The sequence below is a fragment of the Pinus tabuliformis genome, chromosome 5_1 (assembly GCF_031772625.1).
Source record: "Pinus tabuliformis cultivar Carrire ecotype Pingquan chromosome 5_1, CPIR1, whole genome shotgun sequence".
NCBI classification, from domain to species: Eukaryota; Viridiplantae; Streptophyta; class Pinopsida; order Pinales; family Pinaceae; genus Pinus; species Pinus tabuliformis.
In genome coordinates, this window is record NC_142305.1 from 739,103,731 (window position 1) to 739,175,819 (window position 72,089).

A 72,089-nucleotide genomic window follows, 5' to 3' on the forward strand; every position below is an offset into this window, starting at 1 on the left:
ATGTGGAATATTGAAAATTCAAAATATCAACCTTCTTTTTTAAATATGCGAAACAATAAAAACCTCACTACAAAAAAAATAAAATTAAAATAAAAACAAGAAAATATGAAGAAAAAGACCACTTCAAAAATTATTAAGTTTACAAAATAATTATTTACATTTAATACATTAGAAAATCAAAAAGTTAAAAAAAAAAAAAAAACTTTTAAAAAAAGAGTCTGGTGCAGAATTACCACATTTTTAAATCAGCATAAAAAACACTACCATTATAAAACGCAATGTACATAAAAAAATTTATAGTGCCAAAAACTAAGCTTTAAAAAACATGTGTGTTCTGCATAACCCCTTTTCGAAATCAGGTCACTTTTTTGCTATCTCTACAAAATGGGTAACAGTATGGGTTCCTGTTTCAAAGTTTACATTGTTTTTCCTGGTCACCTAAAGAAGTGGTCAGGCTTAGAGAGAGAATATAATGGGTCTGGAACCTGCTCTTCCTAACTGTGATTTCCAGATGCATGGACCCTTATCTCATATGGATAGACCTATGATGAGTGAGAAGGAGATACGACCTCCTAGAAGGGTAGCCTTCTTTTCTCCCTGCTATCTTTTTTGATCTAATTAGTTCGATGACAAATTATTCCCCATTTCCTTTTTTAATTCATGCTTTTTTAGTGATTTCCTTAGCATGTGAAGATGAAGGCTCCATTTGGTTGCATCTATTAGTAGTCCTCAAGCACTATGAGAGACATCTCTACCATCACACCACTCAATAGGTTTTAATACAATGGAAGGAAAGACCTCTTGAGGTGGCACCTTCCAACCTACTAACATTCTACACCAATTTCCACGTCTCAACTCTCCAGGATAAGGTTGTTCTCTAAGGGGGAGGACATGTTAGGGTCCTTGCCTCCCTAACCCTTAACAAATAGATTAATATATGGTTATATAAGAAAGGCCATCATTATTAGACAATGATGGCAGTAGTGTGACTGCAACAATTATGAGAGGACTTGCTAAAAGGTTTTCCTCCTCTAGAATGTTCTAGAAGGTTAGAAAGTAGTATATATAGAGGTAAAAAAGTTGCCAAAAATTCCTTGGATTACTATTGTAACTAAGCTTTACTCTTCTAGAGGTTCCCTCCTAGAAGAGCCATGTGAACATTATGCTCCTAATAATCAAGGTATCTTATTTTTGTTACCATTACAATTGCATTGATTATTTTTATTACTTTATACTAAATATATGGATGTTATTTGCATTTATCTTTTTTTCTATAGGGTATATTACACTTATCTCATAATACAAGCTACGGAATCCTCAAACTCTACTTATAGATCATGTGAATTCCATTTACCATTACCATGTTATACCATAGAGCTTGTTATATTTATTTCTTATCATAGAGTAGAGGACAACCCCTAGGAGCATTATCAAGGTTTGGAGAGTAGAATACAAACTTTAGAAGAAAGATCATGTTAGTGCCTAAATCTACCTCAGGCTGAGAAAGGTAGGATCTAGGGCCAACATCAAACCACGCTTAGCCTGGTAGCTAGCCCTACCAGGTTGGGAGAGGGCTCTCTCCTGGTCAATCTCAGCAAAATATAATCTCTAAAGACTTGAGATGACTGATATAACTACTGATCTTAGGCTAGGTATAAGTGCAAAAAAAATTATTGAATAAAATGATGTTTTGTTGGCTCTAATGAAAAGGCAGATCTTGGGTGTAGGGAATGAGGCTCAGTATTGCAGAGATCTCAATGGGGCAAGGTAGGCAACTGATTTTAGCACTTCAAATCGAAGGATGTTGGGTCCCTATAATACTAGTGGTTACCCCATTACTATTGTAGTTGTATCCCTTATTAATATTGTTGTGCCCCTATTGTCCCCATATTGTTATTACTGTGCCCCATAGAATCCCTCTATTGTTATTTTTGTGGCTTTATATTCTTATTGTTAGGTCGGCTGGGTTATATTGTGACTACTTAGACTCTTATATATAGAAAGGAGGTTTTGTCATTTGAAGCATCCAAGAATTGCTCATTTATGTAATGTAAAGGAGGTTGCCCCCTCGAAGAGGCTAAATTCTAAGGCGTGGATCTCTCTTTTCTATCTTTTTGTGAGCTCGTTTCATAACATTTGATATCAGAGCTTTGGATTCTAGGGTTTCGTTGCTCCAAACAGGTCATCATGGCATTTTCGCTATAAAGTTTTTTCTGTGATGTTTCAGAAGCTAAAAAAAATACCCATTTGAGAAGGAATCGCGCTGAATCTTGGGTCCAAATTTCAGAGCTTTTTGCGCTATATTTGCGGAGATATGATCCGAGGGAGTTGGTCTTTTTGCAAACTCCTGAATTACATTCCAAACAGGTGACCTCAGGAAAATCGTCATAACTTTCTCTCTGAGCATCAAATTGAAATTTCGTCAGAAGGTGCAGAAAGAGGACAAACTGTAGTTTCTTGTATATCGTTTTTAGATCCAAAAGTCGAAACAGTGACTCGTGTCACGTCGTACAAGTTCGCTCTACTGAACTAGTCTATAATCAGGTCATCTTGGGAGATTGTGCATAACTCTTCCTTCGAGAATCCAACTTGGATCAGACTGGTGGCATTAGAAAGAGGACACAAAGGGCTACTATAGATCGCAATTTCAGAACTGGATGATCTGAAATTGCAGAGATACATTAGATTCAATATCAAGCTTCTACAAAGTGAAAAAAGGTGTGTAGTTTTTTTAAATTTTTGCATAAGCTTGGTTTGAAAAATTAGTTTGAATCGGTAATTGATGCCCCGAGGAAAGAAAATGAAAACACCTAGTAAGAAACCTGAAAGCTCTAATATGACTTATGAAGAAGAGGAAGAAATGCAACATGATATATCAAAATTACGAGACCAAGTGCAACAAGTGTCACTTGCACAAAAAGCAACAGAATCTAAGATGGATGGTTTAAGGAAAGATGTAGAAGCTAAGATGGATGGTTTAAAGAAAGGTGTAGAAGCTAAGATGGATTGTTTAAAGAAAGGTGTAGAAGCTAAGATGGATGGCATGGAAGCTAAGATGAATGGCATGGACGCTAAAATTGATGGCATGGATGATAAGATGGAAGAATTGAAGATAAATATGAATAAGTTGCTACAAGAAATGGTCACTGATGGTGAAAGGGTAGTAAAGGAAACTCATGATGAGAACAAAAGAAATGTTAATCATGATTCCATAGACTCTAATGTTGGATCAAAGACCCACCATATTCCAAAAATCGATATGAGGAAGTTTGATGACAAGGATCCCGCAACATGGATATTACAGATGAAGCAATTTTTCGATCTTAATAATGTGCAAAACACACAAAAGGTACGTATTGCAACTTTATATTTGGAATCAAATCAGTTTGTATGGTATCAATGGCTTTGCTCTCGTAAACAAATTATCACTTGGGCAATTTTTACGGAAGAATTGACAGCACATTATGAGGATACAAAAAGAAACACTTTTTTTAGCCAATTGATAAGTCTCAAACAAAAGGGTTTAATAATGGAGCACATTGAGGAGTTCCAAAAATTGAACATAAGGGTAAAAAAAAATCCATAGGAGCATAAGATTGATGTGTTCATAGAGACTTTAAAGGATAATATCCAACATGATGTTCGCCTTTGGGAACCTGATTCATTAGAGAAGGGATTCAGGTTAGCAAGAAAAATGGAAAGCAAAATTATGGCAACCAGGAAGCATACTACTCACAACTATAAAGATGGAAGTGTTGTTGCCCCTAGTCTTCCAAAACCTATAAGGTTGACACCACAACAATTGGAAGAAAAAAGAGCAAAAGGGCTTTGTTATAGTTGTGATAGCAAATACACTAATGGTCATAAGTGTGCTGAGAAGAAATTATTCTACATAGATTGTGAAGAGGAAGAAGAAAAGGAGCAAGAAAGGTCAAAAGAAGAGGATATACTCCAGGAACAAAGCCTAGATAAAGAAGAAATGAATCCGACCATATCTTGTAATGCATTGGCAGGAATTACCACTCCTCAAACCATCAAAATAGAAGGACAAATCAAGAAGAAAAAGGTAATAGTGTTGATTGATTCAGGAAGTACCCACAATTTTATTCATTGTAAGGTAGCAAAAGAATTGAATTGCTTCTTATATCCAGCACCAGAGTGTCCAGTGATGGTTGCAAATGGAGGAATAATAAATTGCCCTGGAAAGTGCCATAATATCAAACTATCCACGGAAGAATATGTATTGACTAGCCCAATGCTTTCCATTCCAATGGGAGGTGCTGATGTTGTACTAGCAGTCCAATGGCTACAATCCTTGGGTACAATAGCTTTTAATTTTCAAGAAATTTTCATGAAATTTTCTGTGGAAGGAAAGGAAGTTGAATTAAGGGGTATTGTAGAGAAACCAGAATAAATAATCAGCTCTAACGTTATGACAAAGCTTCTAAAAAAGGAACAAAGAGGTGTAATTGCACAATTATGTTTGCTAGATGTTTCCACATTGGAATCATCTATTTTTCCAGATCTCCAAAAAGTCTTGGACAACCATTCCAAGGTATTTGAGACTCTCAAAGGTCTCCCACCTATTCGTGATCATGATCATGCTATTCATCTGATTCCAGGAAGTGTTCCTCCAAACATCAGGCCGTATAGATATCCCTATGCCCAAAAGAGTGAAATTGAACGTATGGTTGCAGAAATGCTAGAGGCTGGTATAATTCAACCGAGTCAAAGTTCTTTCTCTGCTCTAGTAGTATTGGTGCACAAGAAGGATGGATCATGGCGCATGTGTCTGGATTATAGGGAGCTCAACAAGCTCACTATTAAAGATAAGTTTCCCATTCCATTCATTGATGAATTACTAGATGAATTGCATGGATCAATTTACTTCACCAAGTTGGATCTTCGTTCAGGATATCATCAAGTCAAAATGAAGACTGAAGACATTCCAAAAACAACATTTAGAACTCATGAGGGTCATTATGAATTTTTGGTCATGCCTTTTGGCCTTACCAATGCACCTTCAACATTTCAAGGTTTGATGAATTCCATTTTCAAACCATGCCTTAGAAAATTTGTGTTAGTATTTTTTGATGATATACTAATCTATAGCAAGTCTTGGAAGGATCATGTTGAACATGTTGACAGGTTGCTACAATTATTGGAGGAGAAACAATTATATGAAAAAAGATCCAAATGTTTTTTTGGAGTACAAGAGGTGGAATATCTGGGTCATATTGTATCTCATGAAGGAGTTAATGTAGACCCTAGAAAAATTAAAGCCATTAAGGAATGGAAAATCCCCACATCCATAAAGCATCTGCGAGGATTTCCCGGGTTGACAGGGTATTATCACAAGTTTGTTAAGAATTATGGGAGAATAGCAGCACCTCTAACAACATTATTGAAGAAAGATGCATTTTCATGGACTCCAGAAGCAACAAAGGCCTTCGAGCATCTTAAAGAGGCAATGTGCCAAGCACCGGTCTTAGCTACACTAGACTTCACAAAAACCTTTATTGTGGAATGTGATGCTTCAGGAAATGGAATTGGTGTTGCTTTAATGCAAGATGAAAGACCCAATGCTTTCGAAAGTCATCCAATCAAGGGAAAGTTTTTACACAAAGCTATTTATGAGAAGGAAATGTTGGCAATACTCCATGCAATTAAGAAATGGTGACCCTACCTAATGGGAATACACTTCAAGGTAAAAACGGATCATGATAGCCTTAAATACTTTTTAGAAGAAAGATTATCCTCTGAAGAGCAACAAAAGTGGGTCACAAAGATGTTGGGTTATGACTTTGAAATCATCTACAAAAAAGGGAAGCAAAATGTGGTGGTAGATGCACTCTCAAGAAAAGATGAGGATGTGGAAGCATTGTTGTGCGCCATTTCTATTATCCAACCAGATTGGATAAACGAAGCAAGGGAGGAATGGAAGAATGACGAAGAAGTGTGGGCACTTATTCGAAAGTTACAACAAGACTCCAGTACGTCTGATACATTTAGCTGGAAAAATGATTCGTTATGGTACAAAGATCGCTTATACCTCTGTAAGAATTCCCAGCTAAAACAAAAGATTCTTATGGAATTGCACATTTCTCCCTTAGGAGGGCACTCAGGATTTTTAAAAACTTACCACAGGGTTAAGAAGGAATTTTTTTAGGAGGGCCTTAAATCAAATATTCAAAAGTTTGTGGCAGAATGTTTGGTTTGCCAACAAAATAAAGTTGAAACAATTAAGACATCGGGTCTATTACAACCTTTATCCATTCCAAGCCAACGTTGGGAGGAGGTTTCAATGGATTTTATCACAGGTTTACCCAAGTCTGAGGGAAAGAGTGTCATCATGGTGGTAGTTGACAGACTTACCAAGTATGCACACTTTTGTGCATTATCACATCCATTTAAAGCCGGTACAGTTTCTACCGCATTTATGGAAACAATTCAAAAGCAACATGGAAACCCAAAGATTATTGTAAGTGACAGAGATCCCATTTTCACTAGAAATTTTTGCATAGAATTATTTTCTTGTCTTGGTACTCAGTTAGCTCATAGCTCATCTTATCATCCTCAATCTGATGGGCAAAATGAGATAGTAAACAAATGTTTGGAAGGATATCTTCATTGCTTTGTATCTGATAAATAGACATAATGGGTCAAATGGTTGCCTCTGGCTGAATGGTGGTATAACACTTCCTTCCATACAACAACAAAAGTGACCCCATTTATGGCACTTTATGGATATTAGCCACCATCCATCACATCATATTTAAGAGAAAATTCTAAGGTTCAAGCAATGGAACATCACATCGAACATCAACAATATGTCCTCCAACTCTTAAAGGATAATCTCGTGTTAGCACATAATAGAATGAAACAACAGGAAGATCAACATCGCGGCGAAAGAAGTTTTGATGTAGGTTATTGGGTATTCCTACGACTACAACCATATAAGAAAATGTCCCTCAAGCAAGCTAAGAAGGATAATAAATTATCACCAAAGTATTATGGTCCGTACAAGGTGTTGCAAAAGATTGGTACTATGGCATACAAATTGGAGCTTCCTGCAGCTTCTCGATTGCACCCAATTTTCCATGTTTCATGTTTAAAGAAGGTTATAGGCGACAAGCTCCTAGTTCAAACAATATTGCCAAAACTTGATGAGGAAGGAAAAATTATATTGGAACCAGAAGCAGTCACAGAAACAAGAACTCGATAGTTACGAAATCGATCAATTTCGGAGTATCTTATCAAGTGGAAAAACTTATCTGCTAAAGATTCCACATGGGAGGATGAGAATTTTATACAGAAGCATCCAGAACTACTGAAGCGTTGAGGACAACACTTTTTTGAAGGAGATGGGCATGTTGGGTCCCTATAATACTAGTGATTACCCCATTACTATTGTAGTTGTATCCCTTATTAATATTGTTGTGCCCCTATTGTCCCCATATTGTTATTACTGTGCCCCATAGAATCCCTCTATTGTTATTTTTGTGGTTTTATACTATTATTGTTAGGTCGACTGGGTTATATTGTTACTCCTTAGACTCCTATATATAGAAAGGAGGTTTTGTCATTTGAAGCATCCAAGAATTGCTCAATTATGTAATGTAAAGGAGGTTGCCCCCTTGAAGAGTCTGAATTCTAAGGCGTGGATCTCTCTTTTCTATCTTTTTGTGAGCTGGTTTCATAACAAAGGAGGTGGAGGGATTAGACAGGTGAGGAGTTGAAGAGGGCAAGAGAAGCCATGAATCCTCTCCAAACAGCTGAAAACATCAAGAAACTAAAACAAACCTCAAGTAGAGCACTACAATTTCAATGGATTCTACTTTCACTCTTGTTTGATTTAGTTAGGAAGAAACAAGATAGATAATGTCACACATAACACATAATTAAATTCAAAAATACAGAAGAAAGCACTATACCAAAACAAAATTCCACAGGGATCCCAAAGAGTGCTGCAAACCCTCGTCTCAATTCCTTAGCCAAAATGTTGATATGGGTGTACAATGAAGCTCCTTGCTTTCTCAAGAGTCCAACCATGCTAATGACTTAAAAAACATAAGATATAGGAAAACAACAACTCATCCTAGCCTCTAGGGGTCAAGCTCATGAGTTTAGGAGCTATTCCAACTAATTCTAAACTGAGAACTACAAATTAGGCAGTGGAATAGCATGCCTCTAAAAACTAGGGAATTGATTCATTCAATTGCAAACTAACTTTTCATAGATGAATCTACCTTCATGAGTGAAAAATTGACATAATTACATCAAGATCAATCAATTTACATTAAATTACATCATAATTTTGACATTAATAAAGAGAAAAGTCAAATTGTCAAGGAACTAGGCGAAAAACACAATATACTTGGACAAACTGAGCAAAATTTCCCCTATGTACCGCGCTGATTTCTCTATGTGTAGTGCCTATTTGCAGCCACTTTTAGAGGCCTTCCCAGTGTCCAAATTTTCTCTAAGTGTGTTTGTTGGAAAGGTCTGCCTGTCTACTTTGAATTTGGCCTCCATTTGCCCCTCCAAAATTGAGTTCTCCCAAAACTGCTTCCTGTGTGTCAAAATAGGGGCAGTAAGGTCATTTTTTGGGTGTTTTTGACCTTTTTGAGGGCTCAACACCTGTCCAAATTTCTTGGCAATTGGTAAGCAAGCATATTTTTTCATGCAAAATCCAAAAATGCTGATTTCTTGTCATTTGGAGGCTCCTATCAAAAGCGAGCGCCAGGTGGCGCGGCGCATTGAGCAGAAAAGCTTGTTGTTGCTAAAAAATTTCTAGTTCCGCACTTTCTCTTAGTATTACCTACGGTCCCACACCCATTGGTCATGTCTCTAGCACACCTGACAATACATTTTCTTTTCTAAAGGTGCATACCACTGAGTGCGCCGCTCCACTTCCCAGGTGCGCCGCACCTTTTTACAGGAGATTTTTGGAGGCCTTCCCGATGTCCAGCTCGTTGGAAAGCTTATTGAGACTACTTTCCAACCCAACTTGAATTTTTTAATTTGGAGTTCATTTTCCCTGTCAAAAGTCAAATCTCCCAAGACTGGTCAAAATGTGCAAAATGAGGTTGCCTCAAGGCAGAGTGATGTTGCAGTCAACTTTTGAAGGAGTTCCTCAACTCCAAATTGAGCTCATGATGACTCATTGGAAATATCCTTGTGTCTAGTTATCATTTGACTCATCAATAAAGTCATTTGGCCAACCAAGCTAGGAGAAATCTTGATTTTCCCAAGGTCACTTCAGAGGTGCATCAATTCTCCTAAGGCAACTGTATTTTTGATATTTCTCTATAACCATGACACCTGTGTAAAAAGTGGAGGTTTTTCTTCCTTGGACTATTTTGGACAAAAGCCTCTCTAAGTTTTTCCAAATTCATCTTTTCTTGCTCAGAAACATCATTGGAGTAAAACCTATCCCGATGTGTGGAACTGGGGATTTGTCGAAATGAAGCAAAATGAAGGGGATAAGGGGCTTCTAACTTCTTGAGAAAATTTTTGGAAGTAGGGAGGGATGTTAGGAAGAATGGGAAAGTGGAATTTTAGAGATTGAGTGAGGGGAAGAGGTCCAAAAGGGCAAAACACAAGCCTAGCCTAGAACATTGTCAAGTTGTAGCAAGAAACTAGGGTTTGTGCGAAAATAAGGAATTTGAGGGATATCAGTGATGGGAAGTGTTTAATAAGGTATATTAAGGATAGGGGAAGGTGTATGAACATCAGGATACAAGTTTTGCTGATGATTTTACCATCCAAGAGAAATTACCCTCAAAACCCTAAGAAAAGGAAATGAACCTTACCTAGGCACAACTGAAGCATGAACAAGGTGTAAAATGGCCCATTGGAACCTGACATGATGATGAAAACCCTTTGAATAAAGGTACACTCAGCTGAATGGTGACATGGACCGACATTTGGACAACTTTGAAAGGAGTGAAAACAAACCCTAGACCTGATAGCTAGTGACCAAATTTTGCTTGAAGATTCACTGAAATGACAAAATTTGACCTTGACACCTTAAAATCATTCCATAAGAGCATGTTTGATCATTGGTAGAAGGCTTCAAAGACTCACACTAACAGATCAAACTCAAGTTATTAGGGTTGGTTGGTTTTAGGTGAAATTACATACAAAGGACATTCTCAGTTCACAACAGTGAAGCCAATGAAGTCAAGAAAAGAGGCTGAGATGATGGCACTAACTAAGTGCATCCCTTAGAGGGAAGCTATGATAGATACATCGATAAAATAATGCACCCATAAAATCCAAGAGGCTGGACTAGAAACTTGTGTTTAATGAGTTCAACAAATTCAATGATGCTATTATAAGAGAAGTCCCTGAGTTGGAGCCCCTTTTTAATTGGTAGGATGACGGAACCAACTTAGGGATGAGTTGGAAGGCATGGTCAGTGAGTTTTTGTGGCCTTGTTTTAACTAAGTACTAGCATAGATATGAGTGCAGAAGAAGACAAATCTGTAGAGTACCAGAAGCCACATAAGCCTAAGTATAAACTAAGGAGTCCTCTTATACATCCTCTATGCCCAGTCTCTTTGACCTTCTATGCAGGTTTATAAAGGTGGAGATCCTATTGTATGATTGGGTTATAGCTGGTAGATTCCCTAGTATATTCTAGAATCTTTTGTAACCACCTAAGTTGCCTATATATATGAGGATTTTCATGTATCCAGAGAGGTTGTAGAGGTTGTTATCCATTATGACAGAGATTTATTCAGTTGTTGAAAGGATTCTATGAGTTATGGGTTCTACACATGACTTATTCTATCATGTTTCATCTACTAATACACCTCAAACAAACCTTAGAAGATTCACATACCAAATTATTCTTAATGAGTAAGTGCCTTGCTCTCTTGGTTAGGGTTTGTAACCTCAAGGAGGACTTCTTCTGCCCTATCTTCCATTGACCAAACAAACTGGAGCTTGGATACACTGCCCAACAATTAATAACAACCAAAATATTGTAACACACCCCCTTACATCCTGACCCAAAGTAGGTGGTTATTAGGTTGACCTGACTCCCTAGGTGCAGTTAAAAGAATGGGGTCTATTTTTTTCTTTCTAAATATATAAATCTCCAAAATATTAGAATGCTTAGGGATTTCTCCCGCGCTCCAACCATGACTACCAATGAGGAAATGCATTTCTATTGATAAAGAGATGTTCAACTAATATTTTAAGGGAATTCCACTAATCTAACCAATGGAGAAGTAAAACAAAGTTCTCTACCATTAACCAATCCAAAACACATAAATTATGGGTTGTTCAAGCCACATGTACAATAATCAAGTGAAACAAGCCCCAAATAGAAAGTGATTGGATCCAATTTCATTGTTAGAACTAGTCTATCAGAATTGGATGTAGAAGGCTCCATTTGGTTGTAGCTAGAAGTAGTCCTCAAGTACTATGAGAGACATCTCTACCATCACACCATTCAATAAGTTTTAACACAATTGAAGGAAAGACCACTTGAGGTGGCACCTTCCAGCCTGCTAACATTCTACACCATTTTCCACATCTCAACTCTTGAGGATAAGGTTTTTCTCTAAGGGGGAGGACATGTTAGGGTCCTAGCCTCCCTAAACCTTAAAATATAGATTAATATATGGTTATATAAGAAAGGTCATCATTATTAGACAATGATGGCAGTAGTGTGACTGCAACTATTATGAGAGGACTTGCTAGAAGGTTTTCCTCCTCTAGAATGTTCTGGAAGGTTAGAAAGTAGTATATATAGAGGTAAAAACATTGTAAAAGATGCCTTGGATTACTATTGTAACTAAGCTTTACTCTACTAAAGGTTCCCTCCTAGAAGAGGCAAGTGAACATTGTGCTCCTAATAATCAAGGTATCTTATTTTGGTTACCATTACAATTGCATTGATTATTTTTATTACTTTATACTAAATATATGGATGTTATTTGCATTTATCTGTGTTTCTATAGGGTATATTACACTTATCTCATAATACAAGCTATGGAATCCTCAAACTCTACTTATAGATCATGTGAATTCCATTTACCCTTACCACGTTATACCATAGAGCTTGTTATATTAATTTCTTATCATAGAGTAGAGGACAACCCCTAGGAGCATTATCAAGGTTTGGAGAGTAGAATACAAACCTTAGAAGAAATATCAAACTCAAGTTATTAGGGTTGGTTGGTTTTAGGTGAAATTACATACAAAGGACATTCTCAGTTCACAATAGTGAAGCCAATGAAGTCAAGAGAAGATGCTAAGATGATGGCACTAAGTGAATCCCTTAGAAGGAAGCTATGATAGATACATCCATAAAATAATGCACCCAGAAAATCCAAGAGGCCGGACTAGAAACTTGTGTTTAATAAGTTCAACAGATTCAATGATGCTATTATAAGAGAAGTCCCTGAGTTGGAGCCCCTTTTTTATTGGTAGGATGATGGAACCAACTCAGGGATGAGATGGAAGGTGTGATCAGTGAGTTTTTGTGGCCTTGTTTTTATGTAAGTACTGGCATAGATATGAGTGCAACAGAAGATGAATATGTAGAGTACCAAAAGCCACAAAAGCCTAAGTATGTGGAATCCCAGGAGTCCTCTTATACATCCTCTATGCCCAGTCTCTTTGACCCTCTATGCAGGTTTATAAAGGTGGAGATCCTGTTGTATGATTGGGTTATAGCTGGTAGATTCCCTAGTATATTCCAGAATCTTTTGTAGCCACATAAGTTTCCTATATATATGAGGATTTTCATGTATCCAGAGAGGTTGTTATCCATTATGACAGAGATTTATTCAGTTGTTGAAAGGGTACTATGAGTTATGGGTTCTACACATGACTTATTCTATCATGTTTCATCTACTAATACAATTGAGAACTGTTCTACTCATGTGTATGTGTTTGTGATGTATCTTAATGATCTATATGTTCTGTATTCACTATGCATTTTGTTAGCCTGAATTATTGTTATTAGCGGAATCATAGAATTCAAGTTTGTTTGATGATTTGTCCCACCCAGGGCCAGCCTTAGCAAGACGGTTTCTCTGTAAAAAAGCATCCATCTTGGGCCTTAGCATGATGGCCCAGACATGTAGTGGCGTGATGCCTATTATAACTAGGATTATCCATGTAAACCACCATTACTTGTATATTTATGCCTCGATCTGCCATTGGAACTGAGTGAATTGCTTATGCCACTTGATCAACTGATGAAATATCTCTCTTGTCCTTGACCTTTGAACACCTTTGATAATCTGAGCTTGGTTTTAGTAGAGTGCCAATGGACATCATATTCTCTCACTAGATAGTCTCATTTATAAGAGATTTATTTACCATGGTCATCTGAAGTCTATCCTTGCAATATAGAACCACGTTTCCCCTGCTTTGATCAAATCCAAAAAACCATTGAACTTTCTTATAAATCAAGGCATCCCTCTAGTATGACATCATCTTCCCTAAACAAACTACATGCATGAACACTAAGCATTGTGAAAAAATATTGATTTTCAATCTTCTTCCATTGATTTTCCAGCTAGTAGTCCTAGATTGGATCCTTTCTTGTCCATCAATCAAGGGAGAAGATAGATCATATTACAATTCAGTCTGATTTAAACTTGCCATCAAATATAGAAAATGTATTGTCATCAAACCAATATACTAGGAAGATGGGCCAACTCAAGGTTATATCTCCACTACAACTACTGTAATTTGCATGTCAAAGATGAGCCTTGGTGTGCATTATTGAATCAGAGGTCGAATTAGATTTATAGGCATGTTGTAATTCTAAACATGTTGTTCTTAGCTCACTTCCTAGAATGTTATGTTATAGATTTAATATGCACACTCTGTTCTTTGATAACCCTACTCATATTCTGTTTGTTCATTATATGTCTTCAATCATGCAGCTAAGTTTTCCAACATCATCTGCACTCTTCAAAATTTAATCATTGTTTCCAATAAACTACAATAGAGCCTAGGTTGTAACATTTAGCACTAAAAACCTAGAATTTTACCTTACCTGGAAGGAAATGCCTCAAGGGCTTTAGTTCAACATTCTTGGATTCTCAATTGGCACATTGTTTCTGCCCTTTACTAGTTTCTAGTTGACATGTATAGAAACCTGCAAGATCTTGGGATTCTACAGAAGTATTGCTGTTGTAACTGCCTTGATATTTAGAATTTATTTAAATAAAGAGAGTTGTCATGATCCCTATAGTACTCAACATCCTTCTGCAAGTAATATTTCTACATTGACATTGCTATGAAGTATGATGTCATGCAGATTAAAGGGTCCCTTGATGCTTTGTTGATGCCTAGCTTGTTCCATCCTATTTTAATTTGATATTTGATGACAGAGTTGTTTTCCTGCTTCAAGTTTGGTAAGATTAAAGCTAATGTAGCTTTCTAATGTGTTTTGTTGCTGGCCTAGACAACATAGACTTATTAATACTACCAAAACACTTTTCATTACGCATGACATTGTGGGCACTGGGTACCATAAAAAAATCGAATTTGAGAATGAACAACCATGGCATATTTTTCCACTTGGACATTTTTCTGGTATCGTTCTGAGAGTTTTTTCAAATTGGACCATTGAAAACAAGCCTTTAATATCTTTGTCCCTGGGAATGAGATATTTTTGATAACATAATATGGAGCATGTATTAAGTCCCTTCTCTCATAGCTTGTGAAATTCTATCTCTAATAGGTCTTTTCCAATTTCCAGATTCATTGCAAATTCTAACCAACCATGTGCCAAGATTTGTATTATGTAATGTGTATGAATCATGCCAGGCCCTCCCTTTTTGTAGCCATCTCTTGAATCAAGCAACTAATAACATAAGTTTTTGCTTTTGCCTTGCACCAATAAAAAAGTTCTGAGAAGACTGGCCATTCATAAGTAATGTATTTGGGAAAGAATCTAACATGACTAGTAGCTAGCACTCTTGAAGTGTAGCCCATCATAGGCCTCTTTGTATTGTGTGTTTATTAAGGGGTGAATTCATCCCCATTTGGGAGGGAATCCTCATCCATTGCACGTTTATTATTTGGTTTCCTAAATGAATCTGAATATCCAAATTGTAGAAATATAGCATCTTGTCAAAATTGTGGTTGTAAGTTTCTTTGAGTATTACTTCAAAGTCTCTCTACCACAATCACTGTTGACTTGTTTTAAATTTGCTTCCTAATCCCTTGATATCTGGATCCACTGAAGATGGAAATTATATAGATATATGCATCATTGTATTTGAAGATAGTCCAATAAGAAACATGGTGAACAACAATCTTGACCTTCATATAGTCTAGGAACCTATTGCTGGTAGATGTTGTCATAGTTATCATGCTAGATGATTGATGGATGAACCTGCATCGTTGAACTTCTCCCATCTTCACAAAAAATCCTAGTTTTTTGTAGTTCAATGCAATATAACACCACAAGCAGAGCATTCTTCATCCTGCTTCATTAGATCTAGCATTTTCACGGGCTTATATTATAGCCTGAAATATAAAGTAGTCGAGAAAGTGTTCAACATGTAGCAATGGTAATGCTACAATCTTCTAGTTGGAAATATAACTTCATACTGATAGAAATGGCCTCTGCATTAATTCATTCCAAATGTTTAAGTTGAATGAAATAATTATGTTGATCTCCTTATGGATGTATGATGTCCCATATACGATATAAAAGCAAAATCCTTATTGGGTTGTGTTGTTCTTTTATTCACTTCATTCCAACTCAAATCCCCATTTTCTTGGTATGAATTGACTTAGTCTTGTATTTATAAATACAGAGAGTTGACTGAAATTTATTTAATTGAAATAATAGCCACTGCTCCCAAGACTCTTCCAGTTCCAATCCAAACTGAGACATTTTAAAAAGATCTGTTCTATAAGATGACTTTCAGCATCTAGAATGGTAGTTGCCTCAGAATAATTTCCAATGATGACTTGATAAGTGCATTAATTGCACCATTTTGTTCTTTCCCAAATACTGAACCTATAATTTCCATCAATGGTTTAATGGCTTTCCTTCAAGTATTACTTCTTGACACGACATCCATAGTAATCTCTTCCATGTTGGGAAATCCTTTTCAAAATGGGATCAAAATTATCCACAACACTAATATTCCACAAACAGTCTCTACACACTAGATTTACAGCCACCAATCTCTTAAGGATATAATTGACAATGCAAGGTATATCTAATTTTGTACACTAGCTCATGATGTACTTGGAGAAAATGATGGTACATTACACCACTCGAAATGAGTGAACTAAAGAAACAAGAACAAAGTTGAAAAGTTCATGCCCCTTTACAGAACTAATGCCAAGAACATATGGTTGATAGGGTGTTTATCAAGAACACCAGGGATTCCACAAGATATACATGTGCAGACCCGTTGCTTTTTACCTTTAAGTGTAGAAAAAAATAAAGGCTAGGTCTTTCTATCTCAACTTTAAAAGTCAACTCCCTTTTATATTAATAAATGAGAGGGTCATTAATTAGGCATCATCAGTAATGGTGTCTTTATAATTCAATCAACATGGCTAGTTCATAATTTCCTCTAAACATAATCAATGAGCCACCTGCAACCTATCCTTTTTGTACTATAAACCCTTAGGCCCATATGCCAAGGTCATCAATGTAGCTAAAGGCATCATCAGAGTCATCATAATCAGTGGACACGACTTGTCTTTATCATCAAGTTATTTTTCTAGAGACTCTATAGTTCCCTCTGAAGTCCTACTTCAGTTCAACCTTCATCAATTTGCCCTCATTTTGCTGCAACTCCATCAGCAAACATGCCCGGACAGTCTTTTTCACATGCTCTGACCATTAAATAATGAATTCAACTTGGTAGAATCATACTTTGATATCACATAGATTTCTAACTAAATGAATATATTAAGAGACTTTCTTTGGATTTTGCCTTGGAGAGGATTGCTCTGTTCCTTTTGAACTGACAGCTACAAATATAACTGAGCCATAGGTGTCTTAATACTGATTCATAGTCCTTATTGGCACTATTATGAATCTCTTCTGCTATACTTTAGATAAACTTGTTGGATGGATGATGTTTACTTGCCCCTAGGAGCCATGATATTGGTGGGACTATGGACACCTATCTTGTGATTTCTATGCATTTCATGCTTTTGGTGATGGTTAAGCTTAGCCTTGGGCATTTTGAAGTTGGTAATGGAACCCATTCAAGTTACTTCAATGGTTTTGTTCACAGGATCCTAGTGGGTGTGCACTGTGCATTCACTTAAACTTTAAAACCTAAGTTCAATATCTCATTAAAGTAAATGGATTACCAACAGCCATATTAAACCAAAATGTAAAATCACTAGTTCCTATAATCATTTGAGACGTCAAATCTCTAACTGGTAAATTCTTAGCTCACTACATTCAAGGCTCACTACAATCGAAAATAACGTTTTTCTCCCCATGGTAATTAAAATGGTGTGATGATCTACAAACATTAAATCTATTGTAGATACCATTGTCTCCATGACCAACCCAAATTCTTCCTTGATGCAAGGTCAGAAACTTATTGGTTGCATGGCTGGAAGTCCTCTAGCTCACATTTTAGGTTCTTTGAATCAAGTGCATGGACCCACTTGTATCATGAAAGACATGATATATCTCTTGTCCATTAGACTCCTCATAGGACTTTGGTTGGCTACTATGAAACTTTTCAGGGGTATCATCTCTATGACCCTACCTCTCACTAAGTGACTAAGCATCATGATGACTGCTAAGATCTCTTCTATAACTCTTTTCTGGTGATGATTCTCAGCATGTATCCATGGACTGTGCCTCTTCTTCTCTCATTGCGTTGCTTGTTGATGACTCCCTGCTGGTTGTAGTGAACCTTTCCACATCTCCATCTTCTGTTGGTCCACCTATACAAACTCCTTTGAGTTCATTCTTTGTAGTTATTGAATAGTCTATGGGGAGTCGAGACTAAAGGGATTACTTCATCATCTAGTCCATCCTCTCCTTTGGATGTTTCTTCCAGCCTTCCCTTGCTAGATGAGGTCATCATTGTTGTAAAATTTGGTGCATATTTTCTACTCACTCATGATTATACTTGTTGCTTGGATGGATGATGGTGACTTTCCCCTAGGAGCCATGATATTGGTGGGACTGTGGACACCTATCTTGTTATTTCTATGCATTGTATGCTTTTGGTGATGGTTACACTTAGCCCTGGGCATTTTGAAGTTGGTAATGGAACCCATTTAGGTTACTTCAGTGCTTTTGTTCACGGGATCCTAGTGGGTATGCACTATTCATTCACTTGAACTTTAACACCTAAGTTTAATATCTCATTAAAGTAAATGGATTACCAACAACCATATTAAACCAAAAAGTAAAATCACCAGTTCCTATAATCATTTGAGACATCAAATCTCTAATTAGTAAATTCTTAGCTCACTACATTCAAGGCTCACTACAATCGGAAATAACATTGTTCTCCCCATGGTACTTAAAATGGTGTGATGATCTACAAACATTAAATATTTTGTAGATACCACTATCTCCATGACCAGCCCAAATTATTCCTTGATGCAAGGTCAGAAACTTATTGGTTGCATGGCTGGAAGTCCTCTATCTCACATTTTAGGTTCTTTGGATCAAGTGCATGGACCCACTTGTATCATGAAAGACATGATATATCTCCTGTCCATTAGACTCCTCATAGGACTTTGGTTGGCTACTATGAAACTTTTCAGGGGTATCATATCTATGACCTTGCCTCTCACCAAGTGACTAAGCATCATGGTGCTATCTTTGATAAGCCTTTTCATGATGACTGCTAAGATCTCCTCTATAGCTCCTTTCTGGTGATGACTCTCAGCATGTATCCTTGGAACATGGCTCTTCCTCTCTTGTTGGGTTGCTCCCAGCGGGTTGTAGTGAACCTTTCCACATCTCCATCTTGTGTTGGTCCACCTATACAAACTCCTCTGATTTCATTCTTTGTAGTTATTAAATAGTCTATGGGGAGTCAAGACTAAAGGGATTAGTCTCATTTGGATGTTTTTTTCCAGCCTTCCCTTGTTAGATGAGGTCATCATTGTTGGTACTTCATCTTGAGGTGTACAGCCTAGCGATGCTTCTCCTTCCGAAATGTAGTGATGCCCAGCTCTAAGATGATATTGTTCATGTGGATGTACATCAGTTTGTTGATGATGGTAACAAACCCCCTGCTACATCATTTCCATCTTTTCTTTGATGGTTTGTTTCTTGGTGATCTCATGCTTCTTGTTCTGGGTTGATCATGGTGATGCATGTACCTTTCATTTTGATGTAGATAGTTTGTCTTGATGCATATTTTCTTTCCACTCATGGTTTTATGGATTATAGTAGCATGATCCTGGACACATGAATAAGCATGTGTGATATTGTGAGGATGATGTGCTCGCAAAATCTATCTTAGTGTTTTGAAACTTGTCCACAGTCCCAAAAGAAATATGACTTAACATTTGCACACATGCTGGGATTATTGGTAGTAGTAAAGGGACAACAAATGGACTTAGTCTAGAAGCTCTGAGGTCATCATTATGACTGGAAAAGATAGAAAAGGCTAAAATATGACCAAGCTGCTCATGTGCTGACTTTTAAAATCATGCTGGAATTCCTGATAATAAAGATGTTGTTAGGCTCAGTGGTGGGATGTTCTTTGTTAGAAATTTGTTGTAGACTAGCTAATGTTGTTCCATTTCATATATGTTGTTCTATGACAGTGAATTTAAGGACAATGCAAAGAATTTCACATGGATCTATTCACTTAGCAGCCTATATCCAAATAATTACACCAGCATTCATTCTCAGGTTTGATATTATTGCATGTCCAACCAATTTGTCCAAGAACTAAACAGATGCATAGCTTGCCATGGAGGTTTGACATCCAAGAATATTTACACTCCATCTGTAAATCATTATGCAATTGCAGTGTTCATCATACAATGTTACATTGTAGCTACACAATATTGTATTGATTAGGTCATAGGATTGAACTCTATCGCAGTTGTTTTGACAATTCGATCCCTGCTATTCTTGTAGCTCATTCTCTTGTATCCAAAATAAACATACATATGAACCAATCTGTCTTAATCTGCATTATCTATATCACAAAATTTTCATATTATTTTTTTATTTTGACCTTGTGATATCTTACATAATTTATGTAGCTCTTGATTTTTCTAGAGTACCAATAATTTTGTATGATAATTAATGGTTATTCCATACTAATCTATTGGACCTACATTTTTCCCAAATTCAATGTGATAGGTTTGGCAGTATGATTGCATGTTTCCGATATTCCTCCATCAATGTTCTACCTGTGCATTTTCCACCTTCAAAATTAGGGTTCCATGATCCACATCAACAAGATTGGCTCAGAAAGGAAGCTGCAGAGGTACTTTATGATACAAATTGTACATATGGGTAGATGTTTGCTAATTAATATATGCCTATCATACCTATGGTGTAGGACCCCCCAGATCCAAACTAATGTGCATTTTGATGCAAATGAACAGGTTGCAGATAAAGTGGAAATGTTGTTTAGAGAGGTTTTAATTTTTCTCGGATAGAAAATCATCACATCTGGATCCTTTTGTTTTGGTATTAAGGTTCTTGAATCAAGGAGGAAAATTGCAGAGCTTGAAGGAATGTTGCATAAAGAGAGAGCTGAATTTGAGGTGATATTATAGATGTATATAAAGGTTGTTTAGTGTACTTTAGGTTTTCTAACATGATAGTATTCTAGAATAATCTTTCCACTTAATGAATATTTCCATATTTGTTTATAGAAATTGCTTAGTTGGAAATCATTTCTTCATAGGGTTCATTCTTTTGATGCAATCTATCAAATTCAAACAAGGTTTCTTGCAATAGGCCATCATTAGTGTTGGGCATGTTGGAACTTGGAAGACCTGATATTTCAAAGCTAAACAGTATAAGGAGTCTTCTTCTTTATGAAGCATATGGATAGTATCGTCGTCTTTTTAGATTCATCTATTAGAGTGAAAAACTCTCTTGCAAAATTGGATCCAGTCCACTGGAGGATTTTAATACTCCACATGAGGAATATGATTCTATCATAAACGAAAATGTTGGATACCGTCAGGGTACAGTCAAAGATAGTAACAATGCTAGTGGTAGTTTTGGCATTTTGATGACAGAGGACACAGGCTCTATGGTTGATGGAAATTGTTTGGACAGAGATATCTGTTTTGGGAATATTCAGTTCAAAGATATCCAAGTTGGCGACAAGCATGTTTTAAATAATGGATCTAGGCAGCTTTGCATGATTAGTAATGTGGTAAATTCCTACTTGTGTGACCATTTAGAGGGAATTGGGACTATAAAACAACCCAGAATATCTGGATGACGTGGAAGGAGATCCAAACATTAGAGATTCATCCACTATAACTAATGGTACCATGTTTCATACTTTTGACATGGAGAATGGTGAATGGGATACCAACATCCATGTTTCTGAGACAGTGCCTTTTGAAGCAGTTGATAGTAGGGACAATACAAATTGTTTGGATGAAGATATGGCACCATGTTAGAAACTGTCAGAGCAGGATTCTCCTATCCTCACTAATCTGTCAAATACATTAGATGAAATATGGACAAATGAAGGCTAATTAGTAAAATCTTAGGCTATATCTGTGACATGACAAGGGCAGGAAGTTGGTTCTGCCACTTTGGCTACTATTGCCAGTGGCAGTGAATCTATTGACAGAAAATATTTTAATCCAGTTCAACAAATTGCAATAGGAGACAGGATGATGTCTGAATTTGCCTAAAACATGCACGATAAAGGTGGAATAGAGGTGCCTGAGAAAATCATCCCTCCCTCACTAGTAAAATCATTAAATCTATCGGAAGAGTTTGGAAGCTGCATTGGGGCTCCTATGTCAAACTTACCAAAAAGTTACAACAAGAGTTTACAAGAAAATTTATTGGGGTCTATTAGAGTTGACTCTCAGAGAAGCTATAGTCCTATGTTTGTCTCATCAATCAGTCATCTGGGTGGTAATGGAGTGGGTAAGCTGCTTTTACCAACCGATGTCAATGATATGGTTATTGTTGTTTATGATGATGAGCCAAAAAGCATAATAGCATATGCACTAAGATCGCAAGAATATCAGGCTTGCCTATATGACAAGGTACCTGATAGTGAGAAGAAAAAGGAAATAGACAGGGACAAAGAAAAGGAATGTGCAGATTTATTTGGTATGGGTGGAGTTGTTTCAAATCTACTTTATCTGTTAGATGGTTCCTTAGACTCGAGTAAAGCTCTTTCCAAAGAGAGAAGTTTAGGATATGAGCATATTTACACATATGGCTCCAAAGGGAAAGGGGGTTTAGATTCATCACTATATATAAAAGACACATGCAAAAATATCCTTTCGTGATGAGGGTCCTCCTAGAAAAGTTAAGTACTTGGTAACCCGTTATTATGCAAAACAATTTGATGCCCTTAGGAAAAAGTGTTGTCCAACAGAGATGGACTTTAGATTGTCACTAAATCGCTGCAAGAAATGGGGACCTCAAGGAAGAAAGAGCAATGTGTTTTTTGCAAAATCCTTGGATGAAAGATTTATTATTAAGAGAGTCACCATGATAGAATTGGAATCTTTGATGAAGTTTTCCTCAGAATATTTCAAATATCTGTGTGACTCATTATGTTCTGGAAGCCCCACATGTTTGGCAAAGATCCTTGGTATTTATCAGGTTGGATACTCATATTATTGTTTATTCTATATTTGAAAATTACCTTTTGAAGACTCCTAGAGAGTTTACCAAGCTTTGTTTCCTTCATTGTGTGTGTGCATGCTACATAATGTGCTCATCTTTCAGGTCACTATAAAGGATGCAAAAGGTGGCAAAGAGATTAGGATGAATTGATGGTAATGGAAAATCTGTTGTTTGGAAGAAATGTAATAGGGGTTTATGACCTCAAAGGTTCTGATTGCTCCTGTTACAATGCAAATTAATCAGGAAACAACAAAGCTCTTTTGGACCAAAATCTCTTAGAGACCATGCCAACTGCTCCAATATTTCTTGGGAATAAATCCAAGCACCTTTTGGAAAGAGTAGTCTAGAATGATACTTCATTTCTCGTGGTAAATATAGTTTTTGTTTTTCTTAATCAACCATAATTTTAATCTTAGTTTCAAATTTTTGTTGAGCTAGCCAGTTATCATGATTGTGTGCAATGTGTGTTTGTAGTCAATTGATGTCATGAATTATTCATTACTTGTTGGAGTTGAAGAGCATTGTGAGATGGTTTTAGGTAATAATAGACTCATACATTTTCTTTGAAATATATTTTCTCATATTTTATTTTCCATTTTAGGTAACATTATCAATAATTTCAGCTGCTTGGGTTAGAGCATGTATCTATCAACGTTTCAAAGATGAATACACTAACTTTTTTTTCTTCGTTTCAAATTTCAATACATGAAGTTTAGTTTATATTGGTGATAAAGCCAACGATTCTTGCTATGATGTTTTTTATGCAATGAAGTTTCCTAATGATGATAGCCTAATGATTGCGACAATATTACAATTGAAAAACTAAGCATTCTTTACCAGAGGCATATGCTCTTGATATTTCACTTTTATGATAGGACCAAGCAACAAGTATTGGCAGTCAAAGATTTCATTCTTTGTGACCATCATTTATGTGAATAGGTCATAGGTTCCTTGATTTGAAAGGTTTGGGGAAGCTCATTTTAAGTTCCTCATGTGGATCTAGCTATTAGCTGAAGTAAAATGTGCCCATCTTCTTTTTCTTTTCCTTTTTAATTCTTGATAATATCTTTTGGTTGAATATTGTCTTTCATTTTCTAGTCCAATTATCTTCAATGCTCTAATATTGAAATTGTTCTATGCCATGAATAAATAATTCTGGTTGATTTTAGAATGCCTCCTTGACTTATTTTTGCCAACCAACTAAAGTTAAGTGTATTAACACCATTTTCTGAACTCAAAAGGTTTCTAAATTCATTTGAAGGTGATATGATTTTGTTTGTCCTTGATGAGGAGTATCAAGACATTTTCTTTCATGTTTTTATCCTTTCAATGGTTGGTAAATTGTAAGTAAGTTTTGATTTCTTGTTTTTTTCCATTAAGGTAGATTGGGCTTTTGGTCTTTATGCTCACTTTGTGTCCATGTTTTGCAGTGATGTGCTAGAACTATGCATGGTTGTTAGTTGGAGCTAATGGTTATCAAGAAATAGTGTGAGCTTTAAACATGTTGCTCCATTAATGGGAACATCTCCAGTCACAGTTCATTAGATTGGTGGTACTATGATTTTGGTCTTTATGCTCACTTTTGTGTCCATGTTTTGCAGTGGCTAGAACTATGCATGGTTGTTAGTTAGAGATAGTGGTTATCAAGAAACAATGAGCTTTAAACATGCTTCTCTCTTAATGGAAACATCTCTTGTCACAATTCATTAGATTGGTGGCACTATGGATAGTCGGAAATTGACCAAGCCCAACATTGACCAATGCCACTTTAATGTACTATGGATGCCATCTCTATTTAATGTACTTTAAACATGTTCAAATTAGTAGATTTCATTGTTGGTTATTATTTTTCTTATCATCTTTATTTTGCACACTCTAATACTATTATCTATGGGTCTTTTTGTTATTCCCCTAGATCTATTCCTGCAAGTCTAATTCTTTAAAGGGTGCTAGCTCAATGGAAGAGCACCTGCTTTACAAGTAGGAGGTTGTTGGTTTGATTCCATCATGCCTTGATATTCAGATGGAATGATGATAATTAGTTTTTGGTGACAGAAGTTTTTTGGACTGTCACCAATGAGCTTATCGTGACACTTTTCGACCCTCACCAAAATATGAAATGGTGACAGTCAATGAACGCCACCATATATATGCATTAATAATGACGGCCATGAAAGGTCCATCACCATAAATCACTAATGTTCATATGAAATGGTGACGGTCAATGAACATCACCATATATATATGCATTAATAGTGACGGTCATGAAAGGTCCATCACAATAAATCATTGTTGTTCATATGAAATGGTGACGGTCACTGCCCGTTATTATAATCATTATTTGTGATGGACCTTGAATGTCACCACATATATATTTTTGGTGATGCCACCATTAGTGATGTTCAATTTTTTGATGACGGAGGCTAAGGTTCGTCACCATTGCTAATATGAAATGGTGACGGTCACTATTCGTCATTATAAATCATTATTGGTGACGAACCTTGAATGCCACCATAACGCTTATACTTTTGGCGATGCCACCTTTGGTGACGTTCAGTTTTTGGTGACGGAGGCTCTTTTGACCATCACCAATGAGCTTATGGTGACATTTTTTGACCCTCACCAATGTCCTTTTTTCTTGTAGTGAACCACCCATAATGAAAATGTCTCTCAAGGTACGACAGTACAATCCGTGAATGTGGTAATGAAGCTGAAGTCAAACACTCGTGGAATCACCCGATCGAAAGCCAATGATGAAGACATGTCGTTGGATGTGAAGAAATTTCCATTAAGGCATGCAAGCTCTAAGGTACTGAAAGGGAGTTTCTAAGTCACCTTCTTGGATAATGAGCTGAAGTCTACAAGAAGTGACCCATCAAAAAAGGGTCATAATGATTCCCTCATCATCGACACGAAACAAGGAATAAAGTGGAATAATTTTCAAGATCGTAACAATGACTCAAATGGTGTATAGGAAAATAACTATAGATTGGACTTCTCTTGAACATATTGCCGACACGACTCTAGAGTGTGGTAGCATTAGAATCAACATAGGACCAAGGGTCATAATGACAAGGTGGAATAGTCAAATGAGAGGCAAAATGGATCACCAAAACCTGGAAGAACAAGTGACTAAGTGAGGATACCTGAAACCTAAGATGAGAAACAAATGAGTGTCATGTTCAAGAGAAACATGCCGCCTATACAAAGGATGTTTCATCTTCATTTTTCCCTCACTATTTCTAGTGAGTACCTCTTTATTTTTACACAAGCTTGAAGAGGATACCATATGCTTATCATATAAGTCCTTCCTTCGGATGAATCCATCCTAGTAAGTTTTATGAGTATTAAGAAGGAAAAAATCGGACTCGTCACGGCGACAAGTCTTTTGTCCTTTAATTTTTAACGAGTCCGATGAAAGAGTAACACGGTGTCTTATATTTAGAGATTTTGAAAAAGAGATGGAAAAAAGAAAACTCCATCAGGTTGCTTTTCGTAATTTGTCTCTCGAACCTGAAAAGGTAGAAAACAATATTCAAGAGAACCTCTTAATCATGTCGACCAAGGTGTACCTTTTTCATACAATAGTCTATCTCAGTCTAGAAAATGGTTAAACTTATACTAAGTAGAAGGTCATTTCATTTACTTTTACGAGTTTTAAAAGACAAGTACTCGGCAATCTTTTCATATTTTTGGAGTTTGAAAAGAGTTGAAAGGGGACTCCACCTAGAGGAATGAGTGGTATAAAAGGATAGCAACTGGTTCCGGTAATGATGGAACTGCTCAAAACATGTAATGGTCAAGAGGTTGGCTAATAAGACCACTCATTGCAGATGTTCCTCAGGCAAGGGTAAAACAACCAAGTGAAAGTGTACAATCGGCCAAAGAGATGGTGATGATGGAATGAAAGAACCAAGGCTCATCTAACAAAAATCGACTGATAAAAACATAAATCATGAGATGTAAAGTGGGAATGGTTTCATTTTTACACAAGCTTGAAACAGAGACAAACTATGCTTGGATTTGGTTTCATTTTTACACAATCTTGAAACAAAGATAAACTATGCTTGAGATAAGATTGTATGCCCCCATCATAATGACTCGATTCAAGGTACATGCCCCCCAAGATTCATTTCATTCACCTAAGCAGATGGAAAGAAGGTTCACTTACGAGATCAAGTGAAAGATTTGAATGGGATTTTAAGAGATCTAATCAAAGACTCGAATTGGAAGGGAGTTTGTTTCATTTTTTAATGAGCTTGACACAGGAAAATAACCATGCTCATGACACTTATTTAATTTTTTAATGAGGTTGACATAGCAAAAGAACTATCCTCATATCGCTTGTTTCATTTTTTAAGGAGCTTGGCACAAGACAAGGAACTCTGCTCCATGATCCTTGTTTCATTTTTTAATGAGCTTGCCACAATACGATGAACTTTTCTCTAATTCCTTGTTTTATTTTTTAACGAGCTTGGCACAAGACGAGGAACTTCGCTCCAATTCCTTGTTTCATTTTTTAACGAGCTTGACACAAGACAAGGAACTTTACTCCATTTCATTGTTTCATTTTTTAACCTTCTTGACACAAGATGAGGAACTTTGCTCCATGATCCTTGTTTCATTTTTTAGTGAGCTCGACACAAGACGAGGAGCTTTGATCAATGATCCTTTGATCAAAGACCAAAGGAGGCCATGGGTTCCAAGAGGTTCTCATCAGAAGGGAGAACAACACTCTGGAAGGGATACATGTCCAGGGATCCAAATGAAAAATCAAGTTCCAATGCCCCCAGTACATGATGTACCACATCACCTACTAGATCATCAGTAGATGTGGGCATGGAACAAGTGGCCACGTAATTCACCTGTGGCAGGGGTGATACTGCTTGCACATAAGAACCATTTAGGGATGATGGTTGAGTGGGAGCTGATTCAAGACTAATGAATGTAAGATGATCAATTATCACAATGCTTCCTTCATGGGGGAAACACATAAATCGAAAGAGAGAAGAAACAATAGCTCCCATGACACAAACATAGTCATGTCCAAGGAGTAGACTAAAATCTAAATGGTCTTAGACAACCATCACGTCTATATAGATAGTCTTTCCTCCCAAAGTAATAGGTAACTTAGGAAGGATCCCTAACGACTAACTCGTTCCTCTGTTAAAAGCTAACAGATTTTGGGTGACGGGGACAAGCTGAGGAGAACCTAAATCTTCCCAAGCAGTTGATGACATGATGCTAATAGATGCACCCTCATCTATGATTGTGCTACCTACAGCCATATTGTAAGCATGTAATGTAATCTAGAAAGGCACATAAGATGGAAGGTGATATCCTACCAGTCGACTCCAATCAAAATAAGTGACCAAACTACTTGGAGGGGGTGTCGTAGGAACATGAGAGGTGCCCTCTTGCTCCATGGGAACATGTGAACTACTCTCATGCACCTCAGGAATGAGAAGATTTCCCTCTAGTTCATTGAAATTGAAGAAACCAGAAGAACCTCAGTAGTATGAGGTTCACTCTCTACCGAAAAGATACACTTAACTGAAGGTGGGGTCAAGTCTACCGGTTTCTCAATCAATGGTTGGTCGAGAATGGACTCACGAGACTCACTTTTAGAGAGAGTGGGATTGACCAAAAATGACTTTCGATCAAACACTTGATCAACTAGCGAAGGATCAGGGGAAACCTTTTGATACCTAGTCGGAAGATGAGATTGAGAAGCTATAAGGTTTTCCAATTCTTTGGACGCTTCATCCATAAGAGGACAAAGGTGAATGGGATGATTACCTTCACACAACTTAGAGGGAAATTTTACTTTTCCCTTTTCCCCATGAGATTTATTGTCACTAGTTGAAGGTTTATCACCAGCATGATCGCCAGAGGCTGATGACAAAGGTCGATGTGAACATGTGGACGACACTTCTAAGACCTTAGGAATACCAAGACAATTCTGAAGAAGGTGATCGCCCTTACATAACATGCAAGGGAATTTTAATTTCTAGGGCTGCTTGGAAGATTTTTCTACATCAGTTGCATCTGTAACAATAATTGTTTGGTTTCCCCATTGCTTATTTTTCTTCTTCTTCTTAGCTTCCTGTTTACTAGAATCCAAACTTTCACCAGGCGAAGAGGAAGAACAGGGTGAAGAAATAGCGAAGAAGGAAAGGGTAAAATTTAGGATCAACATGAGATTGATGTTGTTCAGGTGGAGGAGAACTTGGTTGAAAATCCGTTTCGACACTTGGAATCACTGAGGTCGAAAATAACCAAACTGGAAGACCAACGATCAATCAAGGAAGGGACAACATTTCCATATAAGGAGCACCAACATTTCCAACAGAAGGAAAAGGACTAGGATTCTCGTCAAAGGGGTTTCCTTGATTGGTAAACTAAGGAAATGTTTCCATCAGTATCAACCTAAGATCTACTAAGGATTATTTCCACAGGAAGGATGTTGTTCCAAGGTCAATTAATTTATTTTAGAATTTGAAACAAAAACTTTTCCTTTTCATGTTTTAAGAGTCGAGAAAAGGATGAAAAGGTGACTCTAGTCACTTTCGTTGGTTTAGTGAGCTTCAAAGGACAAGAGCTTGATGATGTTTTTAAATTTAAAGAGTCAGAAAAGACCGAAATGATCACTCAGGTAACTCTAGGCAAAAGGAGTACCAAGTAACCATGAACTGCAATATACACCTCAACAAATAAATTTACCAAGGACTTGATGTACGTGCACGCAATCTCCCCGAATGTTGTTTTTAGTGTATCGCGTTTACATGGTGACATACTCGACTTCCTATGGATAAAGGTTTTCAACCTATGAAGGTGTCTCCCTTTATATACGTGACAATATGGGGAGCAAAAGTCCATGCTAGCACTGTCTAATGCTGAAGCGAACGACAATTGTTAAGTTTTAAATACATCGGAACACATCTCTAGCCTAGACCACTAAGTATGAAGCGTTAATGTTTCAAATTATCCTTAGATTAATTGATAGATTTTAAAGTTCATCTTCAATTATGTTTCAATTTTGGGATCAAAACGATGCCACCTGAACACCTATGATGCAACTATATGAGAAAAAGAAAACTTTTATTTTTTGTGAAAGTTAGACTAATCGAGGGAAGAAATTTAAATCAATAATGCATCATGAAAAATGCCTTCCACTAACTTTCACTTTCGTCTTCCAAATGAAAAATGTGAAAACGAAATCTAATCTTTCATTTCACTAAATGCAATGCCAAAAGTAAAAAATATTTTCACTTTTCGCTATCCTAAATGTAACTTTTCGAAAGAAAAATGATTTTGACTTTACAAAGATGCACTTATATGAATTATTCTTTTCTTTTTGTTTGAATGATTTGATGCACCTAATACAGTCTTTAGCTTTCAATCATCGAAAAATGTGATATATTCCCGGTGATGAATCTCAAAAAATAACTTCTCAATGCAACTAATCTAATGCATTTTCACGAAAAGTAAATTTTTAAATACAAGGTAAAATAGATGCAATACTATATTTTCAATTATTTCTATAGAAAAAAACACTCAATCAATCAGCAAAACAAACATCTCAATGACACCAACAAGCAAAAAATGATGACCAATGACTAGAAACCCTAGAATTCAGTCAGATTTCACTTCGAATCCAACGAGATAAATTTTGCAAATTAATCAAGGAAATCAATCAAAACATTGGCAAATCCAAGCATACAGGACAGTAAAAGACCTTAGGGGCCAAGATACATTGGATTCTTAGGAAGAAACCTAAAAAATTATCACATTCAAGGATCATCGCTACTTTATATACCCAAACCCACGATTATCACTACTTTGCATAGGCAAACCCACAATGGCATCACTACTTTGTATAGAAAAAGTAGTGATGATTTCAGCGTGACAAAAAAAGAAGAAATGTTTTTTCATCGCGGCTGTAAAGGTAAAAACCATGATCATCATGACTGTAAAGGTAAAAACTGCAATGCTATCGCGACTATTAAGGGTAAACCCGCGATGGGTGAGGAATATGGGAAAAAACTAAAAATATTCCAAGAAACAATCTAGACTTAGCACTCTAAGGTAGTAACCAGGGATGGTATAAACCCAGACTGATGCAAACAAGCCGAAAAATTGATGTTGGTCAAACTAGTAAAAAGATAAGGGTGAAGGATTGGATGTAACTGGTCATAGGCTCCCTAGCATAGTCGCCATTTTGTTGACAAGGTTAATCCTCTCTATGGAAAAAGACGATCCCTCTAGCCCAATGAGTGGGTCTAGCAACTGAAGTGATAGTTATCTAGACATCTTCCTAGGTTATAATTAAAACGTAGAATGAAATAGATGACCTACCTCGTTTTGATGCTATTTTGATTTCCTTTATTGGGGGCCTCGAACCGCTTGTGTCACGAACTTTTTCCTACTTCTCTCAATTCTTATGTACCTGTACAAGTGATCAAGAGACAACAAAGCATGTGAAAACCAGTAGCAAATCCAATAATAACCTACTTAGATGATCAAGGAATGCCAAACTAATACATACATGAACATATATATTTTGGGAAGATGAACCAATAGTTGTATATTATTTAAATAATAAAGGGATGCTTACAACCATAGCCTTGATGTTAAAAGGATCTCCTTGAGTGGTAATCCAAGTCCAAGCCAAGAAACTCTCCAAACACTCCTTCTCCAAGTCTAATGAATAGCCTCTAAGCACAAGCTCAGCATAGGGGTGCAAATGGACATAGACCAACAATTTGGGAATGGGAGAGGATGAATTTATAGGCTGGGAGAGGAAGTTAGGACTTCTCCAAAGATAGGATTAGGCCCACATCTCAAGGAGGTAGCTCATAGAAATAAGAAAAAGAGGTCAAAATGGGAGGATTCAACCTCATCTATGCGAAACCACCTCCAGATCGCCGCTCTGGAAGCTTCTAGATCACAAAGCTTCTCATCGTCTTTGGGAAAATCACATTTTTGGCATCATCATGGGTATATGAGAAAACATAGTGATGTCATCGCGGGTCTAGCATAGTGCAACATTCGATCATTGTGGTTTTTAGCCTCATAAGATTGATGATTCTCAAACTAGGGTTTAAGAACCATTTCCTTCAAGGGAAGCTCAAGGCATTTTCCAATCAATGTCTTAGCGAGGATCTGAGCTGCATATATGAATGAATACACTACATTATGTTCATGTTTTGGGCACTTCAGGGTATGTCATAGGGGAGTGTAGGAGGTATGACAAAATATTGTGTAACACATAGACTTGCACGCAAAATATTCTGCACAATTACTTTGCCTGCATAATGGTCTCCCCCAGCTCCCAAATGAGCTTTGTGAGAATGCTATCATGCTCAAATTTTGGCACATATCTTCGCAATATTTCATCTGCACCCATTTTGTACAAATGTCCCACAATGACTGAAAAGTTAGCTACGTGCACTACTAATTCCTTCTTTTGCTGACTTGTATATCCTTCTAGCACCATCCCTGTAGTTAAGAAGTGAATAATGTCTGCAAAATGGACATCCACTACATGTACCGCAAAGAGATATGCATCTGGCAACCCTTCCTTCAAATTACTGGATCCTTCGCCTGTTTCAATTTGCGATAGATGGTCAGGTCTAGCATTCAACCTCCCCGACTTCACAATGACTTCAAAGTCATACTCTTGAAACAATAACAACCATCTACAAATCTTTTCCCCCAACACATGCTTGTTTACCAAGTATTTTAAGGAAGAATGATCTGTATACATCTTGAAATGCCCTCCTAATAGATAATTCCTAAAAAAATTCAGCGTGTAAACCATGGCTAGCCCCTTGTGCTTAATCGTTGAATAATTTTTCTCAGCCTTCAATAACTTCCTACTTACGAAGGCTATAGGATGGTCCACTTTTCCTTCACAAACCTATATTAGCACTGCACCCAACATAATGCAAGAACCATCCACATGTACATGAAACTCCTTTCTCTGATGGGGAAATACTAACATTCTTCATCCCAACATAATGTCGCATCCCTCTTTAGAATTTTTTCCATAAGTGTGGTAATTTGAGTATAATATTTAATAAATTTTCTATAGTATTCTGTATGTCCCAGTGTCGCTCATAGTTTCTTGACTTTCCTAGGGGCCTCCAAGTTCACAATTACTGCAATCTTTGCAGGGTCCACCATCAATCCTTTCTTACACACAACAAGACCTAGAAATATCCCAAAAGGAACATAAAATATGCATTTTTTCAAATTTAGCGCTATCTGGTATCTGCGATATGTATCCAACATAAGGTGCAGACTTGCTACATGGCGCTTTACCAAGACAAACACCATCCAATCATCAAAGTACACTTCCAGGAACTTATGAATGAACTCCTTGAATGCTGCTATGACTATGCGGGAAAATATCACAGGTGCGTCCTTTAATCCAAATGGCATAACAGTGTACTTAAAACAACCCCACTCAGGCGCAAAGGTCGTTTTGCTTCTATCCTTTGGTGCGATCTTGATATGATGATACCCCAAAAACCCATCAATAAAGGAATAGGCCTCCTGCCCTCCCACATTGTCTAACACTTTGTCTGTAAATGGCGTTGGAAATGGATCGTGAACACATGCATCATTAAGCTTCCGTAGATCTCCACAAATCCTTATTTTTCCCTTTTGTTTCTTCTCTTGGACCACCATCGAGCTCACCCAATCAGATTCTTCAACAGGTTCTTTTTTTTCCTCGGAAAAAGCACAATTTTCATTAAAAAGATAAGAAAATTACATGTTGTATGATACTACAGATATGAACTACTGTCAGCAAAAAGGGAGTACTGTTTAGAGCTATTATAAACTTTACAAAAACTATTATGATGCTTACTGATAATAAACTTCTGAGAAGTCCAGTAAGTTTCTGAGAATATGAGTTTTGTCCAAAAAGATACTAAAAACTGGTATGTTATATACATAGAAGGAGAAAGTAAAATAAAAGTTGTTGAATGATCTAGTGATCATTATGATAGGAACCAATCATTTCCATAAAAGGACGATGAAAGTAACTATAGAAACTGTCGCCCCTGTATTCTTGTATCTGCCATTGACCTCTGTTCAGCTGCGCTGCCTCTTTGGCTAAACGATTAGCAATCTCATTCCTTTCCCTGTATATATTTGAGAATGCAAATGAATCAAATTGGGACTTTAGAGGAAGGATATCAGTCAGAATATCTCTAAGTGTGTGCAAGTGACAATGATTAACTTCATTTGTCTAGTTAATTATGAGCTGTGAGTCTCCAAATATCTGAATTTGTTGGCAATTTTGTTCCTTTGCAAAAAGGAGAAGATATTTTAGACTGCTCAATTCAGCATAGTTGTTGGTGCCTCTGCCAAGGACAACCTTGATTCTATAAGACACTATATTATCCATATGCAGCACCGCCCCTCCACCATAGCCTTCAGGTTGTGCTGAGCCGTCAAAATAACCCCAGGTGGAGTTTATGTCTATGGATTCCTGGGTATTGATCCGAGGGGGTTGGATGTCCTGGTCCTCCGGGAGAGAATTGTATAAAGAAAAAATTGAAATACTGGAGGAGTCCCAATCTATTTTGGAATTCTTGAAAATGGATTTGTTCCTGTTACACCAGATTCCCTAGCAAATTAGCAGTGGAAGGCATCTAGTTTTCTAAGAGTTGGCTTTTATCCACCATCTTTGCCAAGCCTCTTCAATATCTCGTTCTGACCAATCAATATGTAGATTTAGTGAAGTGAGGATCCTTTGCCAGAAGGCTTTTGAGACAGAACAGGTAAAGAAGAGATGAGAAGTATCTTTCTCCTACATCCTACACAGATAGCAACAGGTTCTATAATACCTACCTCCAACATTTTATCTAGATCTTGGCGAACCTTTTCCTTATACTTAGGATTCAGGTGGTAAGGCCTCTACTTAACAAGCTTTGCATCCTACTTCAACGTGATCTTCATAAAACCCAAGTTGCCAAGTATGCCTTTCATATCTGAAAACTTAGTAGGGAAGAGATCCTGATATTCGCGAAGTAATTCAACAACTTTGTCTACTCTAGTGTCTTCCCAATAATCTACAATTTTCGTGAACTTCTGTTCTTCTTTAGTGCCATTGTTTACTTGTTTCATTTTCAAAGGTGAGGAGATGTACGGGTTATCTATTTTTGGGCCTTCGACTTTGCGATGCCCTTATGCCTCCAGAATGTTGATATTCCTCGAGTCTTCTTCCTCCTATTCAGTGGTCACATTATATCATTCCAATCCATAGCATAGGTGGGTGCTCCAGTCCATTTGGGTCCATTCCATAGTTTCCTTCGGTGTTATGAAGACAACTACTTTAATCTCTTGTAGCACTTCATCAATGCTTCCAAATCCATCTTCAAAGTTGAAAGTCAATAAGAAACCTTCCTTCAATGCATCCCATACTGCAGTGCCATGGCGGAGCTACATTTCAAGTTACCAGTTCCTAGGGATTATATCCAAGGTATGACAAAATATGTGTACCCATTTTGGCTGGTTTTGTCCCCCATCCCTTAATCCATTCTTCTAGGTGATCACGTGGATCATCCTTTCCATCATACTTCTTAGTAATTCTAGTATTAGCATGCCCAAGTCGTAGCTTCATCATTCTTCTATAATCTCACTATCCAACAAAACTATCCTTACGTGTACCCCACCATCGTGTATCATAGCATGCAGCACCAATTCCAATTCTTGAAAGTTGTGGTCCTTAGGGACTTCGTGCTCAAAGTCATATAAAAACATATCTATGTCAGTTAAACCATCATAATAAGGTAACTTTCTTACCTTCGATGAAACACAATGCAACGGATTTTCCATCATATTGCATCATAATGTAGAAACTTCATGCAATCGATTCTGCCAATGCTCTAATTCCTCATCTGAATCAGAGGTACAGGAACTTTCTCGGTCCCATGCAATATGTTCATCTGCCATTGGGTTGATCTGGCCCTGATCTTGCGCTATTATCTTGTAGATTTGATCCAACTCGTCGTCACTTTCTTCATTGTCGCGGACTGGTTCAATATAGCACGCTCCTTCTGCAGGATCACTATAACCTAAAGCGATTTTCTTTCAAATGACATTGTCCTTTTCTTCAAATTAATTCCCCCACTCATATCAATAGCCGAGTCGATTCCCAGGAGCATGGGGTAAGGATTACTATCATCGACAATTTATATAACTTCAAAGTCTACTACTGCACTCGCACCTTCAATATCAACTGTTACTCCATATAACCGTCCCATGGGGAGGATTTTCTGTTGATTTTCCATCCCGAGCTGAATCATAGAACACTACAGTGGAGGTATCCCCATCCTTTCCCATGTCTATTTTGGTAGAACATTCACATCGAACCCCAAATCCAAGATGACCTGGTCCATTTCATAATCACCTATCTGTGTTGTTAGCTGCATCTCTCGCCCTGTTTGTTCCTTATTCTTACCAATGTTTCTGACTACGCAGTGTTCATCAGGGGCCTTTTCTTTACTGGTGAATTTATTTATTGATTTTTGCAACCCTTCCACAGCCTTGCTATCGTGCAGCAACTTCATGCAGGTCTCCAAAAACATAGTGAGTACTGAAGGATCAACCTCTGCTGGTGCCATGATTTCTTGCATCTTGCCATGGCTTCATGAGGTGGAGGCCTCACCAAAGCTCTTCTTGGCTTCCATAAATGTTTCCTTAGCGCGATTTAGATCAAAGATGACTTCTTTCTCAGGAGCTTTGCAGACCCATCCATATTCTTCAGGTTGTTTACCTTTATCAATGCTAGTCGTCATTCCACTTCTCAGTACAATATTAACGCTTTGATCTTCCTTGCAAGGCTCATCCCTCGTTATTTTTAAATTTTTCATAGGCTGTTGAGGCTACATTTTATTCTCTTGCATCTTAGCTATTAACACTGGGAATTCTTCTATGGTATGGTTGAACTATCTACAGTATTGACATGACGGGTTTGTAGGATTCTGGAAATCTCGTGCAAAGTGCCCCGGTTGTGCGCAATTGTAGCAGACAATTTGACCGTGAAATCTACCAGGTCCTCCTCCTCAGCCCCGTCCTTGGCCCTAAAAACCTCTGCACGCTCCTCCAACGCCTTGATCTTGAGGTCAATTCTATGATTGTATAGGGTAAGTAGGGGTTCTTTCCATCATCAACTCATAACTTCGACAATGGCGCTCATCGTGGCCCAAAAATTTGCAGAAATTACAGAACAACTGCTGAGGTGTTCAAACAAACTTCTAAAGCAAGTGGTAGTTATCCGTCGCATGTTCCCCAATAACATGGCAAATAGCACACCATAGAGTGGCCCCCCGTTCTTGGCCCTACTGGTGCCTCCGGCTTCAGGGGAATTGGGTCCCCCCTGTAATATAATTCACAAACATAGGATAATGATCCTTATCGTGCCTGTGGCCCTTGCACTTCAGGCATGTCAAGCTTAGTCTCCTTTTCTTTCTTCAAACTTTGTAATTATAGGTGTAGGCTTGCTAATTATGAGTGGATATGTTGTACCCCTAGGTTCGTATCCTGAATAGGTGATGTGTGCAGCCTCATCGCGATCTCCAGGGCTTCTGTCTGTGTTTCTATCTTCTGTTGTGATAGAGAGATTATCAAATGGGGCAAAAACAACACAATAAAGCAGTCGTGATGTTGGCTATGTGTGATCTGCATGTTAGCCTGTCTGATCTAGCACTTCAACCTCTGATCAAAGTCCCAAGGTGTTTCCTCAACCTTCATCATGATCTCTTTAAATTCAATTACCGACTGTGCCTTAGATTTAGGCATACTAAATTCCTCATTCAAAGCTTTCTAAGTCTCTCTCAATGATGCACGAGGGTTATTAGTACAATACTTAATGTACTAGGTTAACGTGCGATCCTACAAGGCGGTAACCAGCTGAGCCTTATTTATATTATCATCGGTGATTTACTGCGATGTCCATACAACATTCGTAACAAACTAGAACTACTCTAGATCTTCACTTCCTATGCCCTTGAAGATCGGTATCTTCATTGCATTCACCATGTTGAATGGTGGTGGCGAAGGTGGGGGTGTGGGCGAAGGTGTATGAGGTGGAGGTGAAGGTGGGGGTGGAGTGGATGGATGATGTGTCCTAGGAATACCCTGATTTATGAGCTGAACAACACTTCATGGTCTAGTCTGCACTGCTCCTTCGTTGTCGCTTGAAGGAGGTCCAATCAATGGGTTATACCCTAGTCCTGATTCTTCACAATTTCTAAAGAATCTTCCACTTCATGTTACTCTGAACATCAAGGTAATGGAATTACCCACTTTTCACATAATATCCTTTTAATCCAAGTATTTAATTATCTTAAATACTTACCTCGTGGTCATTTGAAGAATCTTCGCTCTTCTTTGCTATAGATGACTAAGGTATCAACTGCAAATTCTGTAATGAATCCTCTCAAAATTCGATCAAGCCAATGATCGACAACCCGTGAGATATTATTTTCAAAGGCCTCTAGTAGTCATACCAGTTTTGGACTCCACACTATAGGACTATCGATCTTCCACCTTCTTTGACTGTCTGTCAACTTGGCTAACCACTCGTATAGTTCAATTGGGAAGGTGTTCGAAGAAGATTTCGTGTATCTCTCTATATAGATATCTATTTAACCAATAAGCAGATCCCGGTCTCGAAAACAGAATAATTTGTTGGCTTAGGAATCCTGATCCAGGTTTAGATTTATTTGCTTCAACCAAAAAACCTTTATACTACTGGCCCTTTCGGCAACAAGCCACGTAGCGCAAGTTGCAGTATCACCCGAAGCAATATGGGGGGTTAAAAGAACCAAGTTTCTACATTTAGAGAGTAGTGTGATGTCTTCCAGTGTCTTGGATATGCCTCTACGCAGATCGATAAACTTCTATGGCACGTCACTATAACTCAGTTAAAGAGGCCTTTAGACCTTTGTGAAGGTCCACGATCAGTCCTTCCAAATCCTTAACAATCGATTTACGTACTTACGCATGACAAAAAGTAACCCTAGATTGGAGTTCGCCTAGATTTACTTTATTTGTCAGAAAACATAAGAGAAATAATTTGAAACTTTGTGGAAGTGGCTAAAAATTCATTTCATACATTATTGAGACAGATTCAATAAATTCACGTAGCATTCAATCACTATTTCATGAAACATGTCATTCATCAGCAGGATATAGAATAAATAGATACAAATGGAAATGCTTGATAATTCTTTGGAAAACTGTCTTTATTGATCTTTAATTCACTGATTACAGACTCAAACTACCTTATTCACACATCTGCAGGGGTCCACGCACTCAGTTGCGGACTCTACCCAGGCCTTCGCGCACTCAGCTGTGTAGCCTTCCCTTCTCTACCTAAGCGCAGGAAGCAAAGCCTTCCTACCTTAGCTCCTACCCAAAACTCTTCATGAACCCAATTCTCTATCCCCAAAAATGTCCTAAGGCTCGCTAAGACTTAACTCTTTATAGACTTTTCCATACAATGCCATGGTCCGCAAACCATGGGTGAATCTCAAAACCGACTCAAAAATTTACTTAAAACAAGGGGCTAAGCCCCTTTGACTCTTATTCATCTACATGCTCCACTTCCATATATCACGGAGACTTTACATCTTTTACAAAACTGTATACAAAATTTGGGTTAACTAACCCCAAACTGACCCAGGGGACCCCATACCAACACACACACACACATATAATGCAGTAATATTCAAATTTTCAAGAAAAGAAATGAGTGCAGTAATAAGTTATGTAATTGTAAGTTATAATTAATAATATCTATCATTATAAATCTCTCTCAACTTGTAAAATGTGATTGCACTCAATTCTCTCCTTAGTCTCCAAAAGTGTGAAGTATATATAGACATTTTTACTCCTCATTTAGGTTTGCAATATGTTAGTGTCTGTCAGTCCTGCCAGTCACCAGTGATCAAATATTCTCTTATAAGGTTTGTGTTACGGTCTCATGTCAAATTTTCATCATTAAATTAGGTTTTGAGAATAAAATTGGGTCATTTGCTAGTGTGTCTAGGTATATTACTGCTCCTTTCAAAATTTTCATGTTCCAATCACTACCATCACCTAGTTGGATGTGCTATCAATGAAAGGTAATCATCATCATCTCAGTCATACCATCATGGTCCTCATTCAACTCAATGGCACCATTAGGTCATTAGGGTTAAAGAAATCAAAATATGTCATTTCATTCATAAATCCAACAAATGGAGTAGTGATAGGGATTTTCTCTAAAGGTTTTTGTTTCAAAATTTAATTTATTTCAGAATTATGTAATAAGTTCTAAATTCCAAAGCTGCATTCAAATGTTTTAAAACTACATAGTTTCCAAAGGCCAAGTAAAAATCATATGGTGGGCCACCCTACCACTATGAAGAATTGACTTCTACAAGATATAAAGACCATCTAAAAATCATTTCCCTCACTCACTTCATTAGAAAAAGGCTTTAGCTCACCAACAAGTCACCTCCATAGCGTTTTCAGAGCAAAAGACACTCCAAAATTTAGTTTGAAGGAGCTACGATATGCTTTTAGAACCTTCGCTGTGTTTTCTCTCCCACACGCCCTAAAACTTGTTTTCAATGGTTCTCAAGACCAATTGAAGTTTTTATCTTCTTTCTACATGTAATTTCAAGCCTCTTGACCCATCCTATCAGTTTATTTCCTTGATTTCATGCTGCATAAGCCTCCATTTGGCCCCACACTGCGTTTTTCATAGTTTTCCTAGTTGCACTGTATATAAATTCCCCAGACCAGATCCCACACCCAATTTATCCTATTCCAATTCCCAAAGTTCCCTAAAACCCAACGTACTTCACTAAATTTTCCTACCCTCATTTTCCTTTCCTAAACCCTTCATCCTATCCCCTCATCCACTTCCCTTATTTTTCCCACTAGGGTTTTCCCTTGCACACTACCAACATGGAAGAAGAAAAAAAGTCCTATAATAAACGAGGCCAAATTTCAAGGTATGAGCCACTCAACACCCATGAGCTGATGTCCTGTCCACTGTCCAAGAAATGATTTCAGAATGTAGGGTGCTTAGGGTTTTGTGATCAAACTAAACAGGTTAAGCATCATGCGAAGTTAACCAGCTTGTTTACCAACAATATTAGGAGAGACAAGGTCACTGTTGCAGAGGTTAGTTTCACCATTTCTATTGAAGCCATAACAGCAGCCACAGGGATACCTAATAGTGGAGAAAAATGGTTTAAGAGCCTAGACTTGGATGTGAAAAATTACCAACCCTTCATTAAAGGTCACTATAAACACAACATTAAGAAGGTTTTTCCTTTTGGACAACTCCTTGAGAAGTTTTCCCCATTGATGAAGATCATTATGAAGTATTTTACATGTGAGGGCAGGTTTTCTAGATTGTACAAGTATCGTGTCGGGTTGTTCATGCATTTCAAAGGGGTAAAACCACTTAACCTACCCTACTACCTCTACAAGAGCATGCTTAAAATGGAAAAGAACGTGCAACATAAACAAAGTGATCATCAAACTAGATTTTTTCACCATGCCCTCATAAAAAACATTGTATTGCATCATCTTGCAAAAAAGAACATCACTTGGGAGACATTCATGTAGTCAAATGTCTTTCTACCTTCTGCTAGTCAAACTACAAGCCAAATCACACCATCAGAATCATCCAAGCATATGGAGATTGAATCATCTAGTAGAACTACAGTTAAGAGGACACCTAGACCTGAGGTGACTCAAGCATATTAGAGAGGAAGGAGGCTTGTGTTTACTCCACATATTGTGGAAGGGGCCAAACTTACACCAGCAGAACATGGATCACCATCACAGCATGAGGAACCTTGCAAGATGAGGAGCCATTCCATCTTGACACTGATATGCTTGACTTGAAGGTTAATGAGGTGCATAAGACAATGGATCAGGTCATCATGGAAAAATATGCTAAGATCAAAGAGCTTAAAGACAACTTGTCTAAGGCTAATTTCATGATTTCATTCCTAGAGGAGGAGAATAGGAAATTGAAGGTAAATCAATTACTCTTGGATAAGCATAGGGTTGATGTTGGCAAAGAGGATATGAAGGGAAAGGTAGTAGTTGATACAAATGATTCATATGAGCATCAAGAGCAGGTGAAAAGGAAGAGGCCAAGAACTAGAGGGCTCAAGAGGTCACTTCAGCAACAAAGAGAGCAAATATATTCAGTTGACCTGATTGCAACAAAAATCAATGAGAATAGGGATTTTTGTCTTGATAAGGTGAATTTTCATTTGGAGAAGCCTCTTGAGACAGCCAATAGAGGAAAAAATTTGCAAATGCACATGGCTTCTCATTACTACACAAGGAATCAGGTCTCCAAAGTCAAGATTAGGCAATTGAAGGAAAGACTCAAAGAAACCCTAATCAAGCAAAAAGAGAAGGTGAAGTTGGATTTTCTTGTTGATTCTTCCCTCATAGCATATCATACCTACTCAAGACTTCATGGAGCATCTTTGGACCAATTTTGAAGAGATTTGGAGAATGTTTGGTTTTTTATGAAATTTTGGAAATTTTTAACATAGTCATAGGGTTAAAAATGCACCATGCCCCGTGCTTCACTTTTGATGGAGGACACCAAATAATATTTTTTTTGCATATTTAGATACCTCATGACTTGTACATCACTTCTAGCCTTTGGGAGTAGACATTCAACAAGTTTTGGTAGGTGAAAAGGGATGAAAACTACTAAAAAAACCTCTCAGGCCTCTTTTTGAAGAGCACATTGTGCTTTTGAGAGTACCTCTCAGAGAATTCATTTTTGGAGAGAGAGAATCAACCTTTTTAAGCTCTTTAATATTTCATCATGTAGAAGATATCTGCATCTTTCCAATGAGCCATCAAGATCATAATTTGGACCTCTGGAAGGCCTGTAAAAGTCAATTTTCCCAAATTCAATGCGCTTTCTCCTGGCACACTGCACTTTTGTCTGAAATTGCTGCACTTTCGCCTAAAGACACTTTTTCTTGGTTTTATCAGTTGGATTCGAGTTTTTATGATGTAATTATGATGTAATTAAGGGTAAATATGCTTGTTAGGTTGTTTTTATGTAATTTTAGGCCTCATTTATGAGGGCAGTTTAGTCAAAATTTAAATGGAGGATTTGTTTTAACCTCCCTAGACATTAGGGTTTTGTTTGAACACCTCATGTATCAGTTCCTAAACTCATGGATTCGACCCCTGAGAGAAGGGAGATGTTGTTTTGGTCTATATGTATCTATATTTCAGTCATAGAACAGGTTGGACATCAGAGGTGAGAACACTTGTAGCTTGTATTTCAACTCTTTATTCAAGAAATCAAAGGAGCAGTTTGTAGCTATTATCTAGGAATTCATGTGCAGTGAGTTTGTGATGATGTATTTTCTCTGTTATAGTTTTTTATGAGCGATATACATCTCTCTATTCCATATCTTATTTCTTCAGTGATTTTCGTTAAAGGTTATAAGTATAATTCTTTGCATAAAGCTCTGTTTTGATGAGAATATCATTTTGTGTAATTTTTCTTCTTACTTAATGAATTCATGGTGCACATGCTCATTAAGACCTTTTTTCTTCTTTCAAACACTACACTACACCGACAACCATAAATCCATCACAAAATCATTGCTACCTTACTCCTCGATATCTTTGTTGATGTAACTCATTGATCCTTTGACCTAGCTACCTAGTTTTCATCCCTAATCCACCATCAAAACCATAAATTTCGAAGCCCTAGATCTGAACATATCTAGCCTAATATCTTTTTCCCACTCCAGTAATATTTGGTTGTGAATTTCATAGAGAGATCCCTCTATGGTTTAGAAAGGCTAGCTATTGAACCCTAAGTGGTTTGAGGTTACCTCCTTCGATCTCTATTCTCAACCTTGGGATATTGTGGAGGATAAAATTTTGGCGTCGTTGCTGGGGAGACGACTGATACATTATTCATGGGATTAGTTCTACAAGTGCATTCAAGGCTGGTACAGTATTCAAAGAAGGTTGATCTAAGTCACATCAAGTTAAGGTGTTAAATTTTGGCTCCTAAAAGACACATGAGGTCAAACCTTGACCCAAATCCACCTCCTATTATTGATGATCCAGATAAACTATTGAGGAAACTCAAGTCTCCTCATCCTAAAAGTGGAGCTTGTAAATTGGTAAGAACTACTTCCTTGCCTGATCAATTGTTTATTGCTAAAGATCTTTCTTTTGATATCCAAATTGTGTTATCTCTTTTCCGGTCAAAGTCTGAATCTTTCCTTTTAGATGTAGTATTTGACCCTATTAAATTTGATTCTTACTTCCATCTTTCTAATTCTTTGTTTTCTAAAACTTCTTCTAAATCCCTATTTTCTAAAATTGATCATAAGTTTGGTCAAACTTTGATAATCTCCAAAGCCTAGCTGACCAACTTTAGATCACTACTGAAAAGGCCTACATTCAATATCAACTTGAGATTTTGTCTACTTCTACATTCTCTATCGTACCTTCAAATACAATAGCCACGACATGTATTTTTGTTAATCCACCACTACTTTCATTGACATCATCATCTTCGTTAGCACAACCCATTTTAGTTCCCATACAACTTCCCCCAATGGTCATGGCAAGATTTTCTCCTTTAGCATTACCTAGTCAACTTGCAGCCCTACCTCAAAAATATGGCCAAAGACTTCCTCTTTTTAATGGAAATTCAGAGATCACAGCTCAACATCATGTTGAGAAATTGGTGGATTTCATTGATCTTGAAGAGGTTCATGATGAAGATGCTAAAAAGAGAATTGTAGCACAAAGATTTTCTGGAGATGTTAAGAAGTGGTTTCGTAGTTTGCCAGCTGGTTCCGTCAACAACTCTCAGCATCTAATAGAATTGTTCTTAGCTCGGTGGCAAGAGAAGACAAATCAATTACATATTTTAGTTGAGTACAATTCCATGAAGAGAAATCTGAATGAGATAGTGCAAGAGTTCACAACAAGATTCAATCTTGTATACAATTCCATCCCTAATGACATGAAACCTCCCCTTGGTTTAGCACTCCTCCACTATCCTGATGCCTTTGACCCAGACATGGCTTATCAGCTTAGGGAGAGAGACCCTACCACTTTAGAAGAAATGCAGAAGAACATAGTGAGTGTGGAGGCTAATTTACTGATCAAGAAGTCCAAAATAAAACCAGAGAATAAAGTTACCATTAAGGAGGAGTCCTCCTCTTCTTCTGATGGTAAAATCGACACTTTCATAAATACCATGGAAAGAATGATGGATAGAATGACCATTACAAATCGACAAGTGGAGCCTTCAATAAGGAATCCAAATTACAGGGGAGAAAAATAATCATAATGTAGAAATAAGTAGAAAGAGTAGAAAAATGAATATCCTCAGGGACAAATCAGAATTCCATTTCAACAAAATTACACTCAAGGTATGGAAGAAGATGAAGAAGAGATTGTTGAAGAAAACCATTTCTTTGAGGATGATCAACTACCTAAGTTTCTAACCAAGGAAGATCAATTCTCTCCGGATACTCTAGAACCAAGTGACCAACAGCTTGTCCTTGCAAATTATGATTCATGGGCAGTGTAGATCGAATAATACCAAAGGGGATATCAGAATGCCCTCAGCGATTTGTAGAAGTAGTACAATCTGAGGAGCAAGAATGTGCCTGTTACTTTGAAATAGAAAAGACAAAATGCTCTGAGAGATGCACAAGACAAAGAAACAACCCCTGCAGATCAAAATAGAGAAAAGGAGATTGTTATCCTAAGTCGAGACAAGACAAATGAAGCTTCTACCCACAATGTAAGGAAGGATAAAGAGGCTCAAATTGAAGGTCAGAGAAAGGAGTCTCATACCAAAGGACAACCTGAAAAGAAGGACACCACTTCAAAAGAGGTAGATAAGCAATCCAATTTTTTTAGTTTAGAGAATGAAATTTCTAAGTTGAAAGTTTCAATTCCTTTAACTAAACTAGTCAAGAATGATAAATAAAAATCTCAGACTGTTAAGAGGTTGAAAGTAGATCCGATGTCATATATAGCACATATTTCATTAAAATTGGATATTTTATATTACAAGGACATGACTAGAATTGAGTTTTTTGGTTATTTTGAAACTCTAGATCCACTATTTAATTCAAAATTTAATGAAATATGTGTAATATGGTTAATATTGTCGATGATGGGTTGGAAATTCTATTTGGTCCAGTTGTAGAGGGAAGTCTAGAGGATAGTGAAGTCCCACCTTTATATCTTAGTCTGAAACTCCATGAGTTTATCCTCCATAATGCCATGTTAGATTCCAGGGCCTCACATAACCTTATGCCAAAAGCCATTATGGACAAATTGGGATTAGATATCACTCGACCATACCATGACCTCTATTCATTTGATTCAGGAAGAGTGAAATGCCTCGGTCTTATTAAAGACTTAGTAGTGTCCCTGGACCAAATTCTAGCCAAGAATGTGTTGATGGATGTGGTTGTCGTTGATATACCTCCACGATTTGGCATGTTGCTCTCACGATCTTGGGGAGAAAAGTTGAAAGACACCCTACAACTTGATTTCTCGTATGCTACTATACATGTATTTGGGCAACTTAGAAAAATATATCGAGAGAAGAAGATGAAATTCATGATTAGTAGCAAAGAGAGACCTAATAATCACCCAATCCATGTTGTACATACCAACCTAGAGTCTTTCATTTTGTATAGTGATATGATTCCAATAGATGATGACAGCCAGATTGTAGAGATTTCAGAAGTTTTAGAAGTTATAAGTAGTATACAGGAAGATTTGATTGCAGAAAAAGAGAAAAAGGATGCAAACTATTTGCAGCCAGAAAGCTCATCTGAAAGGATTGTTGAAGCAGTGCTAGAAACACATATTGTTGAGACAACGAGTCATTCCCCAAAAGGTCAAATAGATCAGCCCTCCAAATTTTAGTTTTCAAATGAAGAAGATGGTCTTTAGACCTTGCAGTTTGATGGAGCACTGGGAAAAGACGGAGCAGGGATTTGCGTGTGGGTTCAAGGTCCCTTGCATCAATAATGTGAAATCCCTCACAATGTAAGGTTAAGTTCATATAAGTTAGCTTTTGATTGCTCAAATAATGAGGCAGAGTACAAAGCATTGATTGCTGGCCTTAAAATTCTCAAAAAGTTAGGAGCAAAGAAAATTTTAGTTTATGGTGACTCTGAGTTGGTGATTAAACAGGTAAAAGGGGAGTACCAGGCCAAGCATCCAAGGATGCGAGCTTATCGAAATGTTGTCCTTCACATTCTCAAGGCATTTTCTGAATACACACTGTCTTTGATTCCTAGAAGTCAGGATTTTATGGCTGATTCCCTTGCTACTACAGCAAGTATGTTTAAGATTCCCATCCATTCAAATAAGAAGTTTTCAATTCATGTCAAGCATCATCTAGTTGTCCCTGATAATTTGAGATATTGGTAGGTGTTTTGGGATGATAAACAAATTAACAATGTTCTGCAGAAGTTGGATGAATTCTTGCAGTCCCATATTGATGACGCATTTGATGATAATGATCCAGAAATTGAGGCTATTGAAGTTCAAATGTTGCAGCTGGAAGATAATAACATTTCACAAGGTCTTGTACCTTTGGAAGAGTTATTTGATTATGATGATGTCACCAAAAATTCTACAATGGTTCCCACATAAAAAGGTGTTGAAAATATAAACATTGGTACACTTGACAAGCCCAAGATTGTCAAATTGTTGAAGTCTTTATCCCCTGAGGTGAAAAGTAAGTACATTTCTTTGATGACAGAATTTTCTGATGTATTTTCTTGGGACTATTCAAATCTAAAGGTGTCTGATAAGAGCATCATCTAGCATACTATATCAGTCAAGCCTGATCATAAGCCATTCCACCAGAAGCTAAGAATGATTAATCCTAAATCGCTCCCATCCATTGAGAAAGAGGTAAATAGACTTTACAAATCTGGTATCATAGGTCCTATTCGTTTTTTTGAAAGGATGTAAAACCTTGTGCCGATAAGGAAGAGCACGAGGGATATTCATCTTTGTATTGATTTCAGGAACTTGAACAAAGTGTCCTTAAAGGAAAATTATTCTCTTTTGAAGATGGACCATATTCTACAGAGGGTAGTTTGGTCTTCCAGGATGTCTCTTCTTGAGGGATACTAGGGCTATAACCAAATTTTGGTGCATGAAGCTGATCATTTGAAAACAAACTTCATGACACCATGGGGTACTTTTATGTATGCTAAGATGTCGTTTGGATTGAAGAATGCAGGAGCCACTTTTTAGCAAGCAATGGACATTACTTTCACCAACAAAAAGGATGTATTCCTGGTTATGTATTTGGATGATATCACTTTTTTTCCCAAATATGATGAAGAGCACTTGCATAATCTAAGAATTGTTTTTTTAGAGATGCATAAAATTTAGCATTTCGCTGAATCCAAAGAAGAGCTTATTCGCCATGGAGGAGGGAAAACTGTCGGGGCACATTATTTCCAAAGATGGTATGTGTATCGACCCTGCACGAGTTGAAGCAATCTAGCAATTAGAGTTTCCAAAAAAAAAGAGAGGTTCAATCTTTTAATGGAAAAATCAAATTTTTGAGGAGGTTCATCCCCAACCTTGTTGAACGTTTAAGAGAGATGTCCAATATGCTGAAGAAAGACAATGAGGTAAGATGGTCAGAAGATGCTAATAAATCATTTAATGCAGTTAAATTTTCATTGTCTAATGCTCCTACATTGATCAATCCTGATTATACTTCATATTTTATTATATTTTCATTTGCTTCTGAGCATACTTTAGTTGTTGTCCTAATGCAAAAGAGGGACCAGAAAAATGAACAACCAATAGCTTTTTTTAGTCGAACTATAAGAGATGCAGCACTAAAGTACAACATTATTGAGAAGAAAGCTTTAGCCTCAGTGAAAGCTCTTAAGGACTTTCGGGTTTACATTCTGCATTCAAACATTCTAGCTTATGTTCCAATAGCAACAATGAATGAAGTTATTATGTAGATGGATCTAGAAGGTAGGTGGGGAAAATGGATCGCAATGATGCTAGAATATGATCTGGAGATAAAGCCGAAAAAGTTGATAAAAGGACAAGGTTTGGTAAAGCTCATGGCTAAATCCAACTTGCATGCATTAGATATCAATCTAATTGTTGCCCTCTCTGAAGAAGATGTGGAAGACTCATAGGTACATGTATTAGAAATGTTTACTTCATCTCCTTGGTATTCTGACATTGTGTATGTATTGCAACATTTATATCCTCCACTGGAAGTGCCAAGAAGTAAGAGTAGATCATTAAATTGAAAGTTTCAAAATATTGTATTCTTGATGGTGTCTTGTTTTGGAAAGATCCGAGTGGTGTGTTGTTGAATTGTCTTGTAAAAAATGAAGCAAAAGATGTGATGAGTGACTTCCACGAGGGAGATTTTGGTGGCCACCTCTTTTGGAAAACTACAACCAACAAGATTTTGAGGGTTGGTTTTTATTGGCCAACTCTTTTTGCTGATGTGTATAAAACTGTGATGAGCTGTCATGAATGTCAGATTTTTTAGGGGAAAAGGAATTTGCAACCATTGCCATTGCAGCCCATTTCAGTCGCAGCACCATTCTAGCAATGGGGTCTTGATTTTGTTGGTGAGATCCATCCTTCATCATCAACCCAAGATAAATGGATCCTAACAACTACAGATTACTTCACGAAATGGATTGAAGTGATCCCAACCAGGCAAGCTATTGATTATGTAGTTATTCAGTTTATGGAATCTAATATTTTGTTAAGATTTGGCTACCCACAGAAGATAATCACTGATAATGCTGCTGCTTTTAAGTCAAAAAAATTGGTGGAATTCAGTGAAAAGTACCATATCACATTTGGGAAGTCAACTGCTTATCACCCACAAGGGAATGGGTTGGCTGAATCTTTGAATAAATCATTGATCAAAATAATCAAGAAGGTGTTGGAAGTTAACAAGAAAAACTGGCATAAAAACCTCATCAATGCTTTATGGGCGGACATAGTAAGTAACAAGAAATCCATAGGCATGTTGCCTTTTAGTTGGTGTACGAGTTGATACTATATTTTATTCATCTCTTGTTGTCCCGATACTAAATATTTTGTAGGAAGTGGAAAACGAACCGAATGATGTGCAACAAAGAATAAATCAGATGATTCACCTATAGCAAACCAGGGAGGAAGCTCTGCGGAATACTTCCAAACTTCAAGAAAGAATAAAGAAGATTTATGACTGCAAGACTAAAGAAGATAATTTCAACATGGGAGATGTAGTTCTTCATTGGGATGCACAGAATGAAGAAAAGGGAAAGTATGGTAAGTTTCAAAATGTGTGGAAAGGACCATACAGAATCCTAGCTTTGAGAGGCAAGAATGCTTATCTTCTAGGAGAAATGAATGGACAACATATTTAAGAGGAGAAAACAATGGTAGGCTTCTCAAGCACTACCTTACTTGAGAAATTTCTATAAATTTTTATTATCATTGTAAATACTAGTTTGCTTTCCTGTCAGAGGGTGAAGTGGCTATCATGGGAGCTTGAAGCCCAAGGAGAAGGCCATAAGGCTTCTTTGACCAGCCGCTCTTTTGAAAGATTCGGTTTGTTTTAATTTATTTGTCGAAGTCAGTTAGTCAGTTAGTTTTCAATTTTGAGTTTGGTATTTTTGTTTTGACTCCATGCCCAATGGATAAGGTTACTTGGTCTATAGTGTTCTTGACACCTCCTAAAGGAGCTTCCATCCCCAACTAGAGCCAATGTTAGTGTCTCCCAGTCCTACTAGTCACTGGTGATCAAATATGCTCTTAGAAGTTTTGTATTAGGGTCTCAAGTCAAATTTTTATCATTTCATTAGGTTTTCATAATAAAATTTGGTCACTGCCTAGTGTGTCTAGGTCTAGTACTGCTCCTTTCAAATTTTTTATGTTCTAGTCACTGCCATCACTCAGTTGAATTTGCCATCACTGAAAGGTCATCGTTATCATCTCAGTCATACCATCATGGTCCTCATTCAGCTTAGTGTCACCATCATGTCATTAGGGTTAAAGTTGTCAAAATCCATCATTTCATTCATAAATACAGCAAATGAAGGAGTTGTGATAGGGCTTTTCTCTAAAGGTTTTTGTTTCAAAATGTAATTTATTTCAAAATTATGTAATAATTCCTAAGTTCCAAAGCTGCAATCAAATGTACTAAAGCTACACAGTTTCCAAAGGCCAAGTGAAAATCATATGGTGGGCCACCCTATCACTACGAATACTTGACTTCTATAAGCTATAAAGACCATCTCAAAATCATTTCTCTTGCTCACTTCATTAGCAAAAGGCTTTCACTCACCAACAAGTCACCTCCATAGTGTTTTTAGAGCAAAAGACACTATAAAATTTAGTTTCAAGCAACTATGTTGTGTTTTCAGCAACCCACAATGCGCTTTCAGGTAGAAACACTGTGTTTTCTCTCCCATGGGCCCTAAAATTTGTTTTCAATGGTTTTCAAGAGAAATTGAAGTTTTCATCTACTTTTTGAACGTAAGTTCAAGCCACTTGACCCCTCCTGTCATTTTATTTCCTTCATTTCATGTTACATAAGCCTCCATTTGCCCCCACGTTGTGTTTTTCACAATTTTCCTAGTTGGACTGTATATAAATTCCCTAGACCAAATCCCACACCCAATTCATCCTATTCCACTTCCCAAAGTTCCCTAAAACCCAAACCCACTTCCCTAAATTTTCCTACCCTCATTTCCCTTCCCTAAACCCTTCATCCTATCCCCTCATCCACTTCCCTTGTCTTTCCCACTTGGGTTTTCCCTTGCACACTACCAACACGGAAGAAGAAAACAAGTCCTATAATAAAGGACGTCAAATTTCAAGGTATGAGCCACTCAGCCCCCATGAGTTGATGTCCTCTCCATTGTCCAAGAATTTTTTTCAAAATGTAGGGTGTTTAGTATTTTGTGAGTAGATTAAACAGGTCAAGTATAATGCCAAGTTAACCATGTTGTTTGCCACCAATCTTAGGAGAGATAAGGGCACTATTGCAGGGGTCAGTTTCACCATTTCTACTAAATCCATAGCAGCAGCCACAGGGATACCTAAGAGTGGATAAAAATGGTTTAAGAGCTTGGACTTGGATGTGAAAAAATACCAACCCTTCATCAAAGGTCACTATAAACACAACATTAAGAAGATTTTTCCTTTTGGGCAACTCCTTGAGAAGTTTTCCCCATTGATGAAGATCATTATGAAATGTGAGGGCAAGTTTTCTAGATTGTACAAGTATCATGTCAGGTTGCTCATGCATTTCACAGGGGTAAAACCACTTAATTTAACATACTACATGTACAAGAGCTTGGCTAAAATGGCAGAGAAGGTGCAACATAAACAAATTTATCATCAAACCAGCCTTTTTCACCATGTTCTCATCAAAATCATTTTATTGCATCAACTTGCACAAAATAACATCACTTGAGAGATATTCATGTAGTCAAATGTCTTTTTTCCTTTTTCTAGTCAAACTACAAGCCAAAGTACACCATAAACATCATCCAAGCATATGCAAATTGGCTCATCTAGCAGAACTATAGTCAAGAGGACACCTAGACCTGAGGTGACTCAAACATATCAGAGAGGAAGGAGGCTTGTGTTTACTCCACATACTGTGGAAGGGGCCAAGCTTACACCAACATAACAGGTATCACCATCACAACATGAAGCACCTTTGCAAGATGAGGAGCCATTCCATCTTGACACTGATATGGTTGACTTGAAGGTTAATGGGGAGCATAAGACAATGGAGTAGGTCATCAGGGAGAAATATGTTGATATCAAAGAGCTTAAAGACAGCCTGTCTAAGGCTAATTTCATGATTTCATTTCTAGAGTAGGGGAATACGTAATTGAAGGTAAATCAATTACTCTTGGATAAGAATAGCGTTAATGTTGGAAAAGAGGATGTGAAGGGAAAGGAAGTAGTTGATACAGATGATTTAGATGAGCATCAAGAGTAGGTGAAAAGGAAGAGGTGAAGAACTAGAGGGCTCAAGAGGGCACTTCAACAACAAAGAGAGCAAATGTCTTTAGTTGGCCTGGTTGTAGCAGAAATCAATGAGAATAGGGAGTTTTGTATTGATAAGGTGAATTTTCATTTGGAGAAGCTTCTTGAGAGGGACAATAGAGACAACAAGTTGCAAAGGCACATGGATTCTCATTACTACACAAGGAATTAGGTCTCCAAAGTCAAGATGAGACAGTTGAAGGAAAGACTCAAAGAAACCCTAATCAAGCCAAAAGAGAAGGTAAAGTTTGATTTACTTGCTGATTATTCCCTCATAGCATAGATTACCTACTTAGGACTTCATTGAGTAGCACTGGACCAATTTTGAAGAGATTTCGAAAAAATTTGGTTTTTTATGAATTTTTGGAAATTTTTAACACAGTCACAAGGTCAAAAACGCATCGTGCCCCACGATGTGCTTTTGAAGGAGGATAGCAAATGGTATTTTGTTTCCATATTTAGATTCCTCATGACTTGAACATCACTTATAGCCATTGGGATTAGACATTCAACAAGTTTTGGTAGGTGAAAAGCAAGGAAAAATTTAAGGATGGAAGTTTATCTTAAAGTTTAGAAACCTTGGCGAATCTTACTAGTCCCTAATATGAAAATTGTAAGATGTTTGGCAAAATTTTTGTAAAATTATTTATATCTCTAATGATTTTATATTAGTTTATATAAATTTTTGGCGATTTTTAAGGTAAAATAATTTTATACTATAAAATTTAGGCGATTCATTTTTAGAAGAATTGGAAATTGGTGTATCATTTTTTTTGGAAAAAACATGGAAAATTAGCCCACCTGCGAATATTAACCCCTAAAATTTTCCCGGGTGAAAAGGGTTGAAAACGACTAAACAACCACCTCTCTGCCTTCTTTTTGAAGAGCACACTGCACTTTTGAGAGTACCTTTGGGAGAATTAATTTTTGGAGGGCTAGAAGAAACACTTCTCAGCTCTTGAATATTCCATCATGTAGAAGACATCCACATATTTCCAATGAGCCATCAAGGTCATAATTTGGACCCCGGGAAGGCCTCCAAAAGTAAATTTTCTCAAATTCGTTGTACTTTCTCCTGGCATGCTGCGCTTTTTCCTGAAGACACTTTTTCTCAGTTTTATCAGCTGGATTCGAGTTTTTATGATGTAATTACTTGTCCTTGATGTAATTATGATGTAATTAAGGGTAAATAGGCTTGTTAGGTTGTTTTTATGTAAATTTAGGCCTCATTTATGAGGGCAGTTCAATCAAAGTTTAAATGGAGGATTTGTTTTAACCTCCCTAAACATTAGGGTTTTGTTTGAACACCTCATCTATCAGTTCCTAAACTCATGGATTCGACCCCTGAGAGAAGGGAGATGTTTTTTTGGTATATATGTATCTATCTTTCAGTCATAGAATAGGTTGGACATCAGAGGTGAGAACACTTGTAGCTTGTATTTCAACTCTTTATTCAAGAGATCAAAGGAGAAATTTGCAGCTATTGTCTAGGAATTCATGTACAGTGAGTTTGTGATGATGTATTTCCTCTGTTATAGATTTTTATGAATGATATACATCTCTCTTTTCCATATCTTATTTCTTTAGTGATTTTCCTTAAAGGTTATAAGCATAATTCTTTGCATAAAGCTCTGTTTTGATGGGAATATCATTTGGTGTAATTTTTCTTCTTCCTTAATGAATTCATGGTGCACATGCTCATTAAGACCTTTTTCTTCTTTCAAACACTACACTACACCGACAAAGCCTAAAGCCATCAAAAAATCATTGCTACCTTGCTCCTCTATATCTTTGCTACTGTAACCCTTTGATCCTTTGACCTATCTACCTGCTTTTCATCCCTAATCCAACATCAAAACCATAAATTTTAAAACCCTAGAGCTGAACATATCTAACCTAATTTTTTTTCTCACTCGAGTCATATTTGGCTGTGAATTTCATAAAGAGATCCATCTCTGGTTTAACAGGGCTAGTTGTTGAACCCTAAGTGGTTCGAGGTTACCTCTTTTGATCTTCATTCTTAACCTTGGGATATTGTGGAGGATAACACAATATATATTTTTTAAATGCTAAAAATACAAGGAAATAATAAATTTTAAAACATTATTTGACTAATTTGAATTTGAATAATTTAGATTTAAATGTGCGTATGAAATTATTTTTAAAATAAAAATATTATAAAATTTAGTTTAGTTTAGTTTGTTATTTATTTATTTATTATAATTTGATTTATTTTTATTGAAAATTTCTATATAAAATAATTATAAAATGATTAGGTATAAAAATATGTTGTATTTAAAATCAAAACAATAAACAAATTATCATTTTGAAGAATTTCAAAATTGAAAAAGCAAAGTTAAAATATTTTATAGAATTTATCTATATATTATTATAATTACTTTTTTTCTTGCTAAAATAAAATGGAATTTGGATTTATAATAAAGGAAAATTATTGCTTCGAACATATTTGAATATTTATAAAAAGATATTTTTGAGGAATAAATAAATTTTATAATTCGCTTAAACACAAGTATTGAGAGGATTTGTTTTTTTAAAAGATATATATGATAGCTCAATCGAGCCTCTTTTTAACCATGTTAAGAGATCGATCAAGGGTTTATTAAACCCTCGATCGAGCATTTTAAGTGCTTGATCGAGCTGTTGAGGGCCTAAAAGTCAGAGTTTTAGCTCCTCTTCTACAAATTTTTCTGCAATGTCATTTGGTACCCTAGCGAACTCTAAGCAGAATTTGTCCTTAAGTGGCGGAGTTGATCATGTTGGATTCGAAAAGGAACCCTCTATCCAATGGCATATGTGTTTGACATTTTTGAAATCATATGATATTTTCTATCTGATTTTGTTTACAGATAATGCTTGAATTTTTTTTGTACAGTTTCAAATGGGATGAATAAAAAATCAATAAAATAAAATATACACAACCAAAAAGTTTCAAAAGATCCCACTATCTTCATTTAGAGTCCTCTTCTAAAGGGTACTCTTGGTTTTTCAATTTATTTAAAGAACACATATGTCTCCAAATGCAATTGAAATATTACTTGGCCAACTTCTAAAAATAATTAAAAATACAATTTTCCATAAAAAATAAAATTTTAATATGAAAAAACTTAGTTCTCTCCGTGTATATCATGCTCATATATATATATATATATATATATTAAATTACACATTTTAGACTAAGTTATGCTATGTGAACACACGCATACCTCTTAAGTTTTACAAAAAATTGCAAGGATATATATTGAATTTAATTCAAAATTGAGAGATTATATGACACTAAATATTTTTGCAAAAAATATCATTAGGACAACAACATAATTCTCCACATATTTTTTTTTACTTCGAATCAAAATTCACAATGCTTATATGATTTTTGAGGGCTGCAATTTGATAAATGAGGAAAAACTTGAAATTTCATCACACATTTGGCCCAAAGGTGTAACCCATTTTCATGCATTCACCCTAAGGTTGTCTCTTGATCATATCATCTTGTTGTTGTCTAGCCACCCTCAACAACTCAACAAAATCCAAAAAATTATCAAGCAATTGACCAACATCACAACTGGAAGAGATTGAAGATCTATCATTTCGAGAAAATTCCACTGAACCTATCTTGCTACCACGCCTAGAGGCTTGTCCCAATCCGCAATATCAACTAGGAAATTTTCTCATGAAATAACTAGAAAGCCTCATAATCGCTTGGATAATCGTGACTAAAACATTTCCATGAACCAAGTCGAGGAAATAATTCCAAATCCCACCCAAATTTTTCCGAAAGATGATGAATAGACTGGGAAATGAAAGCCCAAGATGACGCTAATAACCCCATCCCATAACTTGAAGGAATAAACACATTAGAGGAAATTTCAGCCTAAAAGTAGCCTCATAAGGAATAATTATAAAATAGTAGTTAAAATACATTGAAATAAACACATTAGAGGAAATTTCAACCTACAAGTAGCCTCATAAGGAATAATTATAAAATAATAGTTAAAATACATTGATTGGTATATTTTTTTCCAATGTTTAGGGATAGGGCTATATCGATTAGTTCATGGGCGGGGATACGTATCCCTCCAATGTCGGTCTTCAGTTTCGATCCAGTGACGAAAATGCCCAGACAGTACATATTATGGATGAAGCTCTCGGGCCTGCCCCTGGAATTATGGACTAGGACAGCAATCTCGAATATTGCAAACACCATTGGCAAGCTCCACTACTTAGATGAAGGTTGTCTCGTGGGCACGAACAAGCACACATCATGGGTTCCTGTCGAAAAAACTTTTACAGGGGGACTTCCATAATATATTGACATATACTGGGTGGTCCCTTTCATATTTCTTTGTTGTCATGGGACGGAACACCTAAGGTATGATTGCCTAGATCGACATGGCCGGAATGTACGCCCTCCTCTGCAATTTGCTGGAAGATGCGACCACTTCAAAGAAAACAACACCACCCTCCATGAAAAGGCAGGTAATCACTCTCCTCCATCTTCTAAATCTCCCTCTCAAACCAACAATCTCGCTCTGAACATGAATTCCCCGCTACTTGACATCCTTGTTCATAAGACCAAGCCATTGAATACTCTGCCCCATCGCTCCCCTCACTTTCTGCATCGCATTCCCCGCCACTCCATCAACCCGGTCATTAAATCCTCCTCTCACACCACCTCTCAGAAACTGTTGTTTCTTATAAACCAATCTCCCAAAACTCTTGTTCCACCGTTAACTCCTGTATCGTCTGCTGACCCGAACTATTCCTCCCCCATCATTTTTGGACCTCCATCTGGGCGTGCCTTCAGCTGGCTTGATGGATCTCCAGATTTCTCCTCCACTATCTCACAGGTCTCTTTTCCAAACATTTCATCTCATCCTTTCTGCTCTCCATAGAGGAGATCTACAACTCTAGTCACTCTGTCAGATGCCTCGATTAATCTCACCCACTGCTGGTACAGAGTCTTCACTCTGTGTTTTATAATTGTTTTATAATTGACTCTACATGTGAATATCTCCATGGGAGACCGATTGGTTATCAGAGTAATACTCTTTTTTGTGCAAGAGGATGACTAAGTTATACAGGTCACTAGCAAATCTCACAATCGGTTCTACCTTATTGAGTAGGAACTTTAGATTTCGCAGGTTTTGCTCCTCAATTTCATCAGAGGGGCGAACAATTGCTCAACTTGCACTACCGTAGAGCACTATTAATTTCGCCTATTGTATGGCTCAAAGGTTTATTTTGGATCCACCTGATCCAAGTGATCATTGTATTTCCTTTACAGCAAGAGAAACTTTTTTTTCTGTTTGAAAAAAATGGTTGGTTTTTCCATTCTGACAAAAATAATAATGGAAACTGATATAATAATAATCTTAATATTATCAATCTGAATGAAAAATTTCTGAGAGTCCATCGCACCTGCTTCAAAATTAATTGAAAATTTTCTAAGAGACTACCCGGTTCTAAATTAATTTATCTTAAACTCGGATTTGTATAAGACCAAAAGGCGCACCCTATGCCAGCATCGCGTATCGAATCGTTTGATTTTTTTGTCCTGAGATATAAATCGAATCGTGCATTAATTCCCTGAGCTTCGGCCAAAAGCTTCGATAAAGATACAGCAAATCACGAATCAGTGCTGCATATTTTCTCGCCAATTCCCTGAATTAAAGACAAGATGGTCAAAAAGAACCGCTGGCCCTCGAAACTTCCAAGGCTACCTGGAGATGATGAAATGAACTATGTTCCCACCATCCAGTAAGTCTTTTGATTCTAGAAATTCTCCCCCTTCTGAATTCAGACGCCAATTAGGATTACCATAATTTTCCTTCAGTGCCATCTGATTAATATTGCATCTGCCGCTCCTTAGTAACGTTGTTTCATGTTCCTCTCTCGGCTGTGAGGTGAATCTCAAAGAATTAGCAAAGCGTTCCCGAAATGCTGAGTATAACCCTCAGGTAACCAGAAACTTTAGAATACAGCATAAATATATGTTTTAATATCTTTTTTATAGTTCTGTTTGCCTGAAAAGCAAATATTCTGAAAGAAATTTATGATCTTAACCTCGTGAAACGATCGCTTACAGATTTCTAATGTGTTTTTTCGTTTCATTGGAGCTGTAATAGAACTTTCATGGACTTTTCCTGCGAATAAGACAGCCTAAAACCACATCATTGATATTTAAAACTGGAAAACTGGTGAGATTTTATTCAAATCCCGACTGCTTGCTATTCCTTCTTGATCTTTAATAGAATCTTCTTTGATCTTTAATAGAATTTTGATCTTTAATAGAATTTCTCGAGTTATAAGGTAAAAATATTTTGAAGATCTGTGCAGGAGCTAGAACTTTAAAAGAGGCCATAATTGCTGCAAGAAAGGTAAGATATGAAGATTATTAATGGAGAGTGCTTTAATTTGGTTTCCTACAAATAATTTATCTGGTGATTGGTACTTTTATGTCACAGCATGCTCGTATAGTTCAGAAATATTTCCCGGACGTGAAATTTCAGGTATTCGAGATATAATTTGAATTTGGGGCTGTGAATGAAATAATTCCAGATTAATTAACTTTCTGCAAATGCAATTGCAGAACTTTGAATTCCAAAATATTGTGGCAAGCTGGAAGGTAAACTTTCCCATAAGCTTGGATAAACTTGACCACTATCGCAGGAATGAAGAAGATGTTGACATCCGTGTAAGTAACTTTTGAGAGCCTAAAATTTCACTGCTATTTTCTTTATACTATTTGAAGTTTACTGTTCCAGTCTATCCACAGTTCCATCCAGAAAGTTTTCCAGGCTTGTACTATTCCTCCAAGAAACACGGTGTCACGCTTTCAGTGTTCAAAACCGGGAAAGTTTGTATTATTGGTGCGAAGGTCAGTTTTCTTTGCATTTGGGTTTAAATGGATCTAATGATATTCTGTCTGACATTGATTTTAGCCTCCCCATTTTATTTGTGCTCAGAACTTTAACATTTGTTGTTTGTGTCAGAGGCCTGAGGTTTTTCCTGTAGTGCTTCGGGAAATGTACCCGATTCTAAAGAGATGTCTGGACAAGGAGCATTTCAAGTAAAAAAAAAATTATATCCATGTCTTGAAGTAAAAATGGTACTAAATTTAATTATAAAAATGATATATCAATTAGTATATAAAGGTAATAGCGTGTTTATGAGAAAATTATTCATAATGGAAAAACTTATAATCAGGTTATATTGAATTTTATGTTTTACCTAATATTTTAAATTAGGTAATAGTTAATAGATATTTATATTATTTTCATAAATTTTCGTAATATTTTAATTATTTAATTTCCAATGAAATTTTGTTTCCACACTTTATCCCATTAATATAAATATAGGATGTTTCTATATTAATTTATCATTAGGATGTTCCTATATTAATTTATTATTGTTGTGCGAGAAACAAAGTATATTACACTTATGTTTGGAAAATATGTTATTGCGACAAACCAAACCTAATATTATCTTAAACAATTAAATTAGATAGAACATTTTATTTAGATATTAGAGAATTAATTATTTTATAAATTATTTTTTTTATATTTAAATAATTAATTTATTTCATGATGTTTGATGTTTTGGAAATTGGTGAATGTTGTTATTGTTGTTGTTGTTGTTTTATTTAATCTACATGAGATTTGAACTTTAATTTCATGATTTATATAATACTTCATAACAAGATAATTGACAATTAGGCTGCCCCATAAACATGACTGCTCAATATTATTATTAAACTCATGAAAAATTTGTTTTTTTTAACAATGATTATTTTATTTTTATAGTAATTACTTCAGAAAAAAAATATGTTTTTGATTTCAAAATTTTCAATTAATCATCTTTCTATAAAATCTCAATTTCCTTTCTTTCTATAAATATTTTTCACATCATAACTTCTTAAATTTTCATGTCATAATATTTTTTATTACATTAATAGGCATGAATATTTTGGAATAGAACTTTTTAGAATTTTAACTTAATTATTAATTTAAGCCCGTGTCTATTTTGGAATAAGGCTTATAAAATTTAAGCCTACATATCTCTACTTGATTATTTTTCATATGAAAAAGACCACATAAATACCTAAACACTTTGTCCTTCTCACAGTAATAGAGTAACCCAACCTTGGATTTTTGCAATAATTACAATATACTTTATATAATTTTTTGATAGTTTTGAAATAATCTTTATATGTGAAATACTTGTGCGTTGAGTGACTCACAGGAGTCTAATCAACGAGGGTAATAGTTGCAATGCATCATAGTCCCTTCCTTTATCACTAATTAATTGATTAAGGTAATGTTTATTTTTGTGGGGCTCTCATTTTCTTATTATTCGAGATTTTGTCATTATTTAAGTGTTCACTTAAGTGTGAGAAGTGTGGAGTGTTGAGGGATAGTAGAATTTTTAATTGTGCAGTGAACGGTTTCTTTGTGCAGAGTGCAAATGTTGAGTTGAAACGTTTATTGTATGTAATGCTTCTCTGCCTTCACTTATCTTTGCATATAGCTCTTGTCAACACCTCTGCACTTTGCAAATGTGGTGACCTAACAATGTGGCATAGAATTATAGTGAAATAACAAGATTTTTTGATACATTTTACGAAATGAAGAGGTGCAAATTTATACATTCTGCAAATTCATCCATTCTACTAAATATAGTTAATAGTTAAAAGGAGACTTCATTTGATATTAGATACTAAGGTTGTAGGGAAGGGGAGTGAATGTTTTTTCAAAACTTTTATAATGTACAGGTGAAGATTCATACATTGTATTGAACATACTTAATAGTTAAACGAAGATTTCATTTGGTATTAGATACTAAGGATGTAGTTCAAAGAAGAGTGAACATTTTCTTTGTGCAGAGGGAAGAGGTGGAGTGGAGACTTTTATTGTATGAAGCGCTTCTCTACTTTTGTTTATTTTTGCATGTAGCTTTTGTTAGCACCTTCACACTTTTCTCAATTCTATCTTTCTTTTTGTGGGGTCTACATTTTCTCGTTATTCAATGGCCACATTTCCACAATTTATCGCTATTCACGTGTTTACATAAGTGCGGCAAGTTTGGAATGAAAAGGGGGAGTAAACATTTTAATAAAGTTAAAACATTGACACTATTTACTTGTTGGCATAAATTTGGGAAGTGCAAAATGTGGAGAGGCAATAAACGTTTTAATTGTGCGCAAGTAGAAGCGAAGTGAACAATTTCTATGTGGAGTGCAGAATTGGAGTCAAAAAATTTATTGTACGTAGCGCTTCTCCACCTTCACTTATCTTTGAATGTAGCTCTTGTTGAAACCTTCGCATTTGGCACATGTGCTCGCTCAACAGTGTCTTATAATTATAAAAAAAATATTGGGATTTTTTAATACGTTCCATGAAATTTTAAGGTGAAAACTCATACATTGTATTAAACATAGTTAATAGTTACAAAAGGATAATTAATTTAATACTAGAATGGGGCTTGCATTTTCTCATGTGTAGTGAAAAAGGAAAATGAACGTTTTCTTTATGTGAAGTGTGGAAGGGGAATCGAAACCTTTATTGTAAAAAGTGCTTCTTTGTCTTTTCTTATCTCCACACATAGCTCTTTCTGGCAACTCCACACTTCGTATATGTGGTTGCCCAACATTGTGTCCTAGAATTATAACGGAATATCAAGATTCTTTGATACATTGTACTAAAATTAGTTAATAGTTATCCATTAAAAGGAGACTTCATTTAATATTAGATACTAAGGCTTCATTGCAAAAGGATGGTGAACATTTTCTTTCTGTGGAGTGCGGAGGTAGAGTCGAAATAAGAATACTTGCATTTCCATAATTTGTTGTCATTTATGCATTCACATAAGTGTAGGAAGTGTGGAATGATGAGGAATAGTAAACACTTTGATTGTGTGCAGTGCATAAGAGAATTGAACATTTTTTTATGCAAAGTGCAAAAGTGTGAATTCATACATTGTACTAAACATAGTTAACAGTGTAACACCACCTCCCATATCTACCCACTTTCATCGACCCGTTGGGGTAAACATGAGAGGTGGAGCTACTATGATATTACTCAACCTCATATGTACGGTGAAGGAAGTGGAATCTTTTTAAAATGCAACAAGAAAATCCTAATTTAATTTTGTCCTTGAATTAAATTGGGGATTAAATTGTAATTCTACGTCTCATGACAACTTATAATAGTTAACTAAGTTAATTTGACTTAGTTGTCTCAGTTAGTTCAAGTTGAGGGTTTAACTAGAGTCATGTAGAGTGTCTCGTACAGTTAGGAGCACTAATTGAGTTTATTTTGAGTTGTAATTATTTAATTTAGTCTATCTGAGTTAAATTCAGTTAAACTAGTTCCAATTGATGGAGGAATTAGGGGTAGGTCTAGTAGTGAGGTGTTGTCTGTGTTAGTGGGGTGTTTCCTGTAGTAGTGGGGTGTTTCTTGCAGTAGTGTGGTTCTTCTTGAAGTTCAAGGGGGCGCTGCTTGAAGTTCAGTGGGGTGTTTCTTGAAGTGTAGTGTGGTACTGTCTGCAGTGATCAACCAGTAAAATGAAGATTCACTCTTAATTAACTCATGCATGTCAGATCAGAGAGACCCAGTTGAGATTGGATTTCAAGGACAACATACTATCAGTTGTAAAATCATCTAAATTAAACTGATTGTGAATGAAATCAGAGGAAGGCCTATGAGGATTGCATAATTCATAATTATGGAATTTCCCAATTAAATAGGGGCTAATTCCCAAGGGAATAGCACAAGCAAATAGTGGATTGAGCTTGTTTAGGAAGAAGTGAGATAAATAGAGATAGTGTAGAGGTTGTTTGGGCTTGAGCAAAGCATTGTAATATTCTCATATTTTCCGATTAATGCAATATACATATAACAAAGGTTTTTAGTTTTGGATTTCCACAGAAAATCATTGTGTTATGTGTGATTAAATTATTTCTCTTATATGCTTCGTGATTTCATTAATTGTTTATTGTTTCGGCTGATGGTTAGAGTAGATTCAAGTCAATTATTTTATCATATTACAATCTGTAGTTTGAATCTACGAGGAATTTATAGATGGTAGCAAAGCTTAAATCACAATAGAAGAGGAGAATACAAGTTTTTATTTTGCACGAGAAATTGAATTTGCAGTATCATACTTCAGAGCCAATAAGATTTCTTTTTATAGATTGAGACTCGAATATTCCCTTAGGGTAGTTTGAACTATATTTCTTGGAAGGACAACATGGAGGAAGTGTTGGAAGACAATGGGCTTAAGGAATTCATAGATAAAGATATTCCTAAGCCAATTGATGCTTAAGATCTATAAAAGTGGAGAAATGTGTGGCAAAGGCGAGAAGGATTATCCTGGAAGGAGTTTGAGATCATATTGTCTCGAACCTTCACGGTAATGAGACTCAATTTTAAATGTGGAAGGCCTTGAAAAAACTGTTTCGAAACAACAGTGACCACATGAAGTTGGCACTCAAGGACAAGCTCAAAAAGACCAAGATGGAGAAGGGTGACATAATATCAAAGTCGGGATGAGCTTGAAAGTGTCAGTGTTACAGTTACTAAAGATGATATGGTGACCCTACCACTTCTAAGCCTTCCCAAGAGTTGTTACATCTACATGAGTTAGTTAATTGGAGGGAGAAGCTACCAGATGGGAGAATTTGTGGTCTCACTTGGTACAAGAAGAGATTTAGTGGAACACCAGAGATGAATCCTCATCCAAGCATGATGATGAGGAGAATTGTGCCTTAGCTAGAAAGGCGAATAAAGGGAAGGGGAAGTCATCCCATTCTAAATCAAATTCCAGTCAGTGTGGCCAGAAGAAGGACATGTCGAAGATTAAATGTTTTCACTATCATGAGCTCAGACACTATGCCACAAAGTTTTCACACAAGACGGCCGGAATGAAGCCCTTAGGAGGAGCAGTAGGTGAAGCTCTTACTTCACAATTCGAGCTGGATTTCACCCTTATCACTTGCATGGTGACATCTGTGATGGGTAGTGTGTGGTACCTGGATAGTGTAGCCTCATTCCATATGACTGACAACAAAGATTTCTTCATTGACTTGGAGGAGAACGACCTCCATATGCACATCAAGATGGGAAATTATGGGAGGTATAACGCGACCAACATCAGTACTATTGCCTTTCAGTGTAGGGCTTATAAAATTTAAGCCTATATATCTCTACTTGATTATTTTTCATATGACCAAGACCACATAAATACCTAAACACTTTGTCCGTCTAACAACAATAGAGTACCCCTCCTTTTGCCACCCTTGGATTTTCACAATAATTATAATATACTTTATATAACTTTTTTGATAGTTTTGAAATAATCTCTATATGTGAAATACTTGTGTGTTGACTGATTCAGAGGAGTCTAATCAATAAGGGTAATATTTGCAATGCATCCTAGTCCCTTCCTCTATCACTAATTAATTGATTAAGGCCATGTTTATTTTTGTGGGGCTTGCATTTTCTTATTATTCAATATTTTGTCATTATTTACGTATTCACATAAGTGCGAGAAGTGTGGAGTGTTGAGGGATAGTAATCATTTTAATTGTGTAAAGTGCAGAAGGGCAGTGAACTTTTTCTTTGTGTGGAGTGCAAAAGTGGAGCTGAAACTTTTATTGTATCCAATGCTTCTCTGCCTTCGCTTATCTTTGAATCTAGCTCTTGTTAACACCTATGCACTTTGCACATGTGGCCACCCAACAATGTGTCTTAGAATTATAAGGAAATACCAAGATTTTTTGATACATTTTATGAAATGAGGAGGTACAAATTGATACATTGTACTAAACATAGTTAATAGTTAAAAGGAGACTTCATTTGATATTAGATACTAAGGCTATAGTGTAGAAGGGGAGTTAATGTTTTTTCAAAACTTTTATAATGTAGAGGTGAATATTCATACATTGTATTGAACATAGTTAATACTTAAACGAAGATTTCATATGATATTAGATACTAAGGATGTAGTGCATAAGAAAGAGTGAACATTTTCTTTGTGCGGAGTGCAGAAGTGGAGCCAAAACTTTTGTTGTGTGAAGAGCTTCTCTACTTTTGTTTATCTTTGCATGTAGCTCTTGTTAGCACTTTGGGGAGTCACATAAGTGTTCCACAATTTATCACATTTCACCTATCTGCATAAGTGCGGGAAGTTCAAAATGCAAAAGGGGAGTAAACATTTTAATAAAGTTAAAACGTTGTCATTATTTACATGTTGGCATAAATGTTGGAAGTGTGGAATGTGGAGGGTCAGTAAACGTTTTAATTGTGCGCAAGTTGAACGAAAGTGAACACTTTATTTGTGTGGAGTGTGGAAGTGGAGTCGAAACATTTATTGTACGTAGTGCTTCTCCACTTTCACTTATCTCTGAATGTAGCTCTTGTCGGAACCTTCGCATTTGGCACATGTTCTCGCTCAACAATGTGTCTTAGAATTATAACAAAATATCAGGATTTTTTAATACATTCCATGAAATTCCAAGGTGAAAATTCATACATTGTACTAAAGATAGTTAATAGTTACACATTGAAGGGATAATTAATTTAATATTAGAGCGGGGCCCGCATTTTCTCGTGTGGAGTGAAAAAGGAAAATGAACATTCTCTTTATGCGAAGTGCGGAAGGGGAGTCAAAATCTTTATTGTATAAAGTGCTTCTTCGTCTTTTCTTATCTCCACACATATCTCTTTCTGACAACTCCACACTTCGTATATGTGGTTGCCCAACAATGTGTCTTAGAAATATAACGGAATATCATGATTCTTTGATACATTGTACTAAAATTAGTTAATAGTTATGCATTAAAAGGAGACTTCATTTAATATTAGATATTAAGGCTGCAGTATAGAAGGATGGTGACCATTTTATTTTTGTGGAGTGTGGAGGTAAAGTCAAAATAAGAATAATTGCATTTCCGTAATTTGTTGTTATTTATGCATTCACATAAGTGTAGGAAGTGCGGAGTGATGAGGGATAGTAAAAACTTTGATTGTGCATAGTGCATAAAAGCATTGAACATTTCTTTTATGCAGAGTGAAAAAGTGTGAATTCATGCATTGTACTAAACATAATTAATAGTGTAACACCACCTCCCATATCTAGCCACTTTCATCAGTCTTTCGGGGTAAACATGAGAGGAGGATCTACTATGATATGACTCAACCTCCTAGGTATGGTTAAGGAAGTGGAATCTGTTCAAAATGCAACAAGAAAATCCTAATTTAATATTGTCCTTGAATTAAATTGGGGATAAAATTGTAATTCCGCATCTCATGACAAATTGTAATAGTTAACTAAGTTAATTTGACCTGGTTAGCTTAGTTAGTTTGAGTTGAGGGTCTAACTAGAGTCATGTAGAGTGTCTCCTACAGTTAGGAGCACTAGTTGAGTTTATTTTCAGTTGTAATTATTTAATTCAGTCTAACTGAGTTAACTTTAGTTAAACTAGTTCCAATTGATGGAGGAATTAGTGGGAGGTCTAGCAGTGAGGTTTGCCATTGTTAGTGGGGTGTTGCCTGTAGTAGTGGGGTGTTGCTTTTAGTAGTGGGGTGTTTCCTGCAGTAGTGTGGTGCTGCTTGAAGTTCAATGGGGTGATGCTTGAAGTTCAGTGGGGTTTTGCTTGAAGTGTAGTGTGTTTTTGCCTGCATTGATTAACCAGTAAACTGAAGATTCACTCATAATTAAATCATATGTTAGATTAGAGAAAGACCCAGTTGAGATTGGATTTCTGGGATAGTGTACTATTAGTTGTAAAATCATCTAAATTAAACTGATTGTGAATGCAATCAGAGGAAGGCCTATGAGGATTGCGTAATTCATAATTGTAGAATTTCCCAATTAAATAGGGGCTAATTCCTAAGGGAATAGTGCAAGGAAATAGGGACTTGGGAAAGAAAGAATTTGGCTAAGTATTGGCTTGAGCTTGTATAGGAAGGACTGAGATAGATAGAGATAGTGCAAATGTTTCTCAGGCTTGAGAAAAGCATTGTAATATTCTCACATTTTCTTATTAAAACAATATACAGATAACAAGGGTTTTTAGCTGTGGATTTCCTCGTAAAATCATTGTGTTATGTGTGATTAAATTCATTCTCTTATATGCTTCATGATTTCATCAATTGTTTATTGTTTCCGCTAATGATTAGAGTATATTCAAGTCAATTTTTTAAGCATATTATAATCTGCAGTTTGAATCTATAAGGAATTTCTAGATGGTAGCAAAGCTTAAATCACTATAAAAGAGGAGAATACAAGTTTGTCTTTTGCAAGAGAATACAAGTTTGTCTTTTGCAAGAGAAATCGAATTTGCAGTATCATACTTCAGAGCCAACAGGATTTCATTCTATGGATTGACACTCGAATATGCCCTCGAGGGTAGTTTGAACTATATTCCTTGAAAGGAAGGGATGGAGGAAATGTTTGAAGACAATGGCCTTAAGGAATTCATAGACAAAGATATTCCTAAGCCAGCTGATGCTCATGATATGGCAAACTGGAGAAAATGGGTGGCAAAGGCGAGAAGGATTATCCTAGAAGGAGTTCGAGATCATATTTTCTCGAACCTCCATGGTAAGGAGACTCCATTTTCAATGTGGAAGGCCTTGAAAAACGTGTTTCAAAACAACAGTGACCACAGGAAGCTGGCACTCAAGGACAAGCTCAGAAAGATCAATATGGAGAAGGGTGACACAATACCGTAGTACTTGACCAAGTTCATCGAATGTCAGGACAAGCTTGAAAGTGTCGGTGTTATAGCTGTTGAAGACAATATGGTGACCCTAGCACTTCTAGGCCTTCCAAAGAGTTGTTACATCTACTAGGACTCAGGTAATGAGAGGGAGAAGCTACCAAAGTGCGAGCAGTTGTGGTCTGACTTGGTATAAGAAGAGATTTAGTGGAACACTAGAGATGGATGCTCATCCAAGCATGATGATGAGGAGAATTGTGCCTTAGCTGGAAAGGCGAATAAAGGGAAGGGGAATTCATCCCATTCTAAATCATATTCTTGTCATTATGGCAAGAAGAAGGACATGTTGAAGATTAAATGTTTTCACTATCACTAGATCAGACACTATGCCATAAATTATCCTCACAAGAAGGCCAGAAGTAAGCCCTTAGGAGGAGCCGTAGGTGAAGCTCTTGCTTCACAATTTGAGTTGGATTTCACCCTCATCGGTTGCATGGTGACATCCATAATGGGTAGCGTGTGGTACCTGGATAGTGTAGCCTCATTCCATATGACCGACAAAAAAGGGTTCTTCATTGACTTGGAGGAGAAGGACCTCCATATGCACATCAAGATGGGAAATAATGGAAGGTATAGTGTGACCAACATTGCTTATTGTTACCTTTTGGAGAAAGTATGGTTCTCCTCACACATTAAAAGATGTCATGTATGTTCCAGGTTTGAAGAAGAATTTGGTTTCAGTTTCCATGTTGGAGGACTATGGCTATGATGTGATATTTAGCAAGGGAAATGCTTTCCTTCATCACATAGCCTCAGGACAAGTGAAGTGGACCGAGGTTCATGTGAAGAACCTCTACAAATTGGATGTAGAATATTGCACTTATTTGAGCACAAAATAAGAGAAGGTGCAGGGCTGAGACGTCGTTGAGTTATGGCATAGAATATTGGGTCACTTGCACCACGAAGCCTTGAAGATCATGCAACAAATTTCTACAACACTTCCCAAGGGTACACTAGAGCAGAGAGACACATGCAAAGGGTGAACTTTGGGGAAGTATGCCAAAGCTTTGTTTCATGATAAAGATAGTAGAGAGCAAGCGATCCTTGACAGAGTTCACTTAGAGGTGTGTGGACTATTCTCAACAACATCCATGGTCAAGCATAGGTATTATGTAATATTTTTTAATTATTTTTTTGTAACTGCTAAGTTTTCTTCATGCAGAAGAAAGATAAAATGTTCGCTAAATTTTGTGAATTTAAAGAACTTTTCGAGAAAGATATTGGCAGGAAAGTTAAATCTCTGAGAAGAGATAACAATGGAGAATATGTGTTGATTGAATTCAATAACTTGTGTGCATCAGAAGGCATTTGACGGGAGTTAATAGAACCCCATGACCCACAACAAAACGGGGTGGTTGAAAGGAAGAACATAAGTAATGTGGGAGTTTCATAGGTGATGTTACATGATCAGGGCCTACCATTACACTTGTGGGATGAAGCATGCAACATAATTGTTTATTTGTAGAACAAAACCCCTCATCGCATTCTCAGGTTGAGCACACCAGAAGAATCTTTTTTAGGTAATAAACCAAATGTGGCAGACTTTAGTATCTTTCATTCATTAGTCTACTGTCATGTTACTAAGGATGCAAGGAAAAATCTAGATCCAATGGATGAGTTGGGCATATTTGTGGGGTACATTGATACACCTCACAACTATTGGGTGTACCTGCCATCCAACAGGATGAAAGTGGTTTGTAGAGATGTGAAGTTCGACAAAGAGAAGGCCATGAGATGTTCCCTTGAGAGGGAGCTTTGGTTACATTCATATGAGGAGCTTTTAGCTCCAAAGGAGGAACCTCAAGATGATGTGGAGAAGCCACATGCAGAAGTGCAGAGAGTGGAAGCACCCACTTATGCAGAGAATTCCAAAGATGGAAAGAAGTGCACAAGAGAGGCTAATAGATTGATGCATGATGCCAGAGAGAATGTGGGAGCACCCACATCACATTGCAAGAAGAGGAGGTCACCATATTGGTACACTTTCTAGATGGATCTGATTAGTGAGAGTGTAGAGGTTGATCAATCCTCATTCGAGGAAGTAGTGTAGAAACTAGTGTGGGTTAATTCCATGGTTGAGGAGTATGACTCCCTTATCAATTTTTTTTTTTTGGGAATTGGTCCCAAGAACAACAAACAATTCAGTGGTGAGTCCCAAATGGTTTTACAAGGTAAAGCAATCAGTATATGGGACTGGAGAAACACAAGGCCATATTTGTGGCTAGAGGGTTCTCTCAGGTGGAGGGAACTGATTACAATGAAAACTTTGCTCCAATAGCAAGGTACTCTTCAATCAGATCTATTATAGAAATATCATTGCAGATGGGATGGAAGATACATCAAATGGATGTTAAGACATCATTCCTAAATGGTATGATTGAGGAAGAGGTGTATATTTAACAACCAAAAGGATTTTATACCTTCAACAGAGAGTCACATGTGTGCAGACTCAATTGAGTGTTATATGGACTGAAACAAGCACCTCGTGCTTGGTACACTAATATTGACAACGATTTCATGGGGTTGGGCTTCACTAAAAGTGAAGCAGATGTGAACCTTTACCATATTGTGGTTAAAGGTAAATTGTTGATTATAGTATTATATATTGATGATTTTATTCTAACACGTGACGAGAAGCTGATAAAAACTTTCAAAGGGGATCTTGCAAGAGAATTCAAGATGAAGGACTTGGGGCTCATGCATTATTTCCTTGGTATGGAAGTATGGCAAGGAGAAGCATGCCAACAAGATATTGAATAAGTTCCACATGGAGAGAAACAAACCCATGGAGACTCCTCTAGCAAGTAATTGGAGGAAGGAAGATGCTACTATTTTTAGACAGTTTGTGGGTTTATTTATGTATTTGGTGAACACATGACCAAATATGTGTTTTGCAGTTAACCAGCTTAGTCAAGCCATGGTTAATCCAACCAAACTCTATTGGAAGGTAGCTAAACATGTGTTGAGATACCTCAAATGCACCACTCAGTTTGGTATTTGGTACAAATAGACAGAGGGAGTGAAGCTTCAAATCAAAGATGTAGATTTGTTAGGGATTCCATCTAACAAAAAAAGCACATAAGAGGGAATATTCAGTATTGGGTCAATAACAGTTCCTTGGTACAACAAGAAGCAGAGATCAGTTACACTTAGTTCAACAGAAGCAAAATACATGGCTTCTAGTCAAGCAACTTATGAGGCTATCTGGAAGAGCAAGATCCTTGTTGGGTTATTTGGTTAGCAGATGGATCCTATAGGGATTTACTGTGACAATTAGAGTTGTGTCAAACTCTCTGAGAATCAAGTTTTTCATGACCGATACAAGCATATCAACATCCCGTATCACCATCTACGAGATTATGTGCA

General features: G+C 36.7%; 1 pseudogene; it reads left to right on the forward strand.

Moving 5' to 3' along the window:
* The first annotated feature begins 22,072 nt into the window (after positions 1–22,072).
* LOC149167066 (1-phosphatidylinositol-3-phosphate 5-kinase FAB1A-like) lies at positions 22,073–60,015 on the forward strand (annotated as a pseudogene).
* The last annotated feature ends 12,074 nt before the right edge of the window (positions 60,016–72,089 follow it).